General features: G+C 44.7%; 1 protein-coding gene across 1 annotated transcript; it reads left to right on the top strand.

Annotated features, from left to right (window-relative positions):
* The first annotated feature begins 23,349 nt into the window (after positions 1-23,349).
* On the top strand, positions 23,350-50,264 carry LOC120060349 (protein jagged-2-like). Its single transcript, XM_039009582.1, has 25 exons — positions 23,350-23,633; positions 24,214-24,534; positions 31,743-31,803; positions 36,443-36,697; positions 37,022-37,082; positions 38,910-39,040; positions 39,669-39,788; positions 39,961-40,074; positions 40,167-40,280; positions 41,381-41,494; positions 41,892-41,938; positions 42,069-42,242; positions 42,365-42,515; positions 42,738-42,902; positions 43,078-43,191; positions 43,308-43,535; positions 43,687-43,803; positions 43,892-43,919; positions 44,704-44,789; positions 45,160-45,273; positions 45,671-45,786; positions 45,864-46,121; positions 46,351-46,482; positions 47,601-47,760; positions 47,878-50,264. The coding sequence occupies exons 1-25, from the start codon at positions 23,565-23,567 to the stop codon at positions 48,381-48,383; spliced, it is 3,756 nt and encodes a 1,251-aa protein (XP_038865510.1). The 5' UTR covers positions 23,350-23,564; the 3' UTR covers positions 48,384-50,264.
* The last annotated feature ends 21,825 nt before the right edge of the window (positions 50,265-72,089 follow it).

Below are 72,089 nucleotides of genomic sequence, written 5' to 3'. Positions count from 1 at the left end.
TAAAGCGTCTGATCTATAATTCATCTACTCATGTCAGATATAACAGAGAAACAGGATGGTGTGGGGGGACCATATGCACGACTGCACTGGGGTCAATAAGTGTTCACACAAGACACACACCTGTGTACGCACACATGCACAAACACGCAAACAGGCACGTACACACACACACAAAAGGGCTACATAAGATGTGACTTTATCCATTGCGGTGTAGTCATCACAGCTTTTTCACCATCTTGATCAAGAATATAGTCTAACCTGCCTTCAATGCAACAACATCCTAAAATACTTTTTTAACATAATATCCATCTGTGCCTCCCTGTTGCATCTCACAGGCATCTCAAGAGCTACCATGGTCATTCCATTGGATTAACAACATGTAGTGGAAGTTAAGAATTCATCTGAAGTAAAGGGAGCCCAGGCAGTGGTCAGATCCTGTCCCTCCTGTGAGACCTGAATTTAGCCATGAGTGTGTGTGATACTTCACTCTATACCACAGCATGTGGAGGAGGGGGACAGGAGGTTTCAGAATGACCCTGTCCACACACACAAAGCCTAGGGGTATGTGAGGGGTATGAGAGCAATAATAGCCCTGCTTAAAAATAAAAGGGGCAAAATGACAGTGGAGTATTCCATTACAAAGAGCTCCTTTGGACAAATACGAGGGCCAGAGCTTTGAAGAGCGCTCACAAAAGACGGCCACGTCCCCCCCTCTCCGATCGGGTTCCCATTATTTGCAGGCCACACGGTAGAGAGAGCAGGAGGGGTTTGAAGTGCCAGTCAGAAGCCACTCATGTGTGTGTCCTGGCTGTTTGACCCATACCTGCAGTATGCTGCATGAAACAAACACACTCACTCACCTATTCTTTAGGCAAATATGCAGTACAAGAACAAAATAGTTTTCTCCTTGTTTTCTTTCAAGCAACAACATTGGGTTTAAAATTGGTGTGAGTGTGTGTGTGAAGGACAATTGAGGAGGGGGGGATAATCTCCCCTGTCTTATACTAGTGTCCTGTCCAGTCATGTTTCTGTCCCATCTCTGTCTGTGTGTGGTGTCCCACAGATAGCCTCTGTAATGTGTATATGTAGGGTTAATGGCCATGGTGCTGGACCCCTATATAGGTCATTGGTAGCAACTCCCCTCTGCCCCTGAGCCCCACCCTCCCCACCTCTCATATCTGCATCCTAGGTGGGTACTGTAGCCAGGTCTTAGAGTGACCTTTAGGAGAGTGGTCCACCGCCCAGGGTGACTCATAATCTGTTTTAGATTATTCCAATGAATGTTTCAGCACCTTCAGTAAAACCCCTGACTCCCTGGAGTATATAGGCTTCAGTGACATCATGCAGGGTAGGTGGTTGGGTGTTACCCAGAACAATGGTTCTGTGGCAGTCCCTCCTGTGCTGCAGCATGGCAGGTGCTTATCAGAGCCTCCAGCCCTCTGGATCACTCTTTTATGCAGAACCAGCCCTGCCCCGGCACTGGTCTGTTTAAACACCACATTGTTATGTCCATCAGTGTTCTGTCAGATTGAGATCTGCAGTAGAAAGTGGAATTTCCTTAACCCACTTCAGCCTCTACCGCCACCTCCTAGTCCACCGAGTACATTTCTACCCCATCACTCAATGCAACACAAATGTCCCTGTATTAACAATGCTATTGATAGCACATGATAACGTTGGGCCTTGCCTTTTTGACCTTGTGGTTTCAGAACATGTTCCCATATGTTATTAAGAATGAATGATGTACTGTATGTGCACATTTGTTGGGGTTACAGGGTCGAAGTGGGTTCATATGTTATCAGTAGAATTGACCTGAACCTAGAAACCCTCTCCCAGTGTAGAGAAACTCCTGGTTCATGTGACTAACGGATGTAATTTAGTCTAATTTAAACACCTGAGGGGTATCAAATCCCCCCACACAAAGACATTAAAGACATGCTTTAGGAGAGCAGGATTTTCTGATCCCCACTGCCCCCCTTGGGACCTGCAGTTATTATGCCTTCTATACCAAACTGCTGCTCTAGAACCTGACTGACTGGCGTATGGAAGCTGGTGTGTTGTGTCATGTCGTCTAAACTGATATTAACATAGTCCTCTGTTGTTCATCTGTCTCTTAGGTCCTCTGGATTCAGTTATGCAGATAAGGATCAGAACATCTCCAATAATGCATGTTAGAGGCAAAGTGAAACCAAAAACTCGAATGGAAGAGAAAGTATGGTATTAGTGCTCTGTAGTCCTAAAAATAGAGTTATTCATTCTAGTTCTGTGGATGTAGTTCACCTGGCTCTTACAGTTTATCATCAGGCCTAGTCATGAAATGCTAACAATCATTAAACTTCATGCCACAGATCAATCAATCAAGTTCAACGTCTGACACATTTTACAATGTAACTGTACAGTAGACTTTTTCATTGGATTACAGATGCCTACTATTCTGTATACTGTAGTTTGTGTCGTTAATCTTTTATTGCTTTATTACTCTGACTGTTACTGTTTTGCGCAAACCTGCTGTCAACGACAACACACCCACCTCTTCCCCCCCTGCATGTGCACTAGGATATTTTCTCAGGAGGTGGGCACCTGCTTTAGTTTCCGTAGCGATTGTTTCCAGGGCCTGTGCCTATGGTCTTGACATTTTTGTGCTGCGGTAACGTTTCCTTGCATTGATAGGGTGAATAGCTGCCTGTCCATTGTGCTCCATGTTAGCTCCACACGGAATTATAAGAGAGAGGCCTGGACCTCGACAGAAGTAGGGGGATTCTGGGGAATTCCTGTGGCATTCCGATTGTCTTCCCAGTTTTACCATTAGCAATCAGTGTAGGAACAGCTCAGTGCCATGGAGTCAAGGGCATATCACATCTCCAGTGATTGTACTCCACACCGTCATGTTTACATTACCAGTCGTAAGGCTTTCAATGCCTCTACAGTTGAAGTCGGAAGTTTACATACACCTTAGCCAAATACATTTAAACTCAGTTTTTCACAATTCCTGACATTTAATCTGAGTAAAAATTCCCTGTCTTAGGTCAGTTAGGATCACCACGTTGTTTTAAGAATGTGAAATGTCAGAATAATAGTAGAGAGAATGATTTACTTCAGCTTTTATTTCTTTCATCACATTCCCAGTGGGTCAGAAGTTGACATACACTGAATTAGTATTTGGTAGCATTGCCTTTAAATTGTTTAACTTGGGTCAAACGTTTCGGGTAGCCTTCCACAAGCTTCCCACAATAAATTGGATGAATTTTGGCCGATTCCTCCTGACAGAGCTGGTGTAACTGAGTCAGGTTTGTAGGCATCCTTGCTCGCACACGCTTTTTCAGTTCTGCCCACAAATTTTCTACGGGATTGAGGTCAGAGCTTTGTGATGACCACTCAAATACCTTGACTTTGTTGTCCTTAAGCCATTTTGCCACAACTTTGGAAGTATGCTTGGGGTCATTGTCCATTTGGAAGACCCATTTGCAACCAAGCTTTAACTTCCTGACTGATGTCTTGAGATGTTGCTTCAATATATCCACATAATTTTCCTCCCTCATGATGCCATCTATTTTTTGAAGTCCACCAGTCCCTCCTGCAGCAAAGCACCCCCACAATATGATGCTGCCACCCCCGTGCTTCACGGTTTAGATAGTGTTCTTTGACTTGCAAGCCTCCCCCTTTTTAACTCCAAACATAATTATGGTCATTATGGCCAAACTGTTCTATTTTTGTTTCATCAGACCAGAGGACATTTCTCCAAAAAGTACCATCTTTGTCCCCATGTGCAGTTACAAACCGTAGTCTGGCTTTTTTTATGGCGGTTTTGGAGCAGAGGCTTCTTCCTTCCTGAACGGCCGTGGTACCTTCAGGCGTTTGGAAATTGCTCCCAAGGATGAACCAGACTTGTGGAGGTCTACAATTGTTTTCTGAGGTCTTGGCTGGTTTCTTTTAGGTTTCCCATGATGTCAAGCAAGGAGGCACTGAGTTTGAAGGTAGGCCTTGAAATACATCCACAGGTACACCTCCAATTGACTCAAATGATGTCAATTAGCCTGTCAGAAGCTTCTAAAGCCATGACATCATTTTCTGTTTAAAGGCACAGTCAACTTAGTGTATGTAAACTTCTGACCCACTGGAATTGTGATGCAGTGAATTATAAGTGAAACAATCTGTCTGTAAACAATTGTTGGGAAAATTACTTGTGTCATGCACAAATTAGATGTCCCAACCGACTTTCCAAAACTATAGTTTGTTCACAATAAATTTGTGGAGTGGTTGAAAAACGAGTTTTAATGACTCCAACCTAAGTGTATGTAAACTTCCGACTTCAACTGTATATGTTCACTGTTCAGAGGAAAAACGGATGTTCTATAGGAAGAGTCCCCAGAGAAACACATTCTCAGAGCCTAGGACCCTGTTTGTGAGCCTCCAATAATGAGGCAACTTGTAAAAATAGTCCTGCACTTCATTTTCACATTCTTTCACTCTTAACAATTATCCCTTTCCCTTCTTCCCTCTCCTGAAAAAATGTCAGGATGACGAGCGAGTGGACCTGCTTGATTGGGTTTCAGCACGTTTGAGTAGAATCTGAGACAAAGTGCCAAAAAGTGCTCCTCCAGATCTTATCGACAAAGGAAGAAAATCCCCAAAAAAGACAAATAAACAAATGTGGGCTCGGTGTTTCTAGTTACAGAGAACTGAGAGAGAGCAGAAGTGAACAGGGAGCTCTAGCCTAAGTGGTGTTAGAATGAGTTGAGTCTTGATGATGAAATGATGCTTAAGTGAGTGTCTCTGTTTACCTTGGTGCTGCTTGATTTGGCCTAGATGCTTTAGATCCTTCAGGTGCCTGGTTTTACCCATTGTCTGTGGAGCATGAGATCATCTTCCCTTCAAGTAATGTCATCAGATGGTGGTTATGGGTTTTTACATCTCTAATTGGGCCTGTGTTACTTGTCAGCACCAGTAGCTATTTCCACCATAGTAATGGTAGTAGTAGTAGTGAGTGTGTGTGTGTGTGTGCATGGGTGAGGTGTGTGTGTGTGTGGTCATGGGGATGGCGGTGGGAGGAGGCTGGGTGTTTCAGAGCACATAGCAACATTTTCCCACTGCTTTTGGAGCCACAGTTCTGTTGTCTGGGTTAGGCAGCCTCGTTGTGCATTGTATTTGTGTCCTGTGTATCACTTCCTTAGTGAGATTGTGGATTGTATAGGGAAACAATGGTGTGTTTCGCCTTGAAAGGACACTTATATCACTCACTATGCTGTAAATCTGAAGTATACAGTCACTCAAAGACAAAAAGTACTTTTCCCACTGTTATCATTTGAATACAACAATCATCATCATGAATCATAATTTATATGGTATGTAATAGATGTTTATATAGATTTTGATGTAACCCAACAAACTAACAGTCATCATTTGCAATAACTTACATTGAGATATAATCGATTAAGACATGTGTTCAAGTCTTTGATTGCAGCCATCTTAGCTCAGTCTGCCAAGTTTTTCATCTCCAAAAAATACATGTGGAAAAAAAATTACGTTTCGGCAGATATAATTCCCCAACATCAGATTGTCATCCTGCCAATTAGTACTTGAAAATGCTGTTTTTATCTCTTCTGTTCTCTGATAACAGTGTCATAGTCATAAATGGTCTTGTCTGTAGAAAACCCAAACCTCTGAAGCAGCACCTACTTACACTAGGCTACACTACCTGCTCCCTCCTGCCAACACAACCATCTCTGCAAACAATAATAAGTTGTAAGGACGTTACAAAATGGTTGCCTAAAGTCGTCAGGACGTTGCGTCGTGGTCCCCTGGAGGTTTTGTCTAGTTCTCGGTTGATGACATGGTCATCAGTGATGTTCTGAGAACTTCCTAAAGAGGTCCTGACATAGTCCGCAGTGACGTCCTGGGTATGTACTAGACAAAGGTCCCCAGAGAACGTTCCCTTGGGACCATCACGCAACATTCTTAAAACCTTCTCAGGACGCAGTGAGATAATGTTGCGCTGAAACCCTTAAGGAAACTAATGGAAACATTGCCAAATGTCCTCAGGATGTCCCCTGTTTGCTGGGATGCCCACCTCCACAACTATGCAATCAAGCACACACTTGTTGCTCTTGCAGTGCCCCCCCACCACCCCAGCCCTAGCCCCCCTCTTAAACAGAATGTTATGTATTTCCCACCCACACTAAAAACCATTGGAATGGGCAAAACAGAGAGATAGTGCTGGCTGTCCTCCCACCATCTCTTAACACATGGAAAATAATCAGATGTTTATCTCAAAAGCCCCTATGTAAGTAACAAGGGGAGCGGTAAAATGGTAATGATTATTTTATGGTCTCAATTAAATGTAATTGAGATCATAAAATTGATTGATTCATTGTTTTGACGATTGATTTATCATTTAGAGTAGAATGAAATCGTTAACCTCCACATCCACATTAAAGTGTGAATAGCATTGCAATACTTATAGAGTGGGTATGACACCAAACCACCATCCAAATCCTTGGGAATGGATTATGCAATTAGGGCCAAATATCAGGCCAGTGCCTACTCTGTCTCCCAGTATGTGAAAGAGTTCAGCTGGAAAACTCGGCTCTGAGTGACATAAAGGAAGTGTCTGATAAACGAATATAAAACAACGGATGGATAGAGGTGGTATCTGAACATTAAATAGTTTAATAGGTTCATTGTGTTGCATTCTTTGGCTGTAGATACATCATACAGTTGGCTGCTGGCAACCTAATTGGGGAGGACTGTTCATAATAATGGATGGAACGGAATTAATGGAATGGTATCGAACACATCAAACAAGTGGTTTCCATGTGTTTGATACCATTTCATTCACTCCATTCCAGACATTATTATGAGACGTCATTACCCAGACCAGGGCTGTGTCCTACTGATCCTGTTATCTGCCACCCCCTCATCTCCATGTTAACACAGTACACCTCAGAGGGCCTCTGTACACCAGGAGGCTCCTGGATCCTTTAGACCTTAATCTGTTTGGATCACATGGTTGCATCTCTTTGTGGCTCCAGACCTTTGGATCCTCCCAACACCATTTGGGGTGTTCCCTTTAAATTGAAGTGTCCATGTGCAGGGCAGTGTAGGGCTGAGGGCAGCAGGCCAGTGAAGCTGGGCTTTTATAGGTGGGGTCCTGAATTGTGTGAAAATAATGTTCTATACACTGATCTTTACAGGAAACCTACTGATCGTAACAGTTTGTTGAGGGCTGACAGTTGTCACCCACTTCCCTTGAAAAATAGTTTGCCCTACAGCCAATTCTGTCGAATCAAAAGAATTTGCAAAAAACAATCAGATTTCGACAGAAATATGGCTGAGACGCAAAGAAAGTTCAAGGAGAGGGGGTACAAAAATGATCAGATTAATAATGCCATTGAGAAAATTCAAAACAAAACGAGACATGACCTTTTTCAAGGGCAGTCTCGCAAAAAGACGCATTCTTGCATTTTAACTACCCGCTATTCAAAGCGCTCTGAACAAATTAAGGGAATCGTTCACAAACATTGGCATATTCTTAAATCCGATGATAGTCTCGGTAATGTGTTTTCTGACCTTCCCTTGGTCGTATTTTCGCGGGGCAGAAATCTCCGAGACCAATTGGTACACTCTGATTTAACCCCCCAAGATATTCCTGAACAACGTCTATTTGCGCCCCTATTGGATGGTAATTATAAGTGTAATGGCTGTGCCCAATGCAATGGCACTTATAAATGCAGATCCTTTAAACATCCACAAACAGGGACATCGATCCCAATCAAAGGTGTTATTACGTGCTCCACTAAGGCAGTTATTTATCTCATAACTTGTCCTTGTGGTAAAAATTATGTGGGTAAAACAAAGCGTGAATTAAAAGTACGTATCTCAGAGCATCGTAGCACCATTAGGTGCAAAAACTTGACCTACCCAGTTGCGGCCCACTTTTTGGAGGCAGGCCACTCGATTTCATCTTTGCGTTATATTGGCATCGAACATGTCACCCTCCCTAGGAGAGGGGGTGACCTTGATAATTTATTGTTAAGACGAGAGGCTGCTTGGATATTTAACTTAAAGACCCTTGCTCCCTTCGGTCTTAATGTGGACTTTGATCTGAAGCCATTCTTGTGATTGTTGTGATTGTTGTGACTTTGCCATTGTGGTTGTTTGTAGGCTTGTGTGGTCTTTAGTGTGTCTATGATCGTATGCTATCCATTTGTATTAATTGTATGTTGCTCATTCTATGCCGTTTTAATATGAGTAATTAACCAATGATATTAGGCCACTGTTGGCCATGATTACAGACACCTGTGTGTCTTGACACTATATATAAACGAGTCATCCCGCAGTGTCTGTGATTGTACCCTGATGAAGACAGCTTGCCTGTCGAAACGTTGGTAATTAAATATTTTTGCATCTGAGCTCCTAGAGTGTGCGGCTCTCCTTTATTTTCTAATTCACTCCATTCCAGACATTATTATGAGACGTCATTACCCAGACCAGGGCTGTGTCCTACTGATCCTGTTATCTGCCACCCCCTCATCTCCATGTTAACACAGTACACCTCAGAGGGCCTCTGTACACCAGGAGGCTCCTGGATCCTTTAGACCTTAATCTGTTTGGATCACATGGTTGCATCTCTTTGTGGCTCCAGACCTTTGGATCCTCCCAACACCATTTGGGGTGTTCCCTTTAAATTGAAGTGTCCATGTGCAGGGCAGTGTAGGGCTGAGGGCAGCAGGCCAGTGAAGCTGGGCTTTTATAGGTGGGGTCCTGAATTCATTTGTGGTGGTGGTGCTGGTGGTATAGTTTAGGAGTGCTGTGTTTTCAAGGGAATGAACCAGGTGGAAGGGGTTGTTGAGCTGAGTGGCCATCACCTCCAATACCTTGGAACCAGTTAATTGTTTTTTAGCATAATGCTAGGAAGCGCTTAAAGCAGCTCTAACCTCATGCATCTTTCACTGCCCTCTTGGTCTTTGTGCCCAGTATTGTCCTCTCCCCACTGAAATCCCGTCATAGTGAGACTCTTTGGAGCACAGTCACAAAGGCTGGAGAAGCTAATCTGGTAACCCCCTCTTTTGCCCCGTGACCCCTCCCAACCACCAATTATCAATAGTGCTGCACCGCAAACCTGTATTTCAAAGGGTCTAGGTTGTGTATGGGGATGTGTGCGTGCCAGTGTGTGTGTGTGTGCGCACGTATGTGCTGGAGACGTAGCAAGAACTTCAGTCGTATCTTTAAAACCTTTTCACAGAGTACAGGAAAGCCCCTGATCCTGTGTGTGCTGCGTGGGTTTTAATTTGAGGGGATGATTACCTTACCTATACCTTCAGAGGGCCTCTGTAGTGGAGCAGCAGCTCCTGGGTAATCAAAGACTGGGGCCTAATTGACACTGTCTGTCTGTGGGGGGATGCTGCTGTATTGTTCCTGGCTGCGTTTTATGGCCGCGTAGCTTCTCCTCAGTGCTTAATGAGATGTTTACATGGAGTAGGGTGTGGGAACAGGGCCCATATGCTCCAGTGTTAGATGACAGGGTCTGGCTTTGTGTTAAGGGGTTTGAGGAGTCAAATCAAAGCCCTCCGTCCGTACTGGTGACTCTCTTTAGAGCTGGTCAGAAAGTCACCTTTTCTGTACTCACCTAACTTTCATCATAACCCTGGAGCTTCCATATACTCTTTTTCTCCCCTATCTTATAATTCACCTTGCTAAAGTACTGTACATCATTGGACGAAGGGCTTCTATTCAGTGTAATTGTTTTCTAGACAACAATACATTTTGAAAAGCCATTTTTATTTCATATAAAACAATGGTGTTGAACTTTGTTGGGGGTTTCATTTATTTTGGGTTTAGCCGAGCCTAATTTAGGTCATTGTTTCATGTAGACTTATTGTGGTCTAAAAATGCTTTTAGTTCTCATTGTATGTCTCCGCAAGTTAAATTGGGATTTTGTAGCTGGTGGAACTGTCCCCTTTTGCTTGCCTTTGATTTCTTTGTAATTTTTCCCCCCAATTCGCTCAGTCTTTTCCATCCTAAGCTAGTGGAACTCTGTTTCACTCCAGTTCCCCAAATATCACCCCTTCTCTTGAGTGGCGCAGCGGTCTAAGGCACTGCATCTCAGTGTTAGAGGCGTCACTACAGACCCTGGTTTGATTCCAGGCTGTACCACAACTGACCGTGATTGGGAATCCCGTAGGGCGGCGCACAATTGGCCCTGCGTCGTCCGGGTTAGGGTTTGGCCGGGGTAGGCCGTCATTGTAAATAAGAATTTGTTCTTAACTGACTTGCCTAGTTAAATAAAAAAATATCAAAAAAATGTATTACATGATGAAAGCTCCAAAAGAGGAAGTAAGTTTGATTGAGAGCAGTGCATATTGGAGTCCTGGAACTCTTTGTACTGTAAACGTCCCACTACGTTTACAGTACATACCAGTCTAGACAAACATTAATACAGCAATCTCCATGTCAATAATCATCCTCAGTATACCCACTAGGCTTAGCCCAGATTCAAGTAGACTAGAGAAGGCAGATGGAGCCAGAGAGACAGGTGTATACACTGTTCTTATCAGTCTCAAAGTATGTTGCAGGGCAATAAATGCTATAAAGCCATAATGGGCTATTTCACACACCTTTGTGCAGGTGCACCTGCTGCTGTTCACATACTGACCCTGTGAGACTGCCGGTGGTCTGCCCGCCACTGAACACCTGCTCTCTGTGTGTGTGTGTGTGTGTGTGTGCAGGGTTGTGATAGCCTCCTACTTATCAGACGTGTGGGGTGGAGTTGAGGTCAGGTAGTTTAGTTGGCGTGGATTAGGAGACGTTCTAGCACAGAGATGCAAACTGCATTAACTGCATGCCTGTATTTTCTTCACTTCCTCTGTTTAAGGAGTGTGTGATTCACAGTCTAGTCTCTTGTTGAAGTGGTGTGGTTGTTGGTGTGTGGATGGGGTGGTGTGGGGTGCTGTAGGTGTGTGCAGTATTGGGGTGGGCTCAGCTCTGTCAGCGGGCTGTCAGGTGATCAAACACTCAGGTCCTCCAAAAGCATTAGCACTCTTTAGCATAGGTGAGATAAAGGTCCCAGGGAGAGAAATAGAGACATGCTCCCTTTCTCCTCTCTTCTCCTTCTCCTCTCCTCTCTCTGACCTGTGGGGGGAATGGTCTGTCACTGTCAGGCTTCACTGTTTTTATGGATGGCAATTTTAGATTATTTGTCCACCACCTTATAGGAGAGACGAGGTTGGCAAGCCACAACAAGACTGACTAAAGTTTACTATTTTTTGAAGATAAGAGACTCTGTTTGCATTCTTCAGGATAGGACTTGCAAATGTTCCTGTTGCACCAAGAAAGGTAGATCATAAGAGAATAGGTGTGACACAGGCAAGTTAACTTGTTAAGGATCAGATGCATGAACAAATCAACATGGCAATGAAAAAGGAAAAGAGTAAGGGAGAGAAAGAGAAGGGTGACTCCTCCTGTGCAGGTACATACACGCCAGGCGTGTGTAGCAGCGTATACTCAGATATCTGAATTAGGGATTTCCAACACTGACCAAGAAGAGAGCAGAGATGGCCAAATCCTTGAGCAATGCAATAAAAACATGTTTCACAGTGACAGCACGAGTACTATTTCACTGTTACATTTGCTTGAACAAACAGATAGTTATGTCTGCATTGCACACCATCCCAGATCTTTAACACTGAGCATTACTGGGTCTATCTGTGCAGGCTTCAGCAGACAGATATGTTGTTTTGTCTTTGTTCTGCATTAGAGCAGGCCAGAAATGCAAGAGGGGAATTTATCTCACTCTGTATTTCTTCCCAGCAAACTGGGGAAGTCCTGAGGACATTCGGCAACATTCCCATTAGGTCCCTTAAAGGGTTTCGGCGAGACGTTATCCATGGAACATTCAATGACCACAAGGGGGAGTTCCATAATGGTCAAGGGGACGTAAATAATGGTCCCAGCGGAACATTCTCTTGGGTAACTTTGTGTAGTTCGCTGTAAGTTCCCAGGACGTCACCAAGGAAAGTGTCAGGACCTTTTTCAGACATTCTCAGGAATTTCATTTTACTAGTCCTTAGGACATTGCATGATGGCCAAAGGGAACGTTCTCTGGGGGACGGACCTTTGTCTTGTTCCTTGTAAGTTCCAAGGATGTCACCGAGGACTATGTCAGGACATTCCCAGGACTTTAATTTTACTAGTCATTAGGATGTTGTGTGATGGTCCTAAGGCAACGTCTCTGCAAACAACAATTTGCCATAAGGACGTCCCCATAACGTCACAAAAAAGATGCCTAATGAAGTCATGATGTTGTGTCATGGTCCCCTGGAGGTTTTGTCTACTTCCCTGTTTGTCCTGGGGACGTCCCTGAGGACGTTTTTTCGGACGTTGTGTTATGGTCCCCTAGAGGTTTTTGTCATGTGATGGTCTAAGGTGTACCAAACCATTATACAGTAGGTGAAGTAATTAAATGTTTTTTTGGTAAGTGGTTTGCTGTTTGGCTAAAATAGTATAAAAATCTTTAATGAATGGCAATATGATTAAATTCGACATAATCACGTAGTACTGACTTTTCAATATGATCCCCACCTGGGATTTGAACTCTCAACCTTTAGGGTATGCTGATCTTTCTGCTGTGCCACAAAGTCTGTGAATGTATTGTAATGTTTTTAAAATTGTATAAACTGCCTTAATTTTGCTGGACCCCAGGAAGAGTAACTGCTGCTTTGGCAACAGCTAATGGGGATCCATAATAAATACAAATACAAATCACTTTGATAAATATACTTGTTTTTTCTTGAGTGTATTTATAACAGAGCTGAGATTCACTTTGAAGTATAGGAATACAGGTGAAATCAGTCAATCGCACATACAGTACATGGTGCGTAACAGGAAGATAGGAATGTGGTGAACCAAAAGTTTGTGAGGACATCCCAGGTGAGAACATGTTTATTAATAATTACTGTATAAATAAACCTACACAATGTAATAATATACGTCAAAGAGTGTAAAATATGTACGTTAAAATCTCTGCGTGTGTCCTCCTTGATGGGCTTGGCAATAGTAACAAGGTCTGAGATGTAATGAAACTAGGGTGCGCATGCCCGGGGGGGGGGGGGGTGTTTCTTAGCGTTTCTTTTTCTTTGTTTGTCCCAGGACAAACCGGTAACCTCTAGGGGGCCATTAAACAACGTCCCATGAACCTAGGGGACAAACTGAGAACTAGACAAAACCTCCAGGGGACCATGACACAACGTCCTGACCACTTTAGGTGACCATTTCATGACGTTCCGGGGACATCCTAACGACAGATTTTTGTTTGCAGCGTTAATCCCTCAGACGTTCAGCTCCACAAAACATGTTTTCAACATCTCTGTAAGAAGGGTTGGTTTAGAAGACACTCTCTCCCAGGTTTCTTTAGCAATTTAGAATTAGAATCACATTTATTTGCCAAGTTCATCTACATTACTAGGAATTTGACCTTGTGAAATGGTGTTGACCACAATGAACAGGGGAGACTTGTTTCTGTATATAACCAACAGCACTGTATGTGGATTTTCAGTATGAAGGTAGTTGTGCATACCATAAAGTGTTACTTAACCCTTTACACTTGTGAGAACTGGCCTATATGGATAGGGCTACATTGAAATGTTTCTTACAGAATAAATATGAAATGCATAGGCATGGTAGCAATTGAAATGGAACAGTTTGGAGATTATGGGAAAATTATTAGAACAGTTCACTTGACACAAGACTGAATCCAAACATTACATTGGGGATTTTATGTGCATTTTACATTTACTGTACTTTTTGCCGCATTTGTTGATAACAAAATCTGAAGATTCTTTGGATACATTAAGTAACACGATAAGAATATTCCTGGAAAATGTGGGGTAGGTGCAACATAAGACAAAAAATTACAAGGGTTTGAGTGAGAGGACTAACTGGTGTCTCCAAGTCGCCACACACCTTTCCAGAGTGTGCACAGTTGCTAAGTAATTTCAATGCACTTTATGACCCAAAGAATAGTCATCAACTGTCTCCTAGCTGTGCCGTTGTTTGCTTGGAACACAACTCTGCATCCCCACCATCACACAATTACTGTTGTTGTTTATGCAATCCAAAAACATCCCACTATAAATTGACGCTGTATATGACATGAGTTTTATGATATGGAAATGTAAAGTTCACATTTGGTGTTTGGCTTGCTTGTAAGACATCAAAGCAGTATTAGTTTAAATCCTCAACATATCATCTTTCAAAATACATTGAGTCCTCTTAATTTACAGCATTTCCCTCAATTAGACAACAACATTTTTGCAAAAGATGCCCAATTAGCAGGAGGGATGGGTGCAACTTCTTGTCACGTGCTGTGTTCAAGTTCAGAACGTCGGTCCGTCAAAACCCATACAGAGCTGTGAAGCGCAGAGCCAGAGCTCTGACGTCATTTACAGCATGTTACTGTACAGGCACTGCGTTCCAATTTAGGTGCTTATCAGTGCCCAAATCTACCATTTTAACCCGTATACACGTACAAGTATAAAGGGCTACAGCTGTAATTTATCATAACCCACACATCCTACACAAGGAATAAAGTTGCGTTACTTTTTAAATAAATATACCTCACTACTTCCCCCAGTTTATCAAGACCACTAGAGTTTCCCATGGTTCTTTATCATGTGTGATAAGAGCCATGATAAAGGGATGAACAGGGGATAGCAGATGAGAGGAGAGGGGTGTGGGAAGAGGAGAATAGAGGGCTGGGGGAGAGCAGAGGAGAGGGTGTGGGGAGAGGAGACACAGGGCAGCCGTCTGCACCTGCTTCCCTGGTCGGGAGGGAGGAAACATCTGCTGGAGTGTGTCAGAAGCCACCTGTTGACTGTGTCCTGGTCTTGACCCGGGTAAACACTGCAGCCTTTAGCTACTGGAGCTCTCCAGTCCACACTGCTGTAGGCTGGCTGGCTGGTTGGCTAACTGCCCCGAGCCCAGGTTAAGAGCTTCTTACTGTTACTGTAAGCCTGGTCCTGGTCCTGGTCCTGGTCCTGGTTCTATCCAGTTACGGTTGAACCATCCAAAACACAGTTGTCACTCAGCCTACCTCATTCCTCTGCTCCTCTCAGATGTGAGGTCTAAGGAGAGCTGTTGAATATTAAGGAGATCCATACAGAGACCATGTGTCTTTCTCTATGTAACCTATGAAAGGCCTCTGTCTATCAGGTTTCAGGTAAGACCCAAGTGCAGACTGTGTTGAAGTAACAATGTTTATTGCAACAACAGGGGCAGGCAAACGACAGGTCAAGGCAGGCAAGGGTCAATAATCCAGATAGTGGGGCCAAGGTACAGGACGGCAGGCAGGCCCAGGGTCAGGTCAAGCAGAGGTCGGTAATCCAAAGTAGGGGCAAAGGCACAGGACGGCAGGTAGGCTCAGAGTCAGGACAGGCAAGGGTCAAAACCAGGAGGACGAGAAAAAGAGAGACTGAGGAAAAGCAGGAGCTGAGACAAAACGCTGGTAGACTTGAACAAACAAGACGTGAAAACAGAGCGTGATTTTGGAGTAGTGGGGAAAAATCTCGGCTTCTGGGAGTGTAGCACTTAACCTCCTTGGGTACCGGTCGGTGTTGTGGAAGTGAAGTGGCACGGGCCTTACTGAACCCCTCCCGGAGGTCCTGGTACTCCACGGGAATGGAGGAGAGGTTCGGGGCAATTTCCAAGCCCCCAGGAAGACGTCCCGGGGCAGGCAGAGCTGATTTCAGGCAATGGGCATGGCATAACGGGCTCCAGCCCATGATGGCACCAGTAGACCAGTCAATCGAGGGATTGTGTCGCTGGAGCCAAGATAATCCAAATACCACAGGAACCTGCGGAGACACAATTAGCAGGATTTGGATCGTCTCGCTGTGGTTCCCCAACACTCGTAGGTTGATGGGGTGGTATGGTGGGTGAGCGCCTGTTCAGCGTTCTAACATCCATGGGAATGGAGAGGGGTTGAGTGGGGATGCCCAGCTCGGACGCCAGGGTAACATCTGTAAGATTCATATGGTCCCTGAGTCGATGAGTATCTGCAGAGACTTGGACTGGTCGCCCCACAGCAGGGTGGTATGGAGAGGGGGGCGAGTAGGGGGAGAAGCAACATTATCGTTAAGACCCACCAGAGTACTCATTCCAACCAATGAGCTAGGTCTCTTGAAGGGACAGGTAGACACATAATGACCAGCAGTACCGCAATACAGACAATTCTGGGTGTTAAGTCCGCGCACGCATTTGGCTGGAGACAGCCTAGCCCTGCCGAGCTGCATCGGCTCGGGAAGGGGCAAATCGGCAGTCTTCAGAGGCTCTTGGAGGAACTCGGGTAAATTCGGATCCTCTCGGGGACGTTGGGTTGAGGTCGGGTAATTGTGGAGGCCAGGTCATCTGATGCAGCACTCCATCACTCTCCTTCTTGGTCAAATAGCCCTTCCACAGCCTGGAGGTGTGTTGGGTCATTGTCCTGTTGAAAAACAAATGATAGTCCCACTAAGCGCAAAACAGATGGGATGGCGTATCGCTGCAGAATACTGTGGTACCCATGCTGGTTACGTGTGCCTTTAATTCTAAATTAATCACTAACAGTGTCACTAGCAAAGCACTCCCACACCATCACCATCACAAGAAGAAATTTAAGCAAAGTTGCTGTTCCTCAAAAAGGTTATTGGAAATGTTCTTGCGTTTTTTATTGTTTCTCGTCAACAAAAAGTTAAGAAGAAATTAGATTCTTGAAAATAACATTATTGGAAATGTTCTTAATTCCAACACAGCTAACCCTTAAACTCAGGGCAGTGAGAGAAAACAAGCAATTGATCATGTTAAATTCACTCACAAACTTCATATGAAAGGTTTAGTAGTGATTAATTTAAACCCAAGAACATGTTTTAGAATAGTAATCTCAGTAAGAAATATGCTAACAGGGGCCTCCCGAGTGGCGCAGTGGTCTGAGGCACTGCAGTGCTAGCTGTGCTACTAGAGATTCTGGGTGTGAGTCCAGGCTCTGTTGCAGCCAGCTGCAACCGGGAGACCCATGGGGCGGCACACAATTGGCCCAGCGTCATCTGGGATAGGGGAGGGTTTGTCTGACAGGGATGTCCTTGTCCCATCGCACACTAGCAACCCCTGTACAGTGTTTCCTCTGACACATTGGTGTGGCTGGCTTCTGGGTTAATTGGGATTTGTGTCAAGAAACAGTGCAGCTTGGTTGTGTTCAGGAGGACGCACAGCTCTTGACCTGAGTCCATTCTTGGAGTTGCAGCGATGAGACAAGACTGTAACTACCAATTCAATACCATGAAATTGGGGTAAAAAAAAGAAAGAAATATGCTAACATGATTGCCATTGCTAGCTAGATAGCTAGCTAAAACAGTTGACTAGCAACAAACATCTTAAGAAGATATTTGAGAAGTTCGTAAGAAAATCATTGAATCTTAAGATATTGTTGAGGAATTGCACTTACGAACTATCTTGTGAACTTCTTACATTTTTGCATAAGAAGTGTTTCATGAATCTGGGCCCTGGCCTCCACAATCACCCAACCTCAACCCAATTGAGATGGTTTGGGATGAGTTGGACCGCAGAGTGAAGGAAAAGCAGCCAACAAGTGCTCAGCATATGTGGGAACTCCTTCAAGACTGTTGGAAAAGCATTCCAGGTGAAGCTGGTTGAGAGAATGCCAAGAGTGTGCAAAGCTGTCATCAAGGCAAAGGGTGGAGAATCTTAAATATAAAATAGATTTTGATTTGTTTAACACTTTTTTGGTTACTACATGATTCCATACGTATGTGTAATTTCATAGTTTTGATGTCGTAACTATTATTCTACAACGTAGAAAATAGTAAAAATAAAGAAAAACACTTGAATGAGTATGTGTGTCCAAACTTTTGGCTGGTACTGCAAGTGTTTAATTGACTGCTAATTGTATAGCATGTATAGCGTTTCAGTTTGATTAAGTAGATTCCCCTTTGTCCATGTACTCATTCCTGTTATTGACATTGTTTCTGTTACCTTTAGTAAAACCATCAACAAAACTATATTTTATCACCTGTCAGCTGTGACATTTGAAGCCTACAAAAGACCAACAAACCTATTCTAAATAAAAGGTCAAAGGGCTACCCTCTCCTTGTGTTCTTGTAAACATACCCATTGTGTTGCCTCCCACCCATCCTACCTGGTTTCTTTGAGCTATTTTTCATGTATTTTCTCTTGACAACATGTCAGTAACATAGCTATTATACAGTATTTTCGCCTCAAACACATATCTTTGGTTCTAGTTTGAATGAACAAAGTACAGCAGAGAACAATCATACAAAGAGCATATGACTTCCCAGAAGTGAGAGAGAACGAGGGAGGAAGCTAAATAATCTTACTTTGACACGTTTTATTCAAGTCACTGCACATCAAGAATGCATGCAGAGTATGTGTGAAGGTGGGTAAAAACATGACACCAATGCTCTTCCTGGTTATTCTTTGGCAAGCTTGAAAGATTTCATTAAGAGATAACTGAGAAATGTCCCTAAGGCACACAACAGAGTTCATGGGTACTTGATGACAATTGAATGTGTGTGTGTGTGTGTGTGTGTGTGTGTGTGTGTGTGTGTGTGTGTGTGTGTGTGTGTGTGTGTGTGTGTGTGTGTGTGTGTGTGTGTGTGTGCGTGCTAGCTTGCTGGCATTTGGGCTTTTCCTCTTGACTTACATTCAGGCTAATTAGTATATCCTAACAATAAGGAATATTAAGTAATTGTGGGTATAGAGCCACATTTTTGCAAATGTATTAAAAATAAAAAACATAAATACCTTGTTTACATTCAGTACCAGTCAAAAGTTTGGACACACCTACTCATTCCAGGTTATTTATTTTTGTACTATTTTCTACATTGCATAATAATAGTGAAGACATCAAAACTATGAAATAACACATACGGAATCATGTAGTAACTAAAAAAGTGTTAAACAAATTAAAATATATTTTATATTTGAGATTTGTCAAAGTAGCAACCATTTGCCTTCATGACAGCTTTGCACACTCTTGGCATTCTCTCAACCAGCTTCATGAGGTAGTCACCCGGAATGCATTTCAATTAACATGTGTGCCTTGTTAAAAGTTAATTTGTGGAATTTCTTTCCTTCTTAATGCGTTTGACCCAATCAGTTGTGTTGTGACAAGGTACGGTTGGTATACAGAAGATAGCCCTATTTGGTAAAATACCAAGTCCATATTATGGCAAGAACAGCTTAAAAAAGCAAATAGAAATGACAGTACATCATTACTTTAAGACATGAAGGTCAGTCAATGTGAAACATTTCAAGATCTTTGAAAGTTTCTTCAAGTGCAGTCTCAAAAACCATCAAGTGCTATGATGAAACTAGCTCTCATGAGGACCGCCTCAGCAATGGAAGACCCAGAGTTACCTCTGCTGCAGAGAATAAGTTCATTAGAGTTAACTGCGCCTCAGATTGCAGCCCAAATAAATGCTTCACAGAGTTCAAGTAACAGGCACATCTCAACATCAACTGTTCAGAGGAGACTGCGTGAATCAGGCCTGCATGGTCAAATTGCTGCAAAGAAACCACTACTAAAGGACACCAATAAGAAGAAGAGACTTGCTTGGGCCAGAAAACACGAGCAATGGACATTGATCATCCTTGAGTTGTTTCTACAACTTTATTGGAGTCCACCTGTGGTAAATTCAATTGATTGGACATTATTTGGAAAGGCACACACCTGTCTATATAAGGTCCCACAGTTGACAGTGCATGTCAGAGCAAAAACCAAGCCATGAGGTCGAAGGAATTGCCTGCATTGCTCCGAGACAGGATTATCCTTTCAGTGATACCCATCCCGGATCCGGGAGCATCCTCATCAAAAAAGCTGACTAGCATAGCCTAGCCTAACGGGACAGGGATATCATATAATATAATTTTCATGAAATCACAAGTCCAATACAGCAAATGAAAGATAAACATCTTGTGAATCCAGCCATCATTTCCGATTTTTTAAATGTTTTACAGCGAAAACACAATATGTATTTCTATTAGCTAACCACAATAGCCAAAGACTCAACCGCATATTTTCACCATGTTTCTACCGCATAGGTAGCTATCACAAAACCGACCAAATAGAGATATAATTAGTCACTAAACAAGAAACAACTTCATCAGATGACAGTCTTATAACATGTTATACAATACATTTATGTTTTGTTCGAGAAATGTGCATATTTGAGGTATAAATCATAGTTTTACATTGCAGCTACCATCACAAATAGCACCGAAGCATCCAGAATAATTACAGAGAGCAACGTGAAATACCTAAATACTCATCATAAAACATTTATGAAAAATACATGGTGTACAGCAAATGAAAGATAAACATCTTGTGAATCCAGCCAATATTTCAGATTTTTTAAGTGTTTTACAGCGAAAACACAATATATATTTCTATTAGCTCACTACAGCAGCCAAACACACAACGCAATTTACTCCCCGCAAAAATAGCTTGCACAAAACCGACAAAATAGAGATAAAATTAATCACTAACCTTGAACAAATTCATCAGATGACAGTCTTATAACATCAGGTTATACAATACACTTATGTTTTGTTCGAAAATGTGCATATTTAGAGCTACAAATCCTGATTATACATTGTGAATACGTAGCATCGATTCACCAGAATCTCCAGAGATATTTTGGACACTCACCTAATCTGACCAAAGAACTCATCATAAACTTTACATAAAAATACTTGTTGTATGGCAAATGAAAGATACACTGGTTCTTAATGCAACCGCCATGTTAGATTTTTAAAAATAACTTTACCATAACAAACAGCTTGCGTTATTGCGAGACAGCGCTCGCCAAAACGGCAGAGAATAGGAATCAACATTTTCCACAGAAATACGTAATAACATCATAAATTGTTCTTACTTTTGCTTCCATCAGAATCTTGTACAAGGAGTCCTTGGTCCAGAATAAATCGTTGTTTGGTTTTAGAATGTCCTTTTCTTCTGTCGAATTTGCGCCACAATGCTAGCCAATGTTGATAACGTTCCCATTTTCTCTCGAAGCAAAGAACGGAAAACTCCAAAAGTCCCAATAAACGTTGAATAATCTGATAAAACTGTTGAAAAAACCTACTTTACGATGTTATTATCACATGTATCAAATAAAATCAGAGCCGGAGATATTCGCCGTGTAAACCGAACGCTTATCAGAAGACAATATCGAGGTGCTTCGCGCGCCTTGGTAGAGAAAGGAAATTCCTGACCTGCCACTCCAAAAGCTCTTGTTCGACCTCAGATCAAGCTAGACACCCCATTCCACCTTCCACTGCCTGTTGACATCTAGTGGAAGGCGTATGAAGTGCATGTATATCGATAAATATAAGCCAGTTGAATAGGCAGCCCCTGAAACAGAGCCCCATTTTCAGAATTTTCACTTCCTGTCTGGAAGTTTGCTGCCAAATGAGTTCTGTTTTACTCACAGATATAATTCAAACAGTTTTAGAAACTTGAGAGTGTTTTATATCCAATAGTAATAATAATATGCATATTGTATGATCTAGAATAGAGTACGAGGCCGTTTAAATTGGGCACGATTTTTTCCAAAGTGAAAATAGCGCCCCCCTATTGACAAGAAGATTTATGTTGAGGCACAGATCTGGGGAAGGGTACCAAAAAATGTCTGCAGCATTGAAGGTCCCCAAGAACACAGTGACATCCATCATTCTTAAATGGAAGAAGTTTGGACAACCATCTCTGCAGCTCTCCACCAATCAGGCCTTTATGGTAATGTGACCAGATGGAAACCACTCCTCAGTAAAAGGCGCATGACAGCCCGCTTGGTGTTTGCCAAAAGGCACCTAAAGACTCCCAGACCAACCTGACAGAGTTTGAGAGGATCTGCAGAGAAGAATGGGAGAAACTCCCCAAATACAGGTGTGCCAAGCTTGTAGCGTCATACACAAGAAGACTTAAGGTTGTAATCGCTGTCAAAAGTGCTTCAACAAAGTACTGAGTAAAGGGTCTGAATACTTATGTGATATTTAATTTGTTAATTTTTTATAAATTAGCAAAAAATTTAAAAAACCTAGTTTTAATTTGTCATTATTGGTTATTGTGTGTATATTGATGAGGAAAAAATACAATTTAATACATTTTAGAATTAGGCTGTAACCTAACAAAATGTGGAAAAGGGTGGCTGAAAAAAACGAACTCAGTCCGGCTTTAAACTTACTCTTGAAAGTTGTCATAGTAAAATGCACACGGTGCAATTTAGAAATTGGTTAGTGCATCATCAGTTCCTGTTGTCATGTTAGTCATTGCATTTGTCCAGATCAACTTGCCCATGTCAGCTAAAATTTTTATATTTAGTTTTTTTAGGCCATAGACATTGTTGTAAGTTTTCTGTCACTCAAATATCCCCTTAATAGACATTAGACATATATATATATGTCAAAATATATAGAATTGCAAGAAAATTTGCTTTAAAATGGCAAAATGTTCTTTGCACCCCATGACAAAATGTGTAGATTTGCAGGAACTAAGCTTTAAACCTGCAAAATTCTCTCCACCAGCAAGAGGGGTGTGAACAGTTTGTGTCATGAACAGTGCTTGTCCTGATAGAAATAGATGTTGTGCGGGGGGAGAATGCTTTTTTTGTGAAAAAATAATTGTTACATTTTTTTATTTATGTATTTCATATTAATATTTTCCCCCCAGATTTTTCAGGGGGTGCTGCAGCTCCCTCAGCACCCCTACCTCCCGCGGCTATGTATATAGCTGAACCCAGGGGTCCTGCAACATAAACAGTAGAGGGTGCTAATAGACACTGTTTCTCTATTTATGTGTAAAATAAGCTGGCTACTCAGGTGTCCTGTACCTGCATCTTGGAGCACTCTCCACATACTGGACAGCAATGTCTTGTAATTGTAAATATTGATAATTGATTCAAGCCACTTATATAATGTCAGACTATTTTTGCAACAATCAACCATTGCAGTGTAACTTTGACATTATTCTGTAGCAACATAAGGCAAGCATTGTTTGTAAAAAGAAATAGTCAGGTATAAAAAATGTAGCCTAACCTTGAAAAGTAAAAATAAACAAATATATGTGAAGACAAACTATGTTTTCTGATTATAAATGTATCAAACTCAGGCATAATTTGTATGACACTCCGCCCCCCGCCTCTACGGCTGTCTCGTGGCGGTTTCTCAACAACTGTTTGAACCAAGACTTTGTGAATGGTTTGTTAAGCTGTCAATCAAAGAGTCATCACTGGGCTTTGCTTCAGCGTTCAAACCGATCGCTTGCCTTGCTGTTGAGTGATTCGAACGGTGGGGGAAAGTCGTGTGTCTGGACCAGCAGTACCCTGCCTCGGGTGTCCCTAGTACGCATCTTATGTTACTCTTCATTCGGAGATATAGTAGGGAATAGATCACGCTTTCACATCGTGCATGCTAGGAGAAGACGATAAATCGGCGGTCAACTGTAGTTTCTATGAAATAAGTACATTTTTCCTAATGTTAGCCTACACTAATCAAACAGAGACATGTGGAATTGTATGGGGATGTCGAATTGCCTGTCAATAGTGTGTGTTCTTCTGACCGTGTGGACTGAGGTGAGAACTTTTTTTATTTTAATATTGTCAGATCAAATTAATTGATCGGCAGTTGGGCGAGTGGCTCATGCAGACAACGAGGTCTTAATCATTTTGTAAATTCATTTTTTAGAATTCCTTTCCTAATTCAATTACGTGTTCGACAGTTAAATCATGTGATCTTGGAATTTCTAGTTTGGAGCGTCCTCATGGATGAATTCGTTTTGCATTCTTTTTGCCCTGAGTCATTGTAATCAGCGTAATGTATCGACAGTGTTCATACCTGGGTTATAATTTATAATCTAGGTATTATCAGTTTTCATGGGTAAAAATGTGATATTTAAAAAAACATACATTTCTAGTATAAAGCAACATTAATAATATCAAATAATTATAAATTAAAAACACAAATCTCCCAAAACCTCTTCACTTACTAGAAATTGATCTAAAACCACTTTGTTCATAGCCTACTCAGCCTGAAACAACTAAACATTTTGAAAAAATGTAATGTTCAAGTGTGCAACATGCTTAACCTACTGTAGATTACTTAAATACTTTACGCGCTTCATGTATTTATTTTCTATTCAAATGTTATTTATAGGTGTCCCAGTCCTCGGGCTATTTTGAGCTGCAGCTAATTGCGGTACAGAACGTAAATGGTGAGTTGTCGGACGGGGACTGCTGCGACGGAGAAAGGAACACGCAGGATCTCCGCTGTAACAGCGATGAGTGTGATACGTACTTCAGAGTGTGTCTAAAGGAATACCAAACGGATGTCACGACCAGGGGCTTGTGCATCTATGGAACTGGATCTACTAACGTTATCGGTGGAAATAGTTTTCAATTTAAGAGCGCCAAAAACAACCAAAACCGAAACAACGATGGTGGAAAGATCGTCATCCCATTCCAGTTCGCTTGGCCGGTAAGTTGACGATACTTCATTATTACAGCTGTTGATCCACTGCATAAGGCGTGCTATTATTCATTGACTCATTAGTTGTCAAATATAGTCACTAGCCGAGTCCTAACCGGATGAGTCTGTGAGCTTGGCATCTTTATTGCCAGTGTCCACTTGGCGACTTTGGAGACCACCTCTATGTGTAAGACTGTGCGTCTGTGCGTAATAAGGTGCTAAATGTTTTTATCGTGTACAAAGAAATGGTAGAAATGGGCTTTACATCATGTCTAATGTCAATGTTAGAGCTCAGTTGGTATTCGGCCTAGTGCATTCCAGAAAAGCGCACATGATGTGCATAAACCTGTGTTTATTTTACGCAGCACGAATGCCATGAACACATACACTTTTAACTCATAGCAAATTACATGTATTAAATTTGGTTTAGCTTTGGTTTTGTAAGTCAATGGCTACACGTGCCTTTCTCCTAAGGTCTGAACATCGAAATTGCTCGACACAGTACAATTGGCGCATGGTGGTTTCAGTCATTCATTGGTACATCATCACAGTAACCTAGTAGTAATCTGCCAATCATATCTTTGGTTGGTTCTACACAACAGAGATGGGACTACAGTCCAGTACAGACATGGACACTCACAATGCATCAAAGTGATGTTGAACAAATACCTCTCCTCATAAACAAAATGTCTTTGCTCATTTTGGAAATGTGAGGATTGTTGTATGTTTGGTTGGCTGTGTGACCTATCCATTCATCAGTCCTCATGGTCAGCTGTCAGCAGGAGGGAAAGATGGAAGTAGTAACCTGGGGCCCTTGGCAGATACAATTACCACTAAGTTGTGTGTGACATAGGGAGTGGATATCGGTGTCACCACTACTCAAACAAGCGAAAATCCCAGAAGATCCCTATCCATCTAGGCTTGGGGATGCCTTTACTTCTGGCCTCTCAGGTTCACTGGTCTGCCATTATTTGGTCATTGTCTCTATTCAGCGGGTCAGTATTATCCTCTATGTACACAGGACAAAAGAGAAGATTGTGGAGCTGAGAGAACCCTTTTAAGTTTTCTATTGTTGTGATTGGCCAGTCAAGGGCATATTAGTGGATGTGCTCATCAATGTTCTGACATTGGCCTCGAAATAGTTTTTAAAAGTCCAGAAGAAGGTCATGTTCTCTCCCATTAACTACTGTAACTGTAGCAGCATGTCATAACCATTCAAGTGTTGTGCACTTTTAATGTTGGTCCTAAAACCACCAGGGTGTGCTGAGCTTGCCAGGTAGTATTTCCTGTGTTGATGAGGAGGTGACTTTGGTTACTGCAGTGGGGGTGTTTTGAGACCACCAGTAGGGCACAGCAGCAACCTCATACTCCCAATACTACATGACAGCTGCATTTGGTTTGAGGATTTCTGTCAGACGCTAGGAGACCCCTAATAGTTTGAGTGTCCCCCCCCTTTCCACATGTATTTTTACATGAAAAATAATAGCTTCCCAGTTTACGTTCAAAGCAAATGACAGACACTTGTAGTAAACAGCATGTACAGCATACTGGCAGGCCTATTCTGTTGACTGATAAACCTAATAGAGTTATCAAGGCATGCCTTGTAGACTATAATGGCATCACCGGTTGGTCAGAAAATCTGGGCCACTAGCTCCTGACATGAATTAAAGAGAAAAAAGCTTTTGTTCTGTCACTCAATGATCATTTCTTCTTCATGGTTAACCCCTCAGGCTGTTTGGGTCTTTAGTGACATCTTTCTCATGAAATGGAGTGAGGGAGGGATGGATGCTTGTAAAGAGAGAAGCTGCCTCTTCTCTTCCCTCTGTGAGGATTCTGTCACAAGGGAGAGGTATTTTTAGGATCCACCCGGCTCTTCAGAGTCACTTAATTTGCTACCTGCTCCTCATTCTTCGATGTGTGGTATATTGAGAGGCAATCTGTCCTCCCATCACCCCTATGGGAGTAAATCAAATGGATGAGGGGCTGTTACTCTCCAGTTTCATGGCTGTTTCTCTACCCCTCTATCCCTGGCCATATTTCTTCTTTCACTGTAAAAACTCTGTCAGCTTTCATCATTCTGTGCTTGGGTGCTACAGAGTTAGAACTTCGGCTTAGACACAAGGATGACCTTTTCCCTTCTGTCTGGTTAACTATCATGTCGTACAGTGGTGCATAACTCAGGTGCATAAGCATAACGTCTATGGTTTCTTGGTGCTGATGCTTAGCATGTTATTACACAGCCAGTTACTTTCATTTCCACTTGCCTCCAGTACCCGTTCACATGGTTAGTGGAGCTCAGCTGGAGCCAGCCAGCCAGCCCACCAGGCCAGGAGGACTACAGCAAAGCCCCCATCCCTCCCTCCCTCTCTCTGCTGCTTTGTGTTCAGGGCTAATTAAATCCTAGGCTTTATGTATATCATTAACTGAGACCTCACTCTACACACCGCAGCTCTCTCTCCCAATACTTGATCAGCAGCTGCCCACTGTAATGTCATTGTATGGCTTTTGTATGCATCTCTGTCTTATACCTTGGTGGTCAAATATTATGGCATTTTGTTTTCAGGTTGTATTTTTGATAGTTAAATGGTTAGGAACTCAGGAAGGGTGTTGTAACACTGCTCTCTCCTCTGGGGTGAAGGGGGTGAGGGTTCATCTACATCAGGGTTTCTCAACGATTACAACATCAGGAGCCTCTGTCTCAGTTAATAGCCTTGTTACTCAACCCTTGTTGTAGGGAAGTGAGGGAACCCCGGTACATTCTGGATTTATCTCCAATTTATCATCCAACAGTCGTCCTCAGGCCGTGTGTGTGTGTGTGTGTGTGTGTGTGTGTGTGTGTGTGCACTAATTACGTGAGAGCCTCACAGTTTGCCAGACCAGCGTACATTAATATATGTTCAGTCTTATGATTGACATGCGAGCATAGGCCTACATGCAGTGATTCCCAGTGATTTGGGTCTAAAACTCATGCCCTAGCTGAGTTTCCGCTGCTGTGCTGAATAAGTTGGGTTTTCCCAACATGAAATATCAGTTTTCCGAGCCCTTGGGGGAAAAGCAGGCTTCCCCTTTGTCAGAGTCTTTCAGGCCAAACAATGAGTTTATACCTCCACTTTTGTCTGCATGTATTGTGTTATTTATAAAAACAAGTGGAGAGATGGAGAGAGAGAAGATGGCAGCCGCACTGGGCAAAATGTCAGGAGTGGATTGGAGAGCGTTTACATAAGGCCTCTCTTGTGTTGCGCTCCGAAGTAGGCCTGTGACATATCTCGTGTTCAACGCCTCACTCTGGTGTTGGGTATCCTGTTTGAAGTGAGAGGCTGTCGGCAGAGGACGCTGACTTATGGCTGCATTGGTGACCATTACAAGGTCCTGGGGAAACAAACAACAATACTGCTCTGTGGAGAGGGGCGGCAGTTCTAATACAGGTAGTGTGTGTCACAGAGAAAGAGGCCATGTCAGGCTTAGTCTTTATCAGCATATCAACATGGGCACTCGCTACTTGGTTCATATACTGTATGTGGAGTTTGAGCATGGTGCCATTCTCCAGAAGTTCTCAATGTTTGTTATCTTGGTGTCAGAATAATCTGAAATGTTAAATTTAAAAGATATGTGTGTTAATCACTTGAGGATAACAAAAATAAGTTACATTAAAAAAATATGTTTTCCTGTTAATAAATTGTGAAGGATTACCTAAGTCTTACTGTACAATGTGGAAAGCTCTTTTCTAATGTGACTGAAGGAGACCCTGAGAAATAGAGTTTCAACAGCTTGGCTGAGAAAAATTAACTGGGTCATTTTGGTATTTAATGGACGCCCATGCTATTAAAGGCTTGATTAGATTAGTTTTGACTTGATTGCGGAATAAGTAGCCTGTGTATGAGTATCATGTGGAGGGTGTTGGTTAGGAGAGGCCTTCCTTAGAGCGGGGCTTCTCTGTTAATAACGTGCTAAATTAGCCAGCCTCACTATACCCTACTGGGTTCTACATGTTTTATTCATTTCAATATCCTAACAGGTGTGAGATGACAGGTGGTGCTGTTTTTCCCCCTCTCATCTCAATTCTACTAAAGTTGTAAATTGGGTGTTAAAAGGATGTCGGACAACTTTCTGTGAAACCCTATTGCTATTAGTGTTAAAATAGAATGTTGAGTCATTTTTATGTAGATGACCCCTAGTTAAAGCAGTACCTATGTATTTGCAGTGTGTTAGGACACAGTACCTATGTATTTGCAGTGTGTTAGGACACAGTACCTATGTATTTGCAGTGTGTTAGGACACAGTACCTATGTATTTGCAGTGTGTTAGGACACAGTACCTATGTATTTGCAGTGTGTTAGGACACAGTACCTATGTATTTGCAGTGTGTTAGGACACAGTACCTATGTATTTGCAGTGTGTTAGGACACAGTACCTATGTATTTGCAGTGTGTTAGGACACAGTACCTATGTATTTGCAGTGTGTTAGGACACAGTACCTATGTATTTGCAGTGTGTTAGGAAACAGTACCTATGTATTTGCAGTGTGTTAGGACACAGTACCTATGTATTTGCAGTGTGTTAGGACACAGTACCTATGTATTTGCAGTGTGTTAGGACACAGTACCTATGTATTTGCAGTGTGTTAGGACACAGTACCTATGTATTTGCAGTGTGTTAGGAAACAGTACCTATGTATTTGCAGTGTGTTAGGACACAGTACCTATGTATTTGAAGTGTGTTAGGACACAGTACCTATGTATTTGCAGTGTGTTAGGACACAGTACCTATGTATTTGAAGTGTGTTAGGACACAGTACCTATGTATTTGCAGTGTGTTAGGACACAGGCGATGGAAGGGGGACAGTCATTTATTCATTGAACAAGTGAAGGCAGTGAGGAGTGGGCTAATGAAAACTCATATCCCTCTGACTCCTATAAATTGGCTGGGAGGTGTCAAGTATCTAGTGCTACGTCTGCTGCCCCTGCCTGGTCCATCAGGTTACACTACAGTCAGACAGACAGCCCCACCCTCTGCTCCAGTCTCTCCCAGACTCCAGCCTCTCCTCAAGGACATATACCCACAGGGAGCCCATCAGTGAGTCAGAGCCCAGAGAGGATTCTTTTTTTTATTTTATTTTTTATTTAAATTTTTATCCCATTTTATCCCCAATTTTCGTGGTATCCAATCGCTAGTAATTACTATCTTGTCTCATCGCTACAACTCCCGTACGGGCTCGGGAGAGACGAAGGTCGAAAGCCATGCGTCCTCCGAAGCACAACCCAACCAAGCCGCACTGCTTCTTAACACAGCGCGCCTCCAACCCGGAAGCCAGCCGCACCAATGTGTCGGAGGAAACACCGTGTACCTGGCCCCCTTGGTTAGCGCGCACTGCGCCCGGCCCGCCACAGGAGTCGCTGGAGCGCGATGAGACAAGGATATCCCTACCGGCCAAACCCTCCCTAACCCGGACGACGCTATGCCAATTGTGCGTCGCCCCACGGACCTCCCGGTCGCGGCCGGCTGCGACAGAGCCTGGGCGCGAACCCAGAGACTCTGGTGGCGCAGTTAGCACTGCGATGCAGTGCTAGACCACTGCGCCACCCGGGAGGCCCCCAGAGAGGATTCTGTCTGGAATTCAGTCATTGTGACATTTCAGATTAATTAAAGAAAGATTGATTAAGATATTACACTGTTATTATTATTATGACTTATTATCAAAGATGACACCTTTGGGTTCTCCAGTCTCATAAATCATGGCCAGTCATATTTGACTGACAGGGAAGGGGATGGGAGGTGGTAGTCTGATTTGTTATTCACAGCCAAGCCTTGTTTCCTTGCGAGAGTTATTGGAGCCTGGCTGGGCAAGTGGAAGTGGGGAGACTAGGGAGGCAGGGGAGGACAGCAGAGGGGCACGGAGGCAGCCTCTCTTTGTGTCACACCCTCCACTGTGTTTTTCATGAAGAACACTCATTGTGTGATTTCATTTAGCTCTGATGGCGGTAGATGGAGTATAACAATGTATTGTAGACTGAGTATTACATCACCGACTCTGGTGATGAGCGGTTCTAGGTGGCTCAGGTCTTGACCTTTGAGTACTCTGTGGCAGTGTGTAAGACACATGCCTGTGGTCAGAATGTGCCTCCTCATCCTCTCTCTATCCTGGTGACTGACTGAATCTTGAGAGATGGGCCATACTAGTTAGATGAATGCAGATTACAGTGACAGACAGGATATGTGTAAAGAGACTAGAAGTGATGAAGGGGTACAGTGTCATAAGTCACTTCTGGGGGGGGCGGGAGAGGAAGGACTGGAACGAGACTCCTCTGCCTTCCACATACTCAGCAGTTTAGCATTCTTAGAAGTCATAGTTGTGGAAGGTTTCCTCCAACAGCTTTGAGCATCCAATAATCCAAATGACAGAAATGTTTGGCTCCTTTTTCACCTGTTTGAATGTTCTCATTTTAAGCCAGAGGAGATTTTTGGTGAGTTTAGGTCAGCTTTGTTTCGCTAGTTGTGGCTGTGCTAGGTGTTTTTGAGGTTGAAGTCATAAAAGGTTTCTCTGGAAAATTACAGACCACAGTCTACAGCTCCCCTCCCCCCTTCTGTCTAATCTGACCAGTGTATAATTTACCTCTCCAACCTGGACCTGGGGCATGGGAACTCACATCTGCTGGACTGGCCCCAGTCACTTGACAGAAAGCCAACTCCTTTCTGGCTTTGCTGTACTGATACCCAAATAACTCCCCAGGAGTTTCAGTTGGAGTAAGCCTGCTGCTGTTAGATGTTGTATCGTGTTAGTATGTGTGTACCTTTCAAGGAAATGATATCACTGTACAATAAGTACAGCAGCGAGTCTTGAGCTAACAGCCTAATCACCTGTGTTATATTGGAATGTGTTCGGTGCCAGTCGGTGGTTCAAAGTAGATGTTTATCCCCACAGTAGTTGCACTTGTTAACTAACCTCAGGCTGATATCCAGCTAATCAGTGACATCAGTGTGGGAACCAGAGTTATTTTCCCACCAGGAGCATCCACATTTACTCACAAACTGTGTGTGTGCGCTATCATCATCATCATCATGTGTTCCTTATGTAATGCATTCCACATTCTGTAGGAATTTGCATGGGTCCGTGTCTGTCCGTGTATGTTTGTGTCTGTCTGTGCGTCTGTCTGTGTCAGTGTGTGGGGAGTATGAACTCTAATAACCCCCTGATGATCCCCTGTGTGTCTCCCTTCCAGGTTTCGTACACTCTGATCGTGGACGCGTGGGACTGGGACAATGGTACACACAGCAGCAGTGGTAAGTACAGTAGGCTTCAGCTTTCCAGGTATTTACTACCACATGAAAGGAGAGCCGGCCAGGCCTCAGTGTCTCCCATGAAAATAAGTCATTAGGTTAGGGGTGAGGGACATATTTAGAAGTGACAAGGGTTCTACACAAACTTTTTCCACTGGTGGCACTGGCGCTACATACTTTTTCAGTTGGTGGCACCAATTATTTATATATATTTTTTGACATAATAATGAATAATGACCTGGTCTGTGTTCCATAATGTGCCTGCATTTCAAACAGAACCAGGCTAATAATGAATAACCATCTTTTAAACTAGCACACTGATGAAGTCTGTCCATGTGGTAGCTAAGTTAGCCTCGCCATTTCCGATGTTGAAGAGTTATTGAGGGGTTAATGTATCATGTTTTAGAACGAGAAAGCGAACCGGGTTCACTTTGTAATGGAACACTTTGTATGGAAAACCAAGTTGAACCAACATTCAATGTTGTCTTGCTAATGATAACTGCACATGGTTTTACTAAAACAAGCACAACCAACAAACTAGCGCAAAACCCTTCAATTGAAACGGTGTGAAACAAACGAAAACTCTTAAATCTCTCATAAAAACGGATCAGAAATGAAATCACGGAAGCAGTAGAATTTCTAAACCATAACTTCAATGACTTTTCAAGGACCAAAGAGCGTAGAGGTGAGATCAATGGCTTACGTAACTTGACAAGGCCTTTGTGTTTTTCCAGCCAGTAAACATGTGATACACACCAATCCAAGATTCTATAACACACTGCTGTTTTCAGTGCTGCGTAACTTCGCCTTGAGAGTCAGCTCTAGATATTCACAGGAACAATGCATCTTCACACAAAGCAGCTTCATAGCAGCACAAGAGGAAGAAACGTCCCCAATGCAAAGCCCAAGCTCTAGATTGAAATGGACTGTCAATTTGAGCCGCCATAGACCAACCACAGCAAACAGACCCATACAACAACCAGCTCACCTCTCTGTCTCAGTGTTTGACCCCTCAACATGCATGTGCACTATGTCAGGTCAGTCTGTCAGCTGTAATCCCTCCACTTTCAACTCCGCTCACTTTTAGTGGTGGTAAGTGAGCGCATCAAACCTTTGTCTCTATAAGTCACAAGGATTTATAACACATGTTTAATCTGTTGATCTACACAGCCATTGTCTGGGATGCTGTGCATTCCTATGCTGCAGGCTGGCCGTTCATATTGCCAGGCTAGTTCCCACCCAGCTGGTCTGAGGGACTGTTTGTGCTCCATGTCTCTATATAAAACCTGTGAGCACATCACCTCGTTAAGCCATTAATTATGGAACACAGCTCTTTTTTTCTTTCTGCTGATGTCTGTCTGCTAATTACCGTCCCAGCAGCTGCTGTGCTACTGCACACCACTTCATTATCGCAGCCTGGACACTGACAGGCAGCCTTGACACTCTGACAGCCCTACTGCTGCTAAATTAGCCTGGACACAATGACAGGCAGCCTGGTATAGGGCGCCTCTGGACTAGAGGTCTTCAAGGGTCCAAAAAGCTTTTCCCACTGCCCCGATATAAATAAAAGGAAATCCGTTCCCAATAGAACAAGGACAGTCGACCTGTTCTGAAAAGCCCTGTGGAAAAACAGACCCAAACAGACCCATGCTGGTTTGGATCCCAGAGACCCATTCAGATCTGAGAGTTGAGCGAGAGATAGAAACCCCCAACTGGGCGCTGCCAGCGACATCAATAAACAAGTGATATTGGCCAAATTATCCACAATTACTGAGGTGTCCTTAAAAAGCGCCTATGACAAAACAAACGTTTCATTGTGCTTCAATATATAGCATATTAAAAACGGTATAGCCTATTGTTTTATTGTTTTTTAATTTCCTAAAAAAATAATTGTCCACCTCACGGATCAGCTGTCAGAGATTTGAACACTAAATGCATCAGAGCATTGCATGACTATAGGCCTAAGCGTATGATATGAATATTTAAAAAATACATCTAAGGGAAGAGAAGCCCTAGAGAGACCGAGAGAAAGATGGAGCTATAACGGGGCTATGTTCCTGACACCAACATGCATTTCTTTATCCTTTTCAGATAGGCTACTATTATACAGATAGGCATACAACAGGAGGCTAATTCATACATTTTCTATCAGAATATGAAGATAAGCATTATATTGTTAGATTAAAGGAGTAACTCTGGTACACCTAAAACATTCTTCCTCACCAAGTTAAACTGTCGGAGATAGTTGGAGCGCCTGTGCACACTGCCTTCATAGGGCTGCAGTAGCTAAGCCTAATAATAGACATGCCACACCAAACCTTCACAAAAGTTTCTGAACTTTATTAGGGTAATATGAAAAGTAAGTCAAGTCATTGTTTACAGAGAAAATACGAACAGGTTGTTGTATTGCTCCCGAGTGGCGCAGCGGTCTAAGGCACTGTGATTGGGAGTCCCATAGGGCGGCGCACAATTGGCCCAACGTCGTCTGGGTTTGGCCGGGGTAGACAGTCATTGTAAATAAGAATTTGTTCTTAACTAACTTGCCTAGTTAAATAAAGGTTAAAAAAATTGCTGCATTAAATTACATTAAATAAATAAAGTTAGAAAATTGCATCAAACCTGAATAGTGAGTTACACACAGTCCATTTGGCCACACCAACATTCTTCTCATCTTTGTCCACCCACGGAGGACATTCCACTTGTCGGCTTCTTTTCACCATACACTTTCTCCTCTAACTTTCATTTTACTTCAATGAAAAAGGCCTCCATCTTCGCAATCAACAGTAGCCAAAGACCAAGGTTCCTTTCACTCGCTCTCTCTCTCCTCAGCAGCAGGCGCACGTGAGGTGAGTGGCCGGAACCAGTTTCAGCTATACATTTTATTGAGTTGCAATTGGCTGACACAGATAACAAGCTCACAACGTTCTCACCACCTCATACATTAAATTAACAGAGGACGGGTCCAATTGGGGCTAGTCGATAGGGCATTGGGGGCAGTGGGCTGGATAGGGCAGTGGGTTGGATATGGCAATGGGTTTGATAGGGCAGTGGGTTGGATATGGCAATGGGTTTGATAGGGCAGTGGGCTGGATAGGGCAGTGAGTTGGATAGGGCTCAGGAAAAATAGTCTATGTTAGTGCTGTTTATCCTCCAGGAAGCCCCAGCAACTGGCTCTGTGTTTAAACACTAAACAGACAGGCTGCCCGTTGTTTCTTTATTAGGTGGTGGCATGGCTATTAGTTTTAGTGTTTCTTAACACACAGTTTAACACCATCAGAGAACGATAGAGGGGATGGATAAATTGAGTATGATCAGCAGGCTGCTATCAGGACTACTGGTAAATGAAGTTTAGAAAAGGTTGTCTTGAGGAGTATCTTGTTAATGAGTGAGCTAATGTTACTTGACTACTAATGATGTGTCCATATCTAAGTTTAGCATGCTGAAAACAGCCTGACAACAGACATTGGCTTAAGACAACCATGCCACTAGTCATGCACGACTAAATGATCATGGCTGTTTGAAAACAGACAATTATGTCGCTCTTGACTTGGTCAACTGCTCGGTATTGAAGCCCCCTCATTGTTTGTGTAAGCCCGTGTTGTAGTCACCACACACACACCCCTTCTGCCTGCTCTCCCTAGTAACAGCGGCCTCTCTATGAGTGTCTCCTTCTCCGCTGAGAGAGCCCATGATTGGTCTGTATTTTTATATCTAATTGCTGGAAATGAGCAGAGTGAGTGCTTGAGTTTTCAGGTGGGAGAGTGACTGATAATCTGTGCCCGTGTGTTAACTCTCAGTAAAATTGAGAAAATCAGGACAGCAAGTGACAATTTAAATAATTGTCAGTGTTTTTTAACTTCTTTATCATGAGTTAACTTTGGAAGTAAGCATGGCTGCCTGGACTGTGTAGTAAGTAAGATAGAAAGAGACAATAAAATAGTAATATCTGCATAACTGAAGGGAGGCTATACAGAATCCATCTAATGAAGAGGAGTATAATTCCTTAGAGTCCTGACTACCTGTCCAATATCAGCACACTATCCATCTAGGGGTGAGTACCTGTTTGCCCCCTCTTCAGTGCCCAGTCCTGGGCTGTGGATGTGGCTGTAGAAGCCAAGCCAGTTGGGTCATGGTGTTTCTGTTTCTTGAGAAAAAGCTAAAGGCCCTTTCCTATGTCGCCCTTCCTTGTCTGTTCCCGTCTCGTATTATTTCCGTCCTGGCTCCGAAGGAGTCAGAGCTGGATTTCCTGAGAAAGGGGAGAGAGGGAGGGAGACGGACAAAACACATTTCACAAGCATGAAAACTTTAAAAAGCATTTGGTTATCAAGCTCCGGCAGCTCTGGCCCTACACCCTCTATTTGTGTTTATTTTCCTTATTTTTTCTTTCATGCTCTTGGAAACAGTGGTGTTTGACCTCGGGTCACCCTCTGATCTCCAGCAGCAGACAAACAACAGTGTTCTCTCAGATTAGTTTCTCTCCTGCTTCTAGACACTACTAGGACTTGTACTGAGGCATACAGGTTCTAACATTGAATAAGGGGCTAGCCGGAATTCCCTTTTTGACTATTAAGTTGTATGCATGTTGTCAAGCGTCCATTAAAGAATGATGATCAAATCTCTTGGTTTTTGTTTGTTCATGCAGGTGAGGATCTGTTGATTGAGCGAAGTGTCCGTAAAGAAAGGATCAACTCTGGAAATGCTAGACAGACTATCCAATACAACGGTCTTACAGCCAGCTTTGAGTACAGCATCCGCGTGCGCTGTGACGAGAACTACTATGGCAGCAAGTGCAACAAACTGTGCCGGCCACGCGATGACTGGCATGGCCACTACGTGTGTGACCAGTTTGGGAATAGAGGATGTATGGAGGGCTGGATGGGGACTTACTGTACAACTGGTGAGTAGATGAGCAGCCTGATACAATCCATGTGCAAGACATATCAGAGTCAAAATACACACAGTGAAACTAATGCTTAGATATCCCTCTAATGATATTAGGAGTAAATCCCCACCTCTTTAAGGAATACCTAGGATAGGATAAAGTAATCCTTCTAACCCCCCCTCCCCCTTAAAAGAGTTAGATGCACTATTGTAAAGTGGTTGTTCCACTGGATATCATAAGGTGAATGCACCAATTTGTAAGTCGCTCTGGATAAGAGCGTCTGCTAAATGACTTAAATGTAAATGTAAATGTGTGAATCCTTTTGTCAATGTCTCACAGCTATCTGCAAGCAGGGCTGCAACCTGCTGCAAGGATTCTGCAGTGCCCCAGGAGAATGCACGTGAGTCTGGGTTAGCTTCATTCTTTGTACCACTGTGTCCATTGACATCCCTTTGACAGAGATTTCTGTCTGGATGTATGGGCAGGATCTCTTTTTGAGTTCAATGAGGATGATAATGATGACACAGGATTGATCGCATACCAGAGCTTGACCCCCACATTCCCCCCTCCCCTCCCTGTTCCACCTCTCTATGGAACGTACAGTGTGTTACCCCACCCCCCCAGTCTGATCCAGGAGCTATTGTTCTCCTTCCTGTCCCAGACCTGGTCTGTAGCTCTAGCGGCAGCCTGTTTTTCACACAGCGTTTCCTCCCCTCCTCCATCGGTGTGTCAGGGCCCCTCTGCCCATGTCTGCAGCCCCAATCCCCTCTTCCTATCCTGGGCCTGTTTTGGCTGGCACACCCCACATGGGAGTGTGGACTCAATCCAGCAGCCTTAGTCACGTACATGTTAGTCTGCACGGCTGAACCAACCAAGTATTCCATTTCAAATCCTCTTGTATGACCACCTTCTTGTGTATCTCTCTGATGTGAGTACTGTACCACACCTATAGATCTGTTCAGTAGGGATAGCTGTGAGTAAGAGACCGGTTTGATTTAGTTCTCATAAAAGAAAGCATTTCTCATTGAAAATGGCAGGAGGAGTGGAACAAAGATTTTAACTGTGGCTGAGCTAAGAGCCCTTCATTGATGGGGCTGTGGTAAGGTGGTTGTTTGGTAATGGTAATGCCACCCTAGCCTTGTGGCCACCATGGTCTCTCCCTGCTCCCACTGTGACCATGGCCTCTCAATGCTGCTACTGCTACTGCTGCTTATTTTGGGAGAGAAAAAAACTCCAGGCCACTCTTGAACGTCTAAAACTATGGAGAAATGATAATGGTCCTATACGTTTTCAATAATTGCCCTTTTTCTGTCCCGCAAATTGCTTTTGACGAACAAATCGGTCCAGGAAAATGATGTGCTGTCCTCCACTGAATTTTGAAATCCCAATATGGCCCTCGATCCGAAATGATTACCCACCCCTGTTATGTAGCTACTATATACACTAAACCTCAGCACACTAACATACAGTAGCACACCACTGCACACTTCAGTACTTTTACACATGTACAGTAGTAGACTACAACACAAAGTAGTACTGCACCACGTCTTGTGTGACTGCAGTGCCGTATACTACAGAACATGTTAGCACACAGCACCCAGCAGTACATTCACTCCCTCCAGTACAGCATTTCAACTAGTAGTGTAGGGTTTGGTTGGTGTCCATTTGCAGGAGAGTGGTCTTAAAATAGCCCAGGGAGAGAAGTGACAGGACAGGTGGGGCAAGGTTACCGCTGGCCTTGGAATAACAGAGTGCTGCCATAAACCAACAGATTAGCTAACCCTTCACCGTCCGCCTCCGCTAGCTTGCAATGCTGTCTGCCTCAGGAGGCTCCGTCCCCGTCCCTGGCCCTCTGTCTAAGATTAGGAGCCTCAGAAGGGAAGGGGTGTCACTGGTCACCTTGATGAAGAAATAATGTCTGGCTCCTGATGGAGATTACCTTGAGATTTACATAAACACGTACTCCTAGGTTTGTCATGTGGTTGATGTATTGCAGAAGGCCTTGTCCTATGAGTCTTGGTTCAATTATGAACCATCTATTAATGGGACTGATGAATGATGTATTTTTCGAGATGTAGCAAGGCCCAGTGTCACAGTGCCTGTCCTGATGACATCCGTGCGTCTTTGACTCCTTTCATGTTTTGCACAAAATATGCACATCATATTAAGACCAGACAATCGGTCATCCGTTCCTAATGTCTAATGGTGTCTCTAATCTGTCTTGCAGGTGTACGTACGGGTGGCAGGGTCCATTCTGTGACAACTGCCTGCCATACCCAGGCTGTGTCCACGGGACCTGTGTCAAGCCCTGGCAGTGCACCTGTGAGAAGAACTGGGGAGGCCTGCTGTGTGAAAAAGGTGAGAAGACAGAGCAGACCAGACCTGTCCCATTGTACTTTTAACACATCCTCTACAGTGACCCCTGACCTCACTGTAGTGTCACAGAGCACAAGGTCACCTCTGAGAGCCCCTCAGCAGCAGGTGGTCAACAGAGGTCAGTTTAGGTTGACTGCTAGAAACAGGATATCACTTACAGAGTTACAAGATGGAGAGGAGGATGGAGAGACTACATTTAGCAATGTGTAACAGTACAGAGGTAGGATCTTAATTTGAGCCAGTTTGCTACAGCAGGAAAATAATCCCGCAGCAACAGGAAATGTTCATTGTTTTATTGATTATAATTAGTGGACATTTTTTGTAGGGTTTGATACGTTTTTCATTAGCGCAAATCAAGTCTGACATTTTAAAGTGGAAATTACAAACTTTAGAAGCCCTTTAAAACCTTGAATACACAACAAATTCCTGCAACAACAGGATGAACAAATTAAGATATGGCATCTGTATGCCTTCATGTCCGACCCTATGAAGTCTTATTATAACAATGTATTCAATCTGAAACATATTGTTTACCATCTTAACCCTTTGGATGTATTCCTATGAGACCATTAAAGTGTAAATGTAATCCTTCCTGTATCATTCTCTCCAGATCTGAACTACTGTGGGACGAACAAGCCGTGTAAGAACGGAGGAACGTGTATGAACACGGAGCCAGATGAGTACAACTGTGCCTGTCCTGACGGCTACTCAGGCAAAAACTGTGAGATAGGTGAGTCAGTCATTACTCCTCAAACAACTGGTCAAAGATCACAAATTCAATTATGTCAGTGCCAATGTCCTAGGGTTGATAGTTTGCTTGTATATTTTGTTATATTTGTGCTATCCATGTCATCTGTCACTTTGACACATCTCTCTTCACCTGTCTGTCCACTTATCTCCAGCGGAACACGCCTGTGTGTCTAACCCCTGTGCCAACGGGGGCACCTGCCACGAGGTACCGTCTGGGTTTGAGTGTCACTGTCCTGCAGGCTGGGCAGGGCCCACCTGCGCTAAAGGTGAGTGAGTCACGATCTTGCCCCTCCCAAAGTGTGTGTGCCCCCATGTTTTTACAAAGCTGAGCGTTAACATCATTGTGTGTGTGTTCCAGACACGGACGAGTGTGCATCCAACCCTTGTGCTCAGGGTGGGACCTGCATCGACATGGAGAACGGATTTGAGTGCCTCTGCCTCCCACGGTGGGCTGGGAAGACCTGCCAGATAGGTAAGCCTGAAATGGAGAGGTGATGGGGGGGAGGACTGGAGCAAAGCATGTCCAAATGTGGAGAAGATTATGTCCTGGGGAGCATCATTTGAGACAGTTTGCATGCTAAATTCAATTACGAGTTTGATTTGAAGTGATTGTGATATGTTGTGATGTGTTTTTGAATCTTGACTTGAAATGTTATTGATAATGCCTTGTTCCATCGTATGCCAGGAATATGTGCTCGTCTAGTATCTGGTTGTTTGTGTCTCTCACCCTGTTGGGCCTGTACTAGTACTATGGCCTGGATACTAATTTGAAATTGGTGTATGCATGTCCATGTAGAAAGCTGGACATTATGTGTAACCCGAGCCAGGTGACTTGAGTAAAGCTATAAATAACACATAGCCTGGCAACAGCTAGCCTTGGGGACTGATATAGCCTGACAGGGGGTTATCTTTGGCTACAGACTGGGGTAAAAGAGGTATGTACTCTAGTCTCCACCAAGAGCAGAGCCTCACCCCGCCACTGTTTAGCTACGTGGAGAGGAAACGCTTTATAACCTGTAAACACGCTGAGGGAGGAACACAAGCTCCGGGTCTTGTGTTACGCGCTCCATTATTTTCAGCGCGCAGGCGGTTCCCCTTTCAGCGAGCGAGTGGTACCTGAGAGAGGGGTGTCAGGTGTCCGCAGCCCAACAGGTGCTCCTCACTTCAGTGGGAAAGCAGTTGTGTTCTGGTCAGTCCAGGGAGAGGGTGTTAGTGACCATTGCCTTGTGAACTGACCACTGGGAGAGCTCTGGATGTCAGAGAATAGGTCCATTCAGAAATAGTGTAGGGAACTAAAATAAATGGTCAGGGAAGGAGGCAGAGACAGCAAAATGGATGGTAAAAAAATGCAATCAAATGTAACCGAGTTGAGAAAGTTCTCTAAAAGCAGGTGTAGACTTGCACTATAGAGATCTGCTGGGTGGTGGGGCTTGGATGCTGGCTCTTAGGTCTATCTCTTTCCTTTCTCTCTCTCTCTCTCTCTCTCTCTCTCTCTCTCTCTCTCTGTCTCTGTCTCTGTCTCTGTCTCTCTCTCATCTCTCTCTCTCTCATCTCTCTCTCTTCACTCCGCAGACGTTAATGAGTGTATGGGGAAGCCTTGCCTCAATGCTTACTCTTGCAAAAACTTGATTGGTGGATATCACTGTGCCTGCTTTCGAGGATGGGCCGGCCAGAACTGTGACATCAGTCAGTATCAATCAATCATGTGCCTCTGTCCCCTTTGCCTGCAGCTAGCTCTGTCACCTACTTGGGCCACTGGCCTACTGTCCTGTTCCTATCTCAGGCTTTCTGCTTTATTATGGCCTACAATGCTTATCTAGATCCATGGATCGTGTTTTTACATGGCTATGAGAAGCACATCCTGTAGATATCTTTGAAGGTTTTTGTCAACCTCACTGGCTTTCACTGCATGCACTTTAACCAACAGCATCATGTCTTCCTGCATCTTGATAGTTTCTTTGAAGCATTAACCAAGTTGCACATTCTATGTTTTGTTTGTGTGTCACATGCATGCTACCCCTGCATGTTCCCCTGTCCTATCTGTTGTACTGTATTTGTAAGTTCTCTCTTTTCACCTCTTCAGATGTCAACAGCTGCCATGGACAGTGTCAGAATGGAGCGACTTGCAAGGTAGGAAACTGTATTTAATAAGGCAATCTGGCCACCATGTTTGATGCCCTCCATTCATAGTATATCTATGGTTAACATCATGAGTATGAAAGCCATTGAGTGACATGGGTTTTTCTTACGCTTCGTACAGGAGGGGCAAAGAGGCTACGTGTGTGCCTGCTCACCGGGGTTTGTGGGCCGGCATTGTGACATCCAGAGGAACAGCTGTGCCAGCGGCCCATGTAGGAACGGGGGCAGGTGTCACACCCTGCTGGACAGCTTCATGTGTGAGTGCCCACATGGGTACACTGGCACCACCTGTGAGGTGAGCTATAGTCCTTCCCAGACCTTCGACAAGTCTGATCTTCTCTTTTATACACAACCATTATCTATTTATACATCTGTCTATCCATTCATCCACCCTTTCTTCCACCGGTCCATCCATAGGTGCAGAGCAACCCGTGCAGCCCTAACCCATGCCAGAACAAGGCCCAGTGTCACAGTTTGATGGATGACTTCTACTGTGCCTGTCCTGACGACTATGAGGGCAAGACCTGCTCTGAGCTCAAGGATCACTGTAAGACAAATCCCTGTGAAGGTACAAACCAATCTATAAACCTATTGTTGTCATCTCAACTCCAATAACTCAACCCCTTGTAAAAGTGCTCACCAGGCAGTTCTCTTGTCTAGCCTAAACTGAAACTTGCTCTTAAGCTGCTTAGTCCTCCGGTCAACCTCTAGACCAACACTCATTTCAACCCAATCCTCTCAGGCCTATCTCACCAACAGTCTCTTGTCGTTCCTTCTGTTTTGATCCCAGTGATTGACAGTTGTACTGTCGCCGTGGCCACCAATGGCACAAAGGAAGGGGTGTGGCACATCTCGTCCAATGTGTGCGGCCCACACGGACGCTGCATCAGCCAGCCTGCTGGGAACTTCACCTGCTCCTGTGAACCGGGCTTCACTGGAACATACTGTCACGAGAGTGAGCAGACACACACCATCATCATCACACTTCATTGTCATAATCATCACCATCATCATACCATAAGACTGAACATCCTGGTCCTTACTGTTACACACCACTGACTTACTGTATGAGTATCATCATCGTCTTCCTCATCCTCCACATTCTCTTTCATATGTCTCTCCTCCCTCAGACATAAACGACTGTGTGCCGCCTCCCTGTAAGAATGGAGGAACCTGCATTGATGGGATCAGCTCTTTCAAGTGCTTTTGCCCTGACGGCTGGGAGGGCACGCTGTGTGACATGGGTAAGTTTGAGTGTGTGTGTGTTTTGTGTACATGTGTGTGTGTGTCCCTGGGTGGTTTTAATGTACCTCTCCATGGTGTGTGTTTCTCTAACTGATCCCTGGTGGTGGTGTTCCAGATGTGAATGAGTGCAGTAGGAACCCCTGTAAGAACGGAGGTCGCTGTGTGAACCTGCTCAACCACTTCTACTGTCAGTGCCAGGACAACTGGAAAGGCAAGACCTGCCACTCACGTGAGAGCCAGTGTGATTCCAGTACCTGCAGTAATGGGGGGACGTGCTTCGACCACGGGGACACCTTCCGCTGTACCTGTCTCTCAGGGTGGGGGGGCAGCACCTGTAACACAGGTGAGAAACCATTATTGCACCGTTCTGCCTATGTCGTTCAAGGAAAAGTCCAATAGACTGCTCTGGTCCATATGCTCCATAGGAGTCCTATTGCTTATACATTTTCTGAAATATAGGTTCTAAACTCATCATACTTTATTTCTCTTGTCAGCCAAGAACAGCACGTGTGACTCTAACCCGTGTGAGAATGGAGGGACCTGTGTCGGAGGGGGTGATGCCTACACCTGCATCTGCAAGGATGGCTGGGAGGGGCCCACATGTGCTCACAGTAAGGCACCATATACTGAACTATATCCAGGTTATAATCATAAACTAACACACTGATTTTAATTCTGTGTTATCCCCTTTTTTCACAGATGCAAATGACTGCAATCCTCAACCCTGGTAAATTGAATTTATTAAATGAACTGAAATACTTGTAAAAGTCTTTTTAAACCTCTTGGCTCCTGTACTGGTTCTATTACAAGTGATGAGAGCTGTTTATGAGACCCAGCCTTCTTATCCCATTCCCTGTCCAGTAGCACACACACCCATATAAGATCATATTCCCTCAGTGTTCTGGTTTTACAACAGGAACACATGACTCCCACACACCGCTCATCTCACAAATCTAATTTAATGCTCAGAGATTTCCCATTAAAGTTTGTTCTGTGAAGGTGTGTGTGTGAAAGGGGAAGTGTGTGTATCCCTGACTCCTCTACAGAACACTGCAGGGCCTGACAGCTGGGTATTCCATGGTCCCGTGGATCAGAGGGGCTGAGTGGACAAAGGCTCCCGCCACCACAATGACTGACAGGGGGATTAGCACAGGGGGGCAGTGGGGTGGAAAGAGACGCCCCTCTCCCTATTCTTCACCGCTGACCCCTGAGCATGGGGCAGTGTAGGCAGGAGAGGGGGGCTGGGTAGCAGGGGGTATAGGGCGAGCACGGTATGGGGTCAGTTTGGGATTTACATATGAAGTCTGAACATTGATAGGGGATCAGCTTTAGAGACCACAGTCTCTAGTCCCTTGCCTTGGGATTCTGCTGCTGGGATCTAGACCTGAGAATGTGAATGTATTCTCTTTGTAGTCTGAGCCTTCAGGCTTGTGTATGCTGCTGCACCTGTGCCAGGGTTTCCTATGGGATAGGCTGACGTATTGATGTGTGGCTCTGTTTCCTCCCTGCAGCTATAACGGTGGTGTCTGTGTGGATGGCGTGAACTGGTTCCGCTGTGAGTGTGCCCCGGGATTTGCCGGACCAGACTGCCGGATCAGTGAGTCCCTGGGAACCAGAGGGGTGTGGGGGGTCAGATTGGAGGGGTCAGGGGTGAAAGGGGACGGGGGGAGTTTGAGCTGATTGTTTGTGAGGGACAGATTAGGAAGCCTTTAGGAAGCCTGTCTTAACCTCCGACCTCTCTTGTGAGGAGAGGTCAGCTGTATTCTGCAAACAGGTCAGTTCAGTCTTACATTCTCAGGGACAATCCTCTTTCCTTTCCCCCTTTTCAGAGAAGGTCTATTTTTCACGTGGGGATGCCAGACATGAGAACCAATAAGCCTATCCCCTGTTGTGATAATATTCTAGCTAGGTGCCTTGCAGTAGACTAGAGATATGTGTATAGTAATGTCCTCTTGTTTCCCCATCAGACATAGATGAGTGCCAGTCATCGCCCTGTGCCTATGGTTCTACCTGTGTGGATGAGATCAACAGCTTCCTCTGTGTGTGTCCCTTGGGCCGGACTGGGCCTCACTGCCAAGAGTGTGAGTACACTGCAGCTATACACTCTTAGGAAAAAAACGTGCTGTCTTGAACTGAAAAGGGGTCTTCGGCTGTCCCCGTAGGAGAACCCTTTGAAGAACCCTTTTTGGTTCCAGGTAGAACTCTTTTGTGTTCCATGTAGAACGCTTTCCACAGAGGGTTTTACCTGGAACCAAAAAGGGTTTTACCTGGAACCAAAAAGGGTTATCCTATGGGGATAGCCGATGAACCCTTTTGGATCCCTTTTTTCTAGGAGTGTAGAGAGAACACCTTTATTACTGTATCCATGTAGTGGGGGAACTTTCTTCCTTTGACCTCATGCGTGGTAGGAAGAGTTTCTAAGGACTGAGCCTGATATTGCCTTAGTCCTAAACCTGCTCCTCTCTCTCCTCTCTGCAGTCATAGGGATCGGGAAGGCCTGTCGTTACTCCGGCCTGCAGTTCCCTCACGGCAGTCGATGGGAGGAGGAGTGTAATACCTGCCAGTGTGTCAACGGCATTGTGCGCTGTTCTAAGGTGAGACTTGCTTTTATTACACATAGTGACGGTGTGTGTGTGTGAGCTGCCTCCATGAACTCTGTTTGTGTGTACAGGTACGGTGTGGCCGACGGCCCTGCCTGCTGCAGAGAGGTGGTGCCGGTCCAGACACTAGTGCCCCGTGTCCTAGAGGACAGGAATGTGTGGAACACCAATTCCTCACCTGCTTCGCCAAGCCCTGCCACCAGTGGGGCGTGTGTTCCACCCCCGACCCCCCTCCGTCCCTCCACACCCAGTGTGAACCCAACAGTGGTTACCTGGACAACAGCTGTGCCCGCATCACACTCATCTTTAACAGAGACAAAGTTCCACAGGTGGGTAAACGTCATCATCACCTGACTGACATTTGATGAGAGATTTCATTTAAAAAAGACAAGATCTCAGTTGCAGATGTTTTTTACTAGACTTGAATCTCCGACAACACCTTCCCGAACCTTTACCTGAGAATTCAAGTGAATGGAATTAGCTAGGAGCTGGCAGTCACTTCAGCTGAAAATGCTAATGGTTATCTCTTATTATTCTGTGTGTGTTTGCTAATCAAAGGGCACCACTGTGGAGAACATCTGCTCGGAGCTGAGGTACCTTCCCATCGCCCAGACCCTGGCTAAAGATTGCACGCTCCTCATTCTCTGTGACCTGTCCTACTCCAACAGTGACGCCGTGGAGGTTGCCATGGTGAGTGCCTGACATCCCCCACCACCCCTATCCCACCTCAGCCCCCCACCTTCAGACTCTGAGCTGTTGCCATCTGCCAATGATCCCCTCTTACCTCCTCCTCACCTCCCACGGTCGCCTGCCAGAATAGTCTCTCTCCCATCTCTTTTTCAGTTATCCCCGAGGACCACACCCCTTTAGGTTCTTTCTTTCACTTTATTAAATCACACACTTAATTGGTCATTGTAAATGGGATCCAGGGTAGACTTGTAAAAGTGGGGACTTTTGAAGCGCATCGTCCTTTGCCTGAACATCTGGATGCCATTTAGCTTTACTTTGGTCCACCTTACTGTTACTGTGCAGTCGCTCCTCCCTCGCTTCTCATAGACCGTGTATATGAAATACCTCTCTCTCGCTCTTTCTCCCTCACTTTCTCCCTTTCTCTGGGACTGGCGTGGCCACCCAGGCTCTGCTCTCCAGTCAGACACAGGGGAAATCAGACGCTACAGGGCACTAAGCCCTTAATGGAGGGGATTAGGCCTTTTCTTGTGATGTAGTCATGTTTGGGGACGTACAGGAAAAGGAGTGGTGCGTCTGACGTCCTGGTAGCTTTGTACTGAGTTCAATAATGAAACTCCTTAGACCCTATCAGGCTTACAGTCAAATGTTAGTTGTGCTTTCTTAGACCATTATGAAATAGTCTTGATCTCAAAGTGAACTCAACACGAAGTCACATCATTTCAACCTGATATGTATTGTGGATCTGGGTTTGGCAGAGTAGTCCCATCCAGCGGGCTCTATGTGACTTCTCAGTAAGAGGCCTGTAGTCCATTCTGAAGCCCATAGGCTGTTACATTTCAGAAAGTGGTGTGTGTGTGTGAATGAATGAGCTTCTGCTTACCCAGAAAGAGGAGTATTGCTGACTGACTGGCTACTGACTGACTAGCTAGCCAGGGATCACCAGGGAGCCACATCTCTGCTTGTTCTCCATTGTTCCTCCTAATTGAAGTGCACAGCATCCAGCTAATCTCCCTCTGCTCCCCGTGGACTCTCTGGTCCACTTATTAGGCAATTAACTAGACCCGCTGGGTGTGGGTGGGGGGGTGCTCTACTGTGTTGACTTACCATCTCTCCTCCAGTCGTATGATCAGGATGGTCAGGAGCAGAATGGAGACCGTGGTCAGATCCAGGAGGCTGCCAGTGCCATCGTCGGTGCCCTGTCCAAACGCCACAACAGCACCGTCATGCTGGCCGTGGTGGAGGTCAAAGTGGAGACGCAGGTCATGCCCCAGTCTGTGGGTAAGTGACCGGACTAGACTTGGTTTCACTGTCTGCATGTTCTTATACTGTGCTTTGATTAGGTAGCATTACAATACATGATAGTAAAGTATAATTTTATGGACTTTCTGTCTCTAGACCACCTGGTGCCAGTGCTGTGCGTGGTGTTCAGTGTGCTGTGGATCTTCTGTATCGTGGTGTGTGTGTGGTGGACCCGTAAGAGGAAGAAAGAGCGTGAGAGAGAGTCTGCAGCAGAGGACAGCACCGTCAACAACCAGCTGGAGCCACTGAGGGTCAGCCTGCCACAGCACAAAGACAACCGAGGCAAAGACATTCAGCACGAATGTAAGAAACTCATGAGCCCTCCAGACCGAACGTGTGACGGGGCTGAGGGAGACGAGGAGGAGGACGGCGAGGAGGAGGAGCTGAGGAGGGGAGGGATGGAGCTAGACAAGTTCTCCACCCAAAAGTGCTCCTTGGCAGGAGTGCAGGACAAAGTGATGGACAAAGGGGGAGTGATCTGTACGACGCGTAGTGCCCCTGTCAAACCCCCCCACCGGACAGCGTACAGCCCCAAAGACAACCGGTGTAAAAACCTCAACGCTGCCAACGTCAGTGAAGACGTCAAAGACCATTATGTATGAGCACAGCCTAGAGGTGGGACCTCTCAAACTAAAGACAATGTCTCCATCTAATAGAAAAACACAAGCACCAATAGTGAAGATTTCAGACACGTTTTACATTTAATTTTACATTCTTTGTCTGCAACATGGAGGCTTCTTATCTACTAAAAGCATTGCAAATGAACATTTCAGCAACAAAAAGAGACCTGAATTTCAGTTTAAATCACACTGTTGAAAATAGGAAAAAGGAAACCTTTTTTTCTTTTCTTTTTTTTGTTTACAAACTGTCGCTCCCTTTAAAGGAGAGCTCTTCTTTTCACAGCATGTCACTGAGCAGTTTGTGTATTATGTGACTTTGGCGTGAGCACTGCCATTGGAGGACTATGGAGAGCCATTGAATGGCAGCTGTTGTTGTACTACTACATTACTACTAGTGCATTTAGTCCATATCTGCCTTAACCCGCACTGTGGGCCTTTTCTTTGTTCTCTTGGTATAATAATGTCATTTGTATAAGAAAAAAGTTACATATATATAAGACCCTTTGAAAGCTATAAGCAGTATATAACACCTGACGTCAGCATTAGTTTATAAACATAAACATATTTTCCATGACATGTCAATGCTTCTAAAGATTTTCTGTACAGTATATCCCTTTAACATGCATTTTACTCTACCACTTCCTGCAAGCCTAGATGCTTTATTATTTGCTTGGTAGAAAGTGCCTTCAGCCCTTTTATTATTTCATCTCATTCAAAACATTTATCCAGAACTTAATTAATATAAAGGGAAAATATGTCCTTTCACAGCTCTTCATATCACCATAAAGGTATTTCTTTGAACAATGTATATATGTAAATATAAAAATGGCTGTGTATATTTGGATTTAGTAACTTAAGTGACCCTTTTTATTATAGTTATTCGAAAGAATAAGATTGTTTTGTTTGTTTTTTATGATGTCATTCCGTTTTATTAGTGTCCGTTGACACAGGGCTGGTTTTATACAGATATATGGACAATATCAAGGGTCCCACTTACAGAAACAAATTAGCATTGACAGAAACAAATTATTCTAAGTGCTTGTTTGTTTTGCTTTATGATTTTATTTTGTTCCAACACTTAAAATTGTGAGTAAGCAGCTGTTAGTTCTAGTTCTAGGCTTGTCCTCGTCTGTTGCTTTAGTAGGAGCTATCTGTTGGGAGTTTCCCTAATGAATGCTGGCTCACCATGTCCCATTCACTATTCTACTGTATGTGAACATTAGAATGTCCTATTATATTGCAGGGGTGTACCAGTGCATGGAGGGGTTAGGTTGATCTGATACAGAAACAGTGCTAGCAGGCTTTCATCAATGTGATTTAGGTCGGAATCAGGAGTAACTACAATTCAATTCAAGGCCATTATCAGATCAATCCTATGGTTTAATTGTTGTCTGGGATGGAGCCTGATGGATACACTGCTGCTTTTCAGCAGCACTCAGTTACCAAGCCCTGCAGTGGTGCATTGGATTTCTGCTTTCAATACTGGTCTAATGAAGGGAACAAGTTTTATTGTTGTTGTTGATGTTGTGGTTGTTGTCCAGTGTTTGTTTTATATCCTGTTTCTGCACTAAGACAGGAAGAGAACCCATTGAGCATTACCTCAGCGGTGGTAGTGAAAAGGATTCTTGTTGTTCTTTACAGTTTAATATTGTTATTCTCTGACAAGAACTGTCTTTCAAATGTTTTGATGATAAAGAAAATTCAAATCATTATCCAGTCATCATAATCCCACTAGTCCCAGAGCATGGGCTGAATGTGCAGAACATTGTAATTATTTTGTACAAAAGAGCAGTTGCATCTTGGTTTGTTAGTGGAATTTGTGTTTGTTCTTAGAACAATCCATTTATTTATTAAAGTATTTTATACCAATATCTTTGTTTTGTCCTCTTTATAGCATTGGAATTTGACCATACGTGTCAGTTTTCCCACTCATTACCATTAACCGTAGCTCTGGAAATCAAATCAAATATGTTGAATTTGATTTGATGTGTTTACACTTTATCGATGGAGCTGAATCTGCTGTTCCTATAAGATGAATCTTTCTCTAGCTGATTGGTTGTCTATCTACAGACAGACACCAATTCAGAAACACTAATAAGGTAAGTCCCTTGCATGCATACATTTGCCCTTATAGGCCAAGTGCAATCAAAAACTAGATTTTCCTGTGTTTTACAGTGGCAAGAACAAGTATGTAAACCCTTTGGAAATACCTGGATTTCTGCATAAATTTGTCATAACATTTGGTCTGATCTTCATCTAGGTCACAACAATAGACAGTGTTCTTAATAACACGCAAACAATTATACGTTTTCATGTCTTTATTGAACACACCGTGTAAACATTCACAGTGCAAGGTGGAAAAAGTATGTAAACCCTTGAATTTAATAACTGGTTGACCTGGTTGGCAGCAATAACCTCAACCAAACGTTTTCTGTAGTTGTGGATCAGACCTGCACAACGGTCAGGAGGAATTTTGTACCATTCCTCTTTACAAAACTGTCTCAGTTCAGCAATATTCTGGGGATGTCTGGTGTGAACTTCTCTCTTGAGGTCATGCCACGCCACAGCATCTCAATCGGGTTGAGGTCAGGACTCCAGAAGGTGTATTTTCTTGTGTTGAAGCCATTCTGTTGTTGATTTACTTTTGTGTTTTGGGTCGGTGTCCTCTTGCAGCACCCAACTTCTGTTGAGCTTCAATTGGCAGACAAATAGCCTAACATTCTCCTGCACATTTTTCCATCAATGATAACAAGCTGTCCAGGCCCTGAGGCAGCAAAGCAGCCTCAAACCATGATGCTCCCGCTACCATACTTTACAGTTGGGATGAGGTTTATGACGTTGGTGTGCTGTGCCTTTTTTCCTCCACACATAGTGTTGTGTGTTCCTTCCAAACAACTCAACTGCAGTTTCATCTGTCCACAGAATATTTTGCCAGTAGCGCTGTGGAACATCCAGGTGCACTTTTGCAAACTTCAGACGTGTAGCAATGTGTTTTTTGGACAGCAGTGGCTTCTTCCGTGGTGTCCTCCCATGAACACCATTCTTGTTTAGTGTTTTATGTATCGTAGACTCGTCAACAGAGATGTTAGCATGTTCCAGAGATTTCTGTAAGTCTTTAGCTGACACTAGGATTCTTCTTAACCTCATTGAGCATTTTGCACTGTGCTCCTGCATTCATTTTTGCAGGATGGCCACTCCTAGGGAGAGTAGCAACAGTGCTGTACTTTTATAGACAATTTATAGACAATTTGTCTTACCGTAGATTGATGAACATCAAGGCTTTTAGAGATGCTTTTGTAACCCTTTCCAGCTTTATGCAAGTCAACAATTCCTAATCTTAGGTCTTCTGAGATCTCTTTTGTTCGAGGCATGGTTCACATAAGGTAATGCTTCTTGTGAATACAAACTCACATTTTGTGAGTGTTTTCTTAAAGAGTAAGGCAGCGCTAACCAACATCTCCAATCTTGTCTCATTGATTGGACTCCAGGTTAGCTGACTCCTGACTCCAATTAGCTTTTGGAGAAGTCATTAAACCTAGAGGTTCACATAAACTCAGCAAAAAAAGAAACGTCCCTTTTTCAGGACCCTGTCTTTCAAAGATAATTTGTAAAAAATTAAATAACTTCACAGATCTTCATTATAAAGTGTTTAAACATTGTTTCCCATGCTTGTTCAATGAACCATAAACAATTAATGAACATGCACCTGTGGAACAGTCGTTAAGACACTAACAGCTTACAGACGGTAGGCAATTAAGGTCACAGTTATGGAAACTTAGGACACTAAAGAGGCCTTTCTACTGACTCTGAAAAACACCAAAAGAAATATGCCCAGGGTCCCAGCTCATCTGAGTGAATGTGCCTTAGGCATGCTGCAAGGAGGCATGAGGACTGCAGATGTGGCCAGGGAAATAAATTGCAATGTCCGTACTGTGAGATGGCTAAGACAGCGCTACAGGGAGACGGGACGGACAGCTGATCGTCCTCGCAGTGGCAGACCACGTGTAACAACACCTGCACAGGATCGGTACATCCGAACATCACACCTGCGGGACAGGTACAGGATGGTAACAACAACTGCCAGAGTTACACCATGGAATGCCCAATCCCTCCATCAGTGCTCAGACTGTTCGCAATAGGCTGAGAGAGGCTGGACTGAGGGCTTGTAGGCCTGTTGTAAGACAGGTCCTCACCAGACATCACCGGCAACAACGTCGCCTACGGGCACAAACCCATCATCGCTGGACCAGACAGGACTGGCAAAAAGTGCTCTTCACTGACGAGTCACGGTTTTGTCTCACCAGGGGTGATGGTCGGATTAGCGTTTATTGTCGAAGGAATGAGTGTTACACCGAGGCCTGTACTCAGGAGTGGGATCGATTTGGAGGTGGAGGGTCTGTCATGGTCTGGGCGGTGTGTCACAGCATCATCGGACTGAGCTTGTTGTCATTGCAGGCAATCTCAGAGCTGTATGTTACAGGGAAAACATCCTCCTCCCTCATGTGGTACCCTTCCTGCAGGCTCATCCTGACATATCCCTCCAGCATGACAATGCCACCAGCCATACTGCTCGTTCTGTGTGTGATTTCCTGCAAGACAGGAATGTCAGTGTTCTGCCATGGCCAGCGAAGAGCCCAGATCTCAGTCCCATTGAGCACGTCTGTGACCTGTTGGATCGGAGGGTGAGGGCTAGGGCCATTCCCCCCAGAAATGTCCGGGAACTTGCAGGTGCCTTGGTGGAAGAGTGGGGTAACATCTCACAGCAAGAACTGGCAAATCTGGTACAGTCCATGAGGAAGAGATGCACTGCAGTACTTAATGCAGCTGGTGGCCACACCAGATACTGACTGTTACTTTTGATTTTGACCCCCCCCCCTTTGTTCAGGGACACATTATTCAATTTCTGTTAGTCACGTGTGTGTGGAACTTGTTCATTTTATGTCTCAATTGTTGAATCTTATGTTCATACAAATATTTACACATGTTAAGTTTGCTGAAAATAAACGCAGTTGACTTTTTCCAACCTACACTGTGAATGTTGAAATTATGTATTTAATATAGACAAGAAAAATACAATAATTTGTGTGTTATTAGTTTAAGCACACTATGTTTGTCTCTTGTGACTTACATGACGATCAGATCAAATTTGATGACCAATTTATGCAGAATTGCAGGTAATTCCAAAGGGTTCACATACTTTTTCTTGCCACTGTAGATACATTTTCACACTATGAGGTTGGAATAATACTGTGAAATTGTGAAAATTATGACAATGCTCTTTTAGTGTAAGCTGTTTGAAAAGACCGCCTGAAGTTTCAGCCTGTTTTAGTGGGATGGAGTTTTGGCATTCCATGGTGACAACACCATGCCGTAAATTAGTTGATAGGCCAATAAGCAAGAGTTCCAAACCTCACACCAGCTAATTTTCCGTTTTCCCCTCCCCACTCGGACAACTCCCAGACAGTTCTAGCAAATTCTTGCTTGAGAAATTTCCCTTTGGTAGGAAGCTATTTGAGTTTATTTTTAACAATTTTGATTAAAAAAAATCACAGTAAAGTACTTAATTACTTTACATTAAAGTACCTAAAAATGATTTGATAGAGATAAAAACGTCTGCATTGGATCTTAAATGTAGTGATTTGCATTAGAATCATCCACTATATGATGGCAGTAATGTAGCTGCATAGACTCTGTAACGCTCCATGGTTTGAAATGTCTGGAATCCAGGATCAGATATCAGTTAAGTCACGTGTGTACAGTACAGGATCACTGACCTACTTGGTAGTACAATAAAAGAGAGAGCGAGGAGAGGGGGGAGGAGAGGAGGAGCCCATGGCACCCAGTACATCTCACTGTACAGTATGTGTTCCTACCATTCAGTATGTGCTATGTAAGCCAACATCAGATTCCACGAGTCACTGGCTACAGTCAAAGTGTCTGTCTAAGACAGGTTAGCCACCTCCACTCCACATATATCTAGTATCACACTGTTTTAGCTGTGATTACAACAATGCTGTCTGTTACTAGGAGCAGGGTGTGATACTACATATACTGAACAAAAATAAAAATGCAACAATTTTATTATGCCCTAATGTAATAAATTGATTTGGCCCTAATGTATGGATTTCACATGACTGGGAATACAGATATGCATCTGTTGGTCACAGACACCTTAAAAAAGGTAAGGGTGTGGATCAGAAAACCAGTCAGTATCTGGTGTGACCACCATTTGCCTCATGCAGCGCGACACGTCTCCTTCACATAGAGTTGATCAGGCTGTTGATCGTGACCTGTGGAATGTTGTCCCACTTCTATTCAATGGCTGTGTGACGAATTGGTGGGAACTGGAATATGCTGTTGTACACGTCGATCCAAAGCATCCCAAACAATCTCAATGGGTGACATGTTTGGGGAGAATGCAGGCCATGGAAGAACTGGGACATTTTCAGCTTCCAGGAATTGTGTACAGATCCTTGTGACATGGGGCCGTGCATTATCATGCTGAAACATGAGGTGATGGCGTGTGTTCGTTGTCCGTAGCTTATGCCTGCCCATACCATAACCCCACCGCCTCCATGGGGCACTTTGTTCACAACGTTGACATCAGCAAACTGCTCGCCCACACAACGCCGTACATGCTGTCTGCCATCTGACCGGTACAGTTGAAACATGGGTTTCATCCGTGAAGAGTATATTTCTCCAGTGTGCCAATGGCCATCGAAGGTGACCATTTGCCCACTGAAGTCATTTGCGACGCCAAACTTCTGTCAGGTCAATACCCTGGTGAGGATGACGAACACGCAGATGAGCTTCCCTGGGATGGTTTCTGACAGTTTGTGCAGATATTCTTCAGTTGTGCAAACCCACAGTGTTATCAGCTGTCCGGTTGGCTTGTCTCAGACGACCCCGCAGGTGAAGAAGCCAGATGTGGAGATCCTGGGCTGGTGTGGTTACAATTGGTCTGCGGTTGTGAGGCCGGATGGACGTACTGCCAAATTCTCTAAAATGACGCTGTGTTTACCTAAAATGGTAGAGAAATTAACATTTAATCTGCTGGGGAGGAAGAAGCATCTGGTGGAAAATGGATAGCCCATTCCAGGATCTCATTCCAGGGGTATCCACATGAGGTAAACACAGTAGTGGTGATGGTGGTGGGTCAGTGGACCAGGGTTGTGTCCAAAATGGCATCCTCGTCCCTATGAATAGGGTACCATTTCATACACAAACCCCGGTCAGTAATAGAATCATCCAGGGTAATGCAGTGTCCACATCAGGTAAATACATGACACTGGGTCAGTAATAGACTAACCCAGGGTAGCGTAGTGAGGGCTATCGCAGTGCCAGGGCATCCCATACAGCACCGGAGTACCCAAGGTATTCCCTGACCTGCTGGTGCTTTTAACCACAATGACCCAGATACACAGGCCTGAACCCACCCAGGCCTTAAGGAATTTACCCGCCGATACTCCTCATAGAAATCACTTAATGAACAGATAAGTACATTTTTATTGAAGGGATTTCTCAATGGCGTCACCAGATTCAGAATCAAGTAGCATAGAGTAATAATGGTATGAATTCTAAGTGGAGGGAGTGTCCTGGATAGCGTGTGTGGAGAGAGAGAAATATTTAAGTCCCGAGGATAGTGGGAAAGGGAAAGAGGCTGGGTTCAATGAGATTCCTCCTCGTCTCAGAGGGAGCTGCTGCCACACCTTGGTCTGTGCTGGCGGCAGGCCCACAACTCCTCCCGTGATGGCCCAGAGAGGGTTAGAGCTGAATCCACATGTTCAAACAGAGATGAAAGGCGTTGTTAGGATGGTGTCAATGCCAATACAACCGCCTGCCAAGTAAGCCTTACTTAGTGCAATCCCAGATGTTCCTGACACTGAATATTCTCCTGTGAAATGCAGAGAGGGGGCTTCTGCCCGACCCTTCACATCAAAGTCTGGGGAGGAGGACTAAAACAATGAGCATTTACAGTCCTCCTGCAGCTCCAGGCTGTTCATGCTGAGAAAAAAATGTATATGTGATTTAGTACAATAAGAGGGTAGGGTCGTACATAGGAATAGCTGACGTTGATTCCTATTTCCTGTGAGTATGCATTTTTAGGCAGAAGGAAAAGTAACGTGAGCCAAGACATTCTTTACAGTAAGGCGACCCCCGTATCCCCTTCCTAATAACTTCATTATCTATGTCAGGGGATGTCCGTCAGTCAGTCCCCCCTCCTATTACAAAAACATCTGTATTAACAACACAACATCTGCCTTATGGAGCAGTCAGTCGCTCCTGTCTAACAAAGCCCAGTCAGAGCAGTGCTAGGGTTGAGAGTTTCTGCATTGGAAAACATGCAGCTCTCACTGACTACTGTAAGTCATCAACTTTTTAAGTTTACTTATGTAGGTATAAACAGTTTGAAAGTTCAATCAAAAAAGTAAAACCTTTACAAAGCCATATCAGGTAAAAATCCACCTGGTTTTGGTTCAGCAGATAGTAACAAGAGCTCAGCACCTTATAAAATCATAATCTATTTGTTTATGACATAGCCTGCCTCTCTTATATGCACATTATCCCCAAGGCTACATAATTACAGACAAGCCCAAACCAATAGACCAGGGATGTGCAACAGCAGCCCTTCTGAACTCATCATGATGAGCTGCAGTGGGTCCTGGGTCTGCATACCCATATCCATACCCACACATGCAGCCAGCCCTAGCCTTTTGGCGGCCCCCTACGTTAAGAGCAAAACATTTTAGCGGCCCACATCTTGACAGTGAAGTCAAAAAAAAAAGTTTTGAGTGAATCTCCTGCAATTCTACACATTTTACAGTTTTAAAGCAAGTGTGATGCAATTCTACACATTTTGCCATGGGGTTGAGAGAAGATTTAGCAATTGTATAACTCATTTCATGCAATTCTACAAATTTTGCTATGGGGTTGAGAGAAACATTTGCAGAGTTCCTCTGTCCAGTGTCTGTGTTCTTTTGCCTATCTTAATCTTTTCTTTTTATTGGCCAGTCTGAAATGGCTTTTTCTTTGCAACTCTGCCTAGAAGGTCAGCATCCCGGAGTCGCCTCTTCACTGTTGACGTTGAGACTGGTGTTTTGCAGGTACTATTTACTGAAGCTGCCAGTTGAGGACTTGTGAGGCGTCTGTTTCTCAAACTAGACACTAATGTACTTGTCCTCTTGCTCAGTTGTGCACCGGGGCCTCCCACTCCTCTTTCTATTCTGGTTAGAGCCAGTTTGTGCTGTTCTGTGAAGGGAGTAGTACACAGCGTTGTATGAGATCTTCAGTTTCTTGGCAAGCTCTCACATGGAATAGCCTTCATTTCTCAGAACAACAATAGACTGACGAGTTTCAGAAGAAAGTCCTTTGTTTCTGGCCATTTTGAGCCTGTAATCGAACTCACAAATGCTGATGCTCCAGATACTCAACTAGTCTAAAGAAGGCCAGTTTTATTGCTTCTTTAATCATCACGACAGTTTTCAGCTGTGTTAACATAATTGCAAACGGGTTTTCTAATGATCAATTAGCCTTTTAAAATGATCAACTTGGATTAGCTAACACAATGTGCCATTGGAACACTGGAGTGATGGTTGCTGATAATGGGCCTCTGTACGCCTATGTAGATATTCCATAAAATTCAGCCATTTCCAGCAATAATAGTCATTTACAACATTAACAATGTCTACACTGTCTTTCTGATCAATTTGATGTTATTTTAATGGACCATTTTTTTGCATATATATATATATATATATATATACAGTATATATATACAGTGGGGAGAAAAAGTATTTGATACCCTGTCGATTTTGCAGGTTTTCCTACTTACAAAGCATGTAGAGGTCTATAATTTATATCATAGGTACACTTCAACTGTGAGAGACAGAATCTAAAACAAAAATCCAGAAAATCACATTGTATGATTTTTAAGTAATTCATTTGCATTTTGTTTTAGATTCCGTCTCTCACAGTTGAAGTGTACCTATGATAAAAATTACAGACCTCTACATGCTTTGTAAGTAGGAAAACCGGCAAAATCGGCAGTGTATCAAATGCTTGTTCTCCCCACTGTATATATATAATTCCAAAAATGGATGTAGCAACTACAGACTGCCCCTTTAAGTCTATCAAAAGTGTGCGAGTTCGAACATGTGTCCATTAGGCCTATGGATTGTTTTTTTTTATCAGCATGAATTAGATTGAGCAATAAAAGCCCCACTTTTTTCCATAGGCTGGGATCCGCACTATGCAGCTGTTGCAAGAGTGCATTTTTCACTGGCTGTCAACTGGTTTCAAAGACAATGATTGATAGGCAGCTTAAACTTTTTGAATTCAACCATTATTGGGTTCAAATACACATTTAGATTCGTGAAGAGCCATCCACAACAACCACAATCCGTAAGGCGCAAATAGCTCAATGAGAGAGCAGCAGTGTGATTCACATCATTGCGCTATGTACATATCAATAATATGTGATATCCGTACAGCCGTAGACTACACCACTGCTATCATCCTTACCTCCAAGCATTTGTTTATAATCTTTGGATGCCGACAGCTGTCGCACCATTGGAAGACATAGCTTGGACTGTAGCCTACAAAAGCCTATTCCTGCTCTTATCTCGCGATCCATCAAACCCATTTGGTGTGTCATCGTAGTAGTCTCTGACTTGTGGTAATCCTCGAAGTAATCATCTAGTTTTTAAAAAGTATCTGTAATCTGATTACAATATTTTTGCTGGTAACGTAAGGAATTACAGTTACCGTTTTTTTGCAATCCCTTAATCCTCAACCTCTGGAAACAGGAGACAAAGGGCTGTGAGATAGAGGTATGAAAAGTGGGATGTATACAGAGGGCCGATAAAACGAGGGTAAAGTTTACGGGACTCCACCCGGAGGTTCAGATCCCGAGTGGACAGCCATATCCTCTGCCCGAGATGATAGCAGGGAGCAGGGGTCCGGTGGCGGTCCGCCTTTCGCCGATACCTGGAGGTGGTCTTGAGAAGAGCGGACCGGGCTCTGTTCCAGATACGGTGACAGAGGCGGACAAACATCTGGGCCGAGGGTATGCTGACCTCTTCCTCTTGTTCAGGGAAGTGCGGGGGCTGATATCCCATGGAACACTCGAAAGGCGAGAGACCAGTGGCTGAGCAGGGAACGGTTTTGCTGGCGAATTCCACCCACACGAGTTGCTGGCTCCAGGTGGTGGGGTTGGCGGGGACGAGACAATGAGGAGCCGTCTCCTGGTCCTGATTGGCTTGCTCCAACTGGCCGTTGGACTGGGGGTAAAACCCGGAGGACAGGCTAGCCGACGACCCAATGAGGGTGCAGAACGCCTTCCAGAACCGCGACGAGAACTGATGACCGCAATCGGAGACCATGTCCACCGGAAGTCCATGGATCCGGAAGACGTGATGCACCATGAGCTGGGCCATCTCTTTGACTGAGGGTAACTTGGGAAGGGGAATGAAATGGGCGGCTTTGGAAAACTTATCTACCACCGTAAGGATAGTGGTATTGCCATCTGATGGAAGGAGACCAGTGACGAAGTCCAGGGATATATGGGACCTGGGTCGGTGAGAAACAGGGAGTGGTTGAAGGAGGCCAGCCGGAGCTTGCCGCGGGGTCTTATTCTGGTTCAACATGTCATGGAGCACATCGCTAACCAGGGCCTGGAACACTGCGGGAGCATTGGTCAGTCCAAATGGCATAACAAGGTACTCGTAGTGCCCTCTAGCCGTGTTAAAAGCTGTTTTCCATTTGTCTCCTTCCCGTATCCGAACCAGATGGTAGGCGTTCTGAAGGTCCAACTTTGAGAAGATTGTCGCCCCCAGGAGAGGCTCGAAAGCCGAGGAGATGAGTGGTAGAGGGAAACTCCTTTAACCGTGATGTCATTAAGGCCCCGGTAGTCAATACACGGGCGCAGGGTTTTGCGCCGGCGTGGGAGGCAGAAGGACAAATACTCCCTGCAGCAAGAGAGTCCTCAATGTACTTTCCATGGTCTTGGTCTCCGAACCTAACAGGGAATAAATCCGCCCCAGAGGCGGTGTAGTTCCCGGGAGAAGTTCGATAGCGCAGTCGTGTGGTTGATGCGGAGGAAGAGATGTTGAAAACCTCCCAGAGATCCTGGTTCTCCGTGAGAATGGCGGAGAGATCCGAGGCTTCTCCCAAGCCCACAGGAAGACATGCCGGGGCAGGCTGCGCCGACTTCAGACAATACGCGTGGCAGAATGGGCTCCAACCCATGATAGAACCAGTAGCCCAGTCAATCAGAGTATTGTGCCTCTGGAGTCATGAAAACCCCAAAACCACGGGTGCATGAGGGGATGAGCAGGAACTGCATAGACACACTGTGATTACCTGACACTCTCAGGTTAATGGGAAATATATTGTGGGTGACTCTGCCAAAAGAGCGCCCATCCAGTGCTCTGACGTCCATGGGAATAGAGACGGGTTGTGTGGGGATTCCCAGCTCCGACACCAGGGTAGCGTCCATGACGCAGTTGCAGTAGCTTACGAGCAGCCTCTCAACCCGGACAACAGAGAATCTAACACCTTTCTAACCTCCGCCACAGACTCCTCCAGCCTGAGACATACGGTGGATTGTTGCTCCCACACCGCCGTAGCCCAGGCGAGAGCCCTTCCAGACATCAGCTTTATCAAGTACGCTGTCCTGGAGCGATCTAGGGAAAACGAAGAGGGCTGCAGCTCAAAGGTGAGAAAACACTGGGAGAGAAACGCCCAGAAGGATCCTGGATCTCCAGCGTAGCGCTCCAGAGGAGGTAAGAGGGGTTCTCGGGAAGCCGGGGTAGATTGGGGAGAAGCTCCGCTGGTAGCGGGGTAACTGACAGTCTGGGTGGTTACTGTTGTGGCTTGCTACTTAATAGATAACCTGCGGAGCTGCTCCAGCAACGGAAGTGAAAGCGTGATCATGGCATTCCGCCAAGGTCTGGAGTCTTTCCATAAGATCTTGAAGTACTTCCTCGTGTCTACCAATGGGGATTCCTTGGACGACGACAGTTATGCGTAGCTGGTCCGAGTCTGCTGGTTCAGTCGGTGCCAGTTCGTACTATCGCGACTCAGGATATGACCCAGATGCAGACACCATCGCCTGGATGGTTCAGTTCTCAGATAATGTATTATAACATGGGGGGACAGGCATAGGGCAGGTCGAGGACAGGCAGAGGTTCGTAACCAGGTCAGCGTCCGACAGGTAAAGGATGGCAGGCAGGCTCAGGGCAGGCCGAGGTCGGTAATCCAAAACAGTGTCAATAAGGGACAGAATGGCAGGCGGGCTCAGGGCCAGGGCAGGCAGAATGGTCAGAACTGGGAGGACGAGAAAACATAAACTAGAGATACTGGAAAATGGGAAAACACGCTGGTAAGACTTGACAAGACAAGACGAACTGGCAACAGACCAACAGATATAAGTACATAGGGGATAATGGGGGAAAATGGGAGACACCTGGTGGGGGGTGGAGACAAGCACAAGACAGGTGAAACAGATCAGGGTGTGACAGATGTGATGCAAAGTGATACAAGAGTATGCACATTCATTTTGTAAATTATATACGTAGATGTTTTACAGTGTTTTGTCAGTACAATGGTAGAATAAATTTATCCGTTAGAATTTTAGTAAACATTAGGGTAACACTATTGTATGCATTCGCTAAAAAGCCCAGCAATGTGTGATGGCCCTTAAACTGCTCTAGTCCAGACATCATAGCAAGCTTCTAGTTCAGTGGATGCTGCAGACAGACACCCGGTCGCACGAACGTGTTGACTTTCTGACCTCTCTCTCTCTCTCTCTCTCTCTCTCTCTCTCTCTCTCTCTCTCTCTCTCTCTCTCTCTCTCTCTCTCTCTCTCTCTCTCTCTCTCTCTCTCTCTCTCTCTCTCTCTCTCTCTCTCTCACTCTCTCTCTCTTTATTTCTCTCTCTCTCTCTCTCTCTCTCTCTCTCTCTCTCTCTCTCTCTCTCTCTCTCTCTCTCTCTCTCACACAGAGACTGAACAGCCTTACGTCATGCCATTTGCACTCACGGTGGCCGAGTGGACAGAGCCTGAGGGGTTGGCCCAGGACATGGTGACCGTGGTGCGATCACCGGATTGACTGAGCTCTGTGTCAACAGTTGGCCGGAGGTGCAACAATAAGGCTTAATGCGTGATTAAGTCCCAAATCGCCTGTTATAATGGGACAGCATGTCAAGCGTGAGAGTGGTGTGGCTCTTTCACAAAACCCTGTCAGTGTCAAAACCTGCACTGTGCTCTGCTGCTCATTCTGTGTCTGTCTCTCTGGGCTTCTCTCTCTGTGTCTCTCTTTGTCTCACTAGTCTGTCTCCCTCTGATTCAAAACATTACTTTCACTCTGCAGTAAAGGTATGAAATCCATATTGCTGCTGTCAGAGTACTGAGGTGCATTTTTGTACATGTGGTTACAGAATAAATTAAATGAAATCAAAACCTACAACCACAGGCAGCAGCTAAAATGTGAAAATGTACACCCTCAAAGGAAGACGATATTAGAAAGGATGATACAAATCATACATTTTTTTCAGAGTCATTCATTAGAATCCACCCACATGTTGAGCTTCTGGGTTGGTGTTTTTATCAAACGTGTTCTCATCTGCCCATTTTTACAGAGTTTCCCTGCATGAGAAAAACCCACAACATGACAGCCCAAAAATATACTAAATCAAAGAGTAGACGTAGTCATAAGATGCATATAGGAAAAGCTTACTGAAAAATGACAGTACAGTATATTCACAGCCATTATGACCTGTTTTAGATGGCTCAGAAGGAGACTTATGCTCATATAGTTCCATTTAGATGATAGGCATTTGGGGCGTTTTCCATTAAAGGGCCACTGTGATATTTAAATGCATTTTAAAAAATTGTATAAAGGAGTGGGCCTTTTTAGAAGGAACAATGTATTATGATTATTACATGAAACACAGTATATGGCTACTGCGGTATCAGGACATGACATTATTGGTTTGATCACAGTAGCAGTCTAGCTCCAGACAGGTTCATGTATTAACACGGATCAACCTGACACATGAACATGACCAGCATTAAAGAGGTTTCCTTTGATGTCCGAAACAAGAAAGAACCTGTGTTTTTCCACCGTGTGAAACCAAATAACTCATTTGGGAGTCAACTTTCTGCTGACGTCTGACTCTTAGGCCTTTGAACCAAACACCTCTTTCTCTCTCCATAGGCCTTTCTCCAATATTCCCCAGCTTGGCACTGGATTGCTAACTTCCTCTGAAAGGGTGGACCTTCTCTTCGGAATGGCAAGCTGAGACAAAGGAAACATGTTAAGTGACTCCTGTGAACTCACCCCTGCATAGAGTGGAGTAGGCTACAGAGGAACACTTTGAGACAGGTCACGGCCCTCTTCACCCTTCCCCTTCATGTCACCTCTCTCTCAGACAGCATCATGCCTTTAAGGAGGAGACATGTCATCATAGCCAGTGGCATACCACAGTTTCGCAGCCCATCAGATGACTGGCCTGTGATTATGTTCTGGTGTCAGTTAGTTCAATGATTAACACAGAGCTGTAGCCATAATGTGATGGATCATCTGGTCTGTTCAATGTTTAACCAGCCATCTAACCTGAAGAACTTCACAGAGGTTACTGAAGGAATTTGCAGAGGATCTAGCTCCAGTGGTCGCTCACTAACATCTGCCCTTTTCCTAAGGTCCCCATTCCTGGAGAGAAAAGGGATTGGTGACCAATCTCTATAACATCCTGGGCAAAGTCAGGAAAGGCTCATTGTCAAGAAGCACATACCATTTGCTCTTGAAGAATGCAAAAAACAGTATGCATACTTGCCTAAACACAACACAACAAATGCGCTGGTCATAGCCTAACACACCTGGCTTATAGAAACAGACTCAAAGAAACCCACAATGATCCAGATTCTGTTGGCAGACGTGTTGTCCATGTTTAACTCCTCCAGCATCTGGCCAGTCTGTGTCTGTGTCCAAGGCTATTAACCTGGCTTCACAACTCCACAACAGGGGGAACACAGAGGGTGACTACAAATGGAATGTACAGCTCATGGACAGCAGTAACATCTGGGGTCCCACAGGGTGGGGTCATCTTGTCTCTTCCTGCTCCACAAGTCCACTCAGAGAGTCATCTTTGGTGGTGGTGGTAGAGGTGGTGATGGTGGTGGTGGTGGTAGTAGAGGTGGTGGGGGGGGGGGGTGGTAGAGGTGGTGATGGTGGTGGATGTGGTAGAGGTGGTGATGGTGGTGGTGGTGGTAGTAGAGGTGGTGGGGGGGTGGGGGGATAGAGGTGGTGATGGTGGTGGATGTGGTGGTGGTGGTGGTAGTGGTGGTGATGGTGGTGGTGGTAGAGGTGCTGATGGTGGTGGTGGTGGTAGTAGAGGTGGTGGGGGGGTGGGGTGATAGAGGTGGTGATGGTGGTGGATGTGGTGGTGGTGGTGGTAGTGGTGGTGGTGGTGGTAGAGGTGGGGATGGTGGTGTTGGTAGAGGTGGTGAGGGGGTGGTGGTAGAGGTGGTGGTGGTGGTAGAGGTGGTGGTGGTGGTAGAGGTGGTGATGGTGGTGGTGATGGTAGAGGTGGTGGTGGTGTGGGTGGTGGTGGTGGTAGAGGTGGTGGGGGTGGTGGTGATGGTAGAGGTGGTGATGGTAGAGGTGGTGAAGGTGGTGGTGGTGGTAGAGGTGGTGGGTGGGTGGTGATAAAGGTGGTGGTGGTGGTGGTGGTGGTATAGGTGGTGATGGTGGTGGTGATGGTAGAGGTGGTGGTGGTGTGGGTGGTGGTAGAGGTGGTGGGGGTGGTGGTGATGGTAGAGGTGGTGATGGTAGAGGTGGTGAAGGTGGTGGTGGTGGTAGAGGTGGTGGGGGTGGTGGTGATGGTAGAGGTGGTGATGGTAGAGGTGGTGAAGGTGGTGGTGGTGGTGGTAGAGGTGGTGGGTGGGTGGTGATAAAGGTGGTGGTGGTGGTGGTGGTGGTGGGTCAGTGGACCAGGGTTGAGTCCCTATGAAAAGAATGATCCAGGGTAATGCAGTGTCCACATCAGGTAAATACATGGCACTGGGTCAGTAATAGACTAAACCAGGGTAGCGTAGTGAGGGCTATCGCAGTGCCAGAGCATCCCATACAGCACCGGAGTACCCAAGGTATTCCCTGACCTGCTGCTGCTGCTTTTAACCACAATGACCCAGATACACAGGCCTGAACCCACCCAGGCCTTAATGACTTTACCTGACAATACTTTTTGTAGAAGTCACTCTCTACACAATTATTTTTGCCCAGATCATTTGCACAGATCACAGTCAGGAAAGACAGCAGGCTGAACTGCCTGAAATTCTACACATTATGCCACTGCAAACGTGCAGTTTTATAGCTAATCTACACATTTTGCCTTGAGGATGAAAGAAAATGTTGCTGTTTTTATAAAGCTAATTTCCAGGGGGCCCCCAGCTTGTGGGCACCCCCGCATTGCGAGGGCTGTGGGTGTGTGTGGTACGCCACTGACCATAGCTCCACACCCTGTGCTCTAGTCGAACTCCTAGGCCTACTGGCTAGACAGAACAGGCTAGTGAGTTGGACACTATTCAAAGGCAGCCCCACTCTAAAGATATTCACCTATGAAGATGATGTGTCTGTCTGTTTGGGGAAAGTTTGAATCCCAGCTGTTCCACAAGTTCAGCAGCAGAATGATAGACAAAACTAGCCTTTGACAGGCTGGACATCCTTCTACAGCCATGGGATCCAGGCCAGCTACAGCCTCACTCCTTGTCTCCCCCTTAACCATCTGCAGACAGGGTTAGCTTCAGCATTATTCATTTACCACGTTTTCCCTGCATGTGCTGTACTTTTTTGTCATTTGAGTCATAATGCCATATCCAGGCCAGAACATTTAGAGAAATCATAAAGTGACAGTCGCAAGGAGAAACAGGTTTACCTCAGAATTTTTCCCCCCATATTCAAATATTAGGGATGAAAGCTTTAAGAGGAGCCAGACACACCAGGACAAAGTACATATTATCCTCTGGTGTAGGAGTTAAAAATCTTGTACAATGTTACAGGTCAGTAGAGTTTGTGGTGATCCTAATCTCAAACCTTGTGGGCGTTTGGCCAGGTACCCTTGTCCTCAGTCCTTTCCCTATCCCCCATTCCTCCTGTTGTTGATCAGCTCCAGTCAGAGTGTTCCATGCTGGGCTTTAGCTGACAGCATCCAAGACCGTGGAGCCTCACCAGGTCTCCCAGCCAGCTCCTCCTCCTCCACCTCCCCTTACTTGAGATCCTGCAGGCAGCCCTGGACAGACAGGTTAGATGGGGCTATACTCCACTCACTCCTGACCCAGGAATTTCCACCACATGGTTCGGATTCAGACCCAGGCTCCTGACACATGGATGGTGTGATTGGTAACAGGCTCACTCATCACTCCAATAGAAACTCAGACAGAGAGGGATGCTTCCAAAATCTGCTTGGCTTGTGCTGATATTATCAGAAAAACAAACCTTAAGAAAGTCACAGCTGAGCTCTGCAGTCTGTTGTGATGCACAGACCTTTGACCTGAAAGGGAATCTGAGACTCCACAGACAACCCCAGCTCACAGATTCCCCTTCATGTTCCTGCAGTGGTTGGCCCTAGCAGCTGAGTGAATACATATTAAAAACACTGTGACCTGGGTATGGTAACAGGAGTGTGTTGGTGTTGATGCCGGGGACATTGTGTGTGTCGGTGTGTGTTGGTGTGTGTGCCATGTGTCAGTGTGTGTGTGTCAGTGTTCGTTAAGGTTGTTAGGAAACTGGTCAGGCATGGGGTCCACAGCAGCTGCTGCCCTCAGGAGTGTGTGTGCATGTTTCTGGCAGACAGGGCATCAATTATACTAGAGTTTGCACATATAGCTTGAGATCCACTAGGTGGTGGGTAGCCTTGACTTTAGAGGGTTGGGCGGTAACCGAAAGGCTGATGGTTTGAATCCTGGAGCCGACAGGGGGAAAATTCTGTTGATGTGTCCTCGAGCAAGGCACTTAACCCTAATTACTCCAGGGGCACTGGACAATTGTGACCCCGCTCCCTGTGGGTGTCTCAACGGCAGTTGGGAAACACATTTCCATTACACTATTGTGCAAGTGTGTACAGGACAAATATAAACACCCTCCCCATGATTAAAAACCCTAGAATCGATTGACGCACAGGTGCCTCAATCTAAGTAACATAATAAAATAAAAAAATCTGTCAGTTTAAGCTAAAGATATCAGTTTTTTGCATTGGATGCGTCTTAATCCATCACATCCGCCGATGTCTCACTTCAGCATCTGTGGTGAAAGGTGGTAGAGCAGTGTTTTATTTGATTTGACCATGAGACATCCCAAAAATTGGTATTCTCACGAAAACGTCTGTAGCGTCTGAGCGGTATGACCTAGAAACTTCTCACGAGCACGATGATGGTCTCCGTTTTGCTCTACAACCCCGACAAGCATCAGGGGACTCGTCTGAAGTCGGTACCATCGATGTGCCAACTTCTGTTTGTAGCATCCAAACCGTTTGAGCTACAAACTAATTTTATTTTATTTACTTTGATTTCACCTTTATTTAACCAGGTAGGCCAGTTGAGAACAAGTTCTCATTTACAACTGCGACCTGGCCAAGATAAAGCAAAGCAGTGTGACACAAACAACAACACAGAGTTACACATGGAATAAACAAATGCACAGTCAATAAGGGGTAGGGTAGATGAGGTAGTTGGATGGGCTATTGTCAGATGGGCTATGTACAGGTGCAATGATCTGTAAGCTGCTCTGATAGCTGATGCTTAAAGTTAGTGAGGGAGATATGAGTCTCCAGCTTCAGTGATTTTTGCAATTCATTCCAGTCATTGGCAGCCGAGAACTGGAAGGAAAGGCGGCCAAAGGAGGAATTGGCTTTGGGGGTGACCAGTGAAATATACCTGCTGGAGCGTGTGCTACAGGTGGGTGCTGCTATGGTGACCAGTGAGCTGAGAAAAGGTGGGGCTTTACCTAGCAAGGACTTATAGTTGACCTGGAGTCAGTGGGTGCGGCGACAAATATGAAGCGAGGGCCAGCCAACGAGAGCATACAGGTCGCAGTGGTGGGTAGTATATGGGGCTTTGGTGACAAAACGGATGGCACTGTGATAGACTGCATCCAATTTGCTGAGTTGAGTGTTGGAGATGCTTAATATGAGTCTGGAAGGAGAGTTTACAGTCTAACCAGACACCTAGGTATTTGTAGTTGTCCACATATTCTACGTCAGAACCGTCCAGAGTAGTAATGCTAGGCATGCGGGCAGGTGCGGGCAGCAATCGGGTGAAGAGCATGCATGTAGTTTTACTTGCATTTAAGAGCAGTTGGTGGCCACGGAAGGAGAGTTGTATGGCATTGAAGCTCGTCTGGAGGTTAGTTAACACAGTGTCCAAAGAAAGGCCAGAAGTATACAGAATGGTGTCGTCTGCGTAGAGGTGAATCAGAGAATCACCAGCAGCAAGAGCGACATCATTGATGTATACAGAGAAAAGAGTCGGCCCGAGAATTGAGCCCTGTGCCACCCCCATAGAGACTGCCAGAGGTCCGGACAACAGGCCCTCCGATTTGACACACTAAACTCTATCTGAGAAGTAGTTGGTGAACCAGGCGAGGCAGTCATTTGAGAAACCAAGGCTGTTGAGTCTGCCGATAAGAATGTGGTGATTGACAGAGTCGAAAGCCTTGGCTAGGTCGATGAATACGACTGCACAATATTGTCTTTTGTCGATGGCGATTATGATATCGTTTAGGACCTTGAGCGTGGCTGAGGTGCACCCATGACCAGCTCGGAAACCAGATTGCATAGCGGAGACGGTACGGTGGGACTCGAAATGGTCGGTGATCTGTTTATTACTTGGCGTTCAAAGACCTTAGAAAGGCAGGGTAGGATAAATATAGGTCTGTAACAGTTTTGGTCAAGAGTGTCTCCCCCTTTGAAGAGGGGGATGACCGCGGCAGCTTTCCAATCTTTGGGGATCTCCTACGATACGAGAGAGAGGTTGAACAGGCTAGTAATAGGGGTTGCAACAATTGCGGCGGATAATTTTAGAAAGAGAGGGTCCAGATTGTCTAGCCCAGCTGATTTGTAGGGGTCTTTCAGAACATCAGCTATCTGGATTTGGATGAAGGAGAAATGGGGGAGGCTTGGGCAAGTTGCTGTGGGGGGTGCAGAGCTGTTGACCGGGGTAGGGGTAGCCAGGTGGAAAGCAAGGCCAGCTGTAGAAAAATGCTTAAATGCGTAGATTTATCGGTGGTGACAGTGTTTCCTAGTCTGGGAGGAGGTGCTCTTATTCTCAATGGACTTTACAGTGTCCCAGAACGTTTTGGAGTTTGTGCTACAGGATGCAAATTTCTGTTTGAAAAAGCTAGCCTTTGCTTTCCTAACTGCCTGTGTATATTGGTTCCTAACTTCCCTGAAAAGTTGCATATCGCGGGGGCTATTCGATGCTAATGCAGTACACCACAGGATGTTTTTGATCTAGTTAAGGGCAGTCAGGTCTGGAGTGAACCAAGGGCTATATCTGTTCCTGGTTCTACATTTTTTGAATGGGGCATGCTTATTTAAGATGGTGAGGAAAGCATTTTTAAAGAATAACCAGGCATCCTCTACTGATGGAATGAGGTCAATATCTTTCTAGGATACCCGGGCCAGGTGAATTAGAAAAGCCTGCTCGCTGAAGTGTTTTATGGAGCGTTTGACTGTGATGAGGGGTGATCATTTGACCGCGGACCCATTACGGACGCAGGCAATGAGGCAGTGATCGCTGAGATCCTGGTTGAAGACAGCAGAGGTGTATTTAGAGGGCAGGTTGGTCAGGATGTGAGGGTGCCCGAGTTTACGGATTTGGGGTTTTACCTGGTAGGTTCCATGATAATTTGGGTGAGATTGAGGGCATCTAGCTTAGATTGTAGGATGGCCGGGGTGTTAAGCATATCCCAGTTTAGGTCACCTAACAGTACAAACTCTGAAGATAAATGGGGGGCAATTAATTCACATATGGTGTCCAGGGCGCAGCTGGGGGCTGAGGGGGGTCTGTAACAAGCGGCAACAGTGAGAGACTTATTTCTGGAAAGGTGGATTTTTAAAAGTAGAAGCTCAAACTGTTTGGGCACAGACCTGGATAGCATGACAGAACTCTGCAGACTATCTCTGCAGTAGATTGCAACTCCACCCTCTTTGGCAGTTCTATCTTGGCGGAAAATGTTATAGTTGGGGATGGACATTTCAGAATTTTTGGTTGCCAGGATTCAGACACGGCTAGGACATCAGGGTTGGCGGAGTGTGCTAAAGCAGTGAAAAAACAAACTTAGGGAAGAGGCTTCTGATGTTAACATGCATGAAACCAAGGCTTTTACGGTTACAGAAGTCAACAAATGATAGCACCTGGGGAATAGGAGTGGAACTGGGGACTACAGGGCCTGGGTTAACCTCTACATCACCAGAGGAACAGAGGAGGAGTAGGATACGGGTACGGCTAAAGGCTATAAGAACTGGTCGTCTAGTGCGTTGGGGACAGAGAATAAAATGAGCAGATTTCTGGGTGTGGTAGAATAGATTCAAGACATAATGTACAGACAAGGGTATGGTAGGATGTGAGTACAGTGGAGGTAAACCTATGCATTGCGTGATGAGGAGAGAGGTTTCGTCTCTGGAGTTATCAATAACATAAGTGAGGTCTCCGCATGTGTGTGGGGTGGGACGAAAGGGCTATCTAGGGCAATTTGAGTGGGACTGAGGGCTCTACAGTGAAATAAAGCAATAAAAACTAGCCAAGACAGCAAGGCATATTGACATTAGAGAGAGGCATAAAGCAATCACAGGTGTTGATCAGGAGAGCTAAGACAACAACGGGTAAATGGCAAAGAAAGGGCAGAGCGGGTCAGTTAGACACATACAGGACCTGAGTTCGAGGCTGGGGCCGACAGGTAAACAAAATGAGGTATCGTGTTATTGAAACAGTCCAGGGGGCATCAGCTGTGTAGCCGAGTGATCATAGGGTCAAAAGAATAGCAATAGGTGAGATAGGGTGCTGTACGGTATTCACTACTACACTGGGCGAACAGGAGACACAGTATTCAGAAAGAGCTAATGGGCCAGGGCTAGTAGATGGTTCTGCGGCGATATCGTAACAGAATAGCCTGTTGAGACCACATTGGGCGATCACGTCGGCAGTCCAGTCGTGATGGATCGGCGGGACTCCGTGTCGACAATAAAGGGTCCAGGCCAATTGGCAAAGAAGGTAATTGTAGCCCTAGAATTACTTTGTATATGGGCCTCGCTTGAGGCTAGCTGGTGGTTGCTTCAGGACAGAGGCGTTAGCTAACAGTAGCCACTCGTTTGCAGCTAGCAGCTAGCTAGGAGTAATGATCCAGTGTAATGATCGAGAGCGGCAGGAATAACGTGATATGGTAGAGAGATGCAGTCCAATATGCTCTGGGTTGATATCACGCTGTGCAGACTGGCAGGTGATTGTCTGAGCTAAGGCTGGCTGATTCCGGGGAAAGCTAGCCGTGGCTAACAAAGACTAGTAGCTAGTTAGCTGGCTAGCTCCTGATGGAAGTTCCAATTATAAGGAATAAAAATAACAGATCCGCACCACATTGGGTGAGGCGGGTTGCAGCAATCCGGTGATATGGTAGAGAGACGCAGTCCGATATGCTC

This window comes from Salvelinus namaycush, chromosome 15 (assembly GCF_016432855.1).
Source record: "Salvelinus namaycush isolate Seneca chromosome 15, SaNama_1.0, whole genome shotgun sequence".
Classification (NCBI taxonomy): domain Eukaryota; kingdom Metazoa; phylum Chordata; class Actinopteri; order Salmoniformes; family Salmonidae; genus Salvelinus; species Salvelinus namaycush.
The sequence above is the reverse complement of the archived record's forward strand: the minus strand, read 5'-3'. Positions and strand labels throughout refer to the sequence as shown.

Coding starts and splice junctions, on each gene's coding strand:
- LOC120060349 (XM_039009582.1), top strand. CDS start 23,565: ATGTGGAATTGTATGGGGATGTCGAATTGCCTGTCAATAGTGTGTGTT. Junction 42,903..43,077: donor TGGAACATACTGTCACGAGA/GTGAGCAGACAC, acceptor CTCCTCCCTCAG/ACATAAACGACTGTGTGCCG. Junction 43,920..44,703: donor GACTGCAATCCTCAACCCTG/GTAAATTGAATT, acceptor TCCTCCCTGCAG/CTATAACGGTGGTGTCTGTG.